The sequence below is a fragment of the Salarias fasciatus genome, chromosome 6 (genome assembly GCF_902148845.1).
Source record: "Salarias fasciatus chromosome 6, fSalaFa1.1, whole genome shotgun sequence".
Lineage (NCBI taxonomy): Eukaryota > Metazoa > Chordata > Actinopteri > Blenniiformes > Blenniidae > Salarias > Salarias fasciatus.
In genome coordinates, this window is record NC_043750.1 from 14,597,072 (window position 1) to 14,665,170 (window position 68,099).

The 68,099-nt window shown below is 41.5% G+C and overlaps 8 protein-coding genes across 10 annotated transcripts; 4 read left to right on the forward strand and 4 right to left on the reverse strand.

Moving 5' to 3' along the window:
- The first annotated feature begins 462 nt into the window (after positions 1-462).
- gtf2e2 (general transcription factor IIE, polypeptide 2, beta) lies at positions 463-11,210 on the forward strand. Its single transcript, XM_030094009.1, has 8 exons — positions 463-639; positions 1,802-1,976; positions 8,842-8,924; positions 9,494-9,601; positions 9,779-9,961; positions 10,062-10,155; positions 10,274-10,389; positions 10,486-11,210. Exons 2-8 carry the CDS (start codon positions 1,817-1,819, stop codon positions 10,603-10,605), a joined length of 864 nt encoding a protein of 287 aa, XP_029949869.1. The 5' UTR covers positions 463-639; positions 1,802-1,816; the 3' UTR covers positions 10,606-11,210.
- Positions 3,864-7,028, reverse strand: smim18 (small integral membrane protein 18). Its single transcript, XM_030094012.1, has 2 exons — positions 6,788-7,028; positions 3,864-4,567 (listed from the first exon to the last, which is right to left on the reverse strand). Exon 2 carries the CDS (start codon positions 4,560-4,562, stop codon positions 4,248-4,250), a length of 315 nt encoding a protein of 104 aa, XP_029949872.1. The 5' UTR covers positions 4,563-4,567; positions 6,788-7,028; the 3' UTR covers positions 3,864-4,247.
- A 129-nt stretch (positions 11,211-11,339) lies between the features above and the next one.
- LOC115390233 (dynactin subunit 6) lies at positions 11,340-13,190 on the reverse strand. Of its 2 annotated transcripts, none has more exons than XM_030094011.1 (7): positions 13,057-13,190; positions 12,811-12,875; positions 12,364-12,466; positions 12,203-12,291; positions 12,048-12,095; positions 11,793-11,935; positions 11,340-11,691 (listed from the first exon to the last, which is right to left on the reverse strand). In XM_030094011.1, the coding sequence occupies exons 1-7, from the start codon at positions 13,080-13,082 to the stop codon at positions 11,599-11,601; spliced, it is 567 nt and encodes a 188-aa protein (XP_029949871.1). In that variant the 5' UTR covers positions 13,083-13,190; the 3' UTR covers positions 11,340-11,598. The 2 variants fall into 2 exon arrangements, with proteins under 2 accessions (XP_029949871.1, XP_029949870.1); XM_030094010.1 differs by having other exon boundaries at positions 11,341-11,691; positions 12,203-12,288; positions 12,361-12,466; positions 13,057-13,177.
- Positions 13,191-13,550: 360 nt separating this feature from the next.
- Positions 13,551-21,465, forward strand: hgsnat (heparan-alpha-glucosaminide N-acetyltransferase). Its single transcript, XM_030094008.1, has 18 exons — positions 13,551-13,782; positions 14,571-14,680; positions 14,783-14,919; positions 15,647-15,762; positions 15,983-16,052; positions 16,239-16,308; positions 16,689-16,789; positions 17,055-17,131; positions 17,241-17,271; positions 17,483-17,643; positions 17,734-17,849; positions 17,934-18,055; positions 18,499-18,625; positions 18,838-18,924; positions 19,030-19,107; positions 19,244-19,314; positions 19,910-20,022; positions 20,196-21,465. The coding sequence occupies exons 1-18, from the start codon at positions 13,590-13,592 to the stop codon at positions 20,375-20,377; spliced, it is 1,962 nt and encodes a 653-aa protein (XP_029949868.1). The 5' UTR covers positions 13,551-13,589; the 3' UTR covers positions 20,378-21,465.
- Positions 21,466-22,919: 1,454 nt separating this feature from the next.
- On the forward strand, positions 22,920-30,381 carry rbpja (recombination signal binding protein for immunoglobulin kappa J region a). 2 transcript variants are annotated; one of them, XM_030095140.1, is made up of 11 exons: positions 22,920-22,965; positions 24,665-24,703; positions 24,814-24,909; positions 25,030-25,195; positions 25,995-26,169; positions 26,290-26,427; positions 26,544-26,659; positions 27,340-27,477; positions 27,731-27,886; positions 28,013-28,116; positions 28,211-30,381. In XM_030095140.1, the coding sequence occupies exons 1-11, from the start codon at positions 22,946-22,948 to the stop codon at positions 28,431-28,433; spliced, it is 1,371 nt and encodes a 456-aa protein (XP_029951000.1). In that variant the 5' UTR covers positions 22,920-22,945; the 3' UTR covers positions 28,434-30,381. The 2 variants fall into 2 exon arrangements, with proteins under 2 accessions (XP_029951000.1, XP_029950999.1); XM_030095139.1 differs by having other exon boundaries at positions 22,946-22,965; positions 26,544-26,656; positions 27,337-27,477.
- Positions 30,382-31,848: 1,467 nt separating this feature from the next.
- On the forward strand, positions 31,849-40,318 carry stim2a (tromal interaction molecule 2a). Its single transcript, XM_030094141.1, has 12 exons — positions 31,849-31,977; positions 34,379-34,509; positions 36,228-36,339; positions 36,421-36,532; positions 36,633-36,748; positions 37,153-37,330; positions 37,435-37,612; positions 37,707-37,868; positions 37,971-38,071; positions 38,154-38,407; positions 38,524-38,716; positions 38,812-40,318. Exons 1-12 carry the CDS (start codon positions 31,857-31,859, stop codon positions 40,316-40,318), a joined length of 3,165 nt encoding a protein of 1,054 aa, XP_029950001.1. The 5' UTR covers positions 31,849-31,856.
- Positions 40,319-48,252: 7,934 nt separating this feature from the next.
- On the reverse strand, positions 48,253-49,731 carry LOC115390663 (uncharacterized). Its single transcript, XM_030094599.1, has 5 exons — positions 49,694-49,731; positions 49,213-49,599; positions 48,937-49,062; positions 48,669-48,724; positions 48,253-48,530 (listed from the first exon to the last, which is right to left on the reverse strand). Exons 1-5 carry the CDS (start codon positions 49,728-49,730, stop codon positions 48,393-48,395), a joined length of 744 nt encoding a protein of 247 aa, XP_029950459.1. The 5' UTR covers position 49,731; the 3' UTR covers positions 48,253-48,392.
- Positions 49,732-62,320: 12,589 nt separating this feature from the next.
- On the reverse strand, positions 62,321-64,861 carry LOC115390542 (uncharacterized). Its single transcript, XM_030094442.1, has 5 exons — positions 64,774-64,861; positions 64,257-64,652; positions 63,948-64,076; positions 63,694-63,749; positions 62,321-63,605 (listed from the first exon to the last, which is right to left on the reverse strand). Exons 1-5 carry the CDS (start codon positions 64,808-64,810, stop codon positions 63,489-63,491), a joined length of 735 nt encoding a protein of 244 aa, XP_029950302.1. The 5' UTR covers positions 64,811-64,861; the 3' UTR covers positions 62,321-63,488.
- Between the last annotated feature and the right edge of the window lie 3,238 nt (positions 64,862-68,099).

The following is a 68,099-nucleotide window of genomic DNA, read 5'->3' on the forward strand; positions in this document are numbered from 1 at the left end:
AGTTGGTACAGCTGAATCGCATTCCTCGATCTTTTTCGGACAATATTGTGCCCCGAAGGGAAATAAACTGGATGAAGCGCCTGCAGTATTATAATAAACCACTAAGTAGCGGCATTGAGCTGTTTGCTCACAGCCACTTTGTTTAACCATGGACGAAATTTGCGTGATAAGTATCTTCTAAATTGACTTATTAAAAAAATACATGTATGAAAAAATAGTATTGAAAATGAGCTAATAATGCAAATCATGTGAATGACAATTTCTGAGTTTTTATTCAGTTATAAGCCTTTGCTTTTCAAACCATTCTCTATAAATATTTTATTCTATATATATTAACACTTTATTAAAAAGTGTCATTTACCAGGAGAAGTATTGCTAAAATAAATTAAATTTGAAAAAAAATAATACAATATGACACGTTAATGCGTCTGCATTGTTGCATTGTTGTCGCGCACGTGATGACGTCACGTGAACGTACAACATGACAAAAAGATGTGTGCGAAGTTGGTCAGCTAATGTCGTCTTACAGTATTGTTTAGACTGATAAGGTGATTTGGTGCAAGAAGCTCCCGTCGTATTTCCTCCGTGGAAAGTTTGAAGCTGCCCGTTTCTTCGCGTGACAACAGCACGAAGTGCCAGGTAATATTCAATCAAGGTGCTAACGCTAGCTAAACTACTAAACCTCGACTGTGTTTTCATTTTAAAATTATGCCGGTGGGTTTTCAACACTGGATGAAGTGAGAAATGTATATTCGGTTGCCTTGAGATCGACGGTGTTTCATTAAATCCACATAAAGCAGATTTCAACGATGCCGACAATCTAATGTTAGCTTACTGAGCCTTGCTAATGTTGTTAGCTTATATAAAGAAGTCCAGATATGATACTTTCCTGATACTACTCAGTGGCAACATTAAGATTAGATCTCATGTTGCTTGTGTAAAAGAAAAACTCGGGCTAAATGCTCGTTTCACCATACAATAATGAAAGTATGGCCAAATATACACCTCATCGTCATCTGTAGGAAAACTGCTTCAAATTAACTTCATACAGTAACAGCTGAGTTTTATTGTGATGACTTATTTTATGTAACATTAGCTTCATAAACGTGAAAACTCTGGGGTCAGGACAAAACAAGATAGCTTAGGCTACATTTTAGGCTTTCATCATTCCCATTGAAGCCTTTTTTTTTAAATTAACTGCTCTTAGAATTTAGTAGAATGTGGAAATATCAAATGAGTCCAAATAAAAAAGTAAATAAGTCATATTAACATGCACCAGACTTGGCTATGATTAATACAGGTTATGTATGGAAGGATGGAATTGACAGTCTGATGGTAACAGAGGAATGAAGGATCTCCTGTGACTCTGTTCTGTACTTTGGGGCAGTGAATATGTGACTGAAGGTTCTCCTGCTGTTGAATAGGGCATCAAGCAGGAGGCGAGAGAGATGGTTCAGTTTTAACCGGATCTTCCCCTCCAAGTCCAGTTCGAAAATGATTAGCAATTTAGATCAATAATCAGGTAGCAGTGTTGGTCTGTGTCAATCTTTGGGTTTCCTGCTGTTTGCCAAGTATATTGGAAGTGTTGCTTTGCGCTTACATTTTTTTATACTTTTGTACTTCACTTCTGAATATCTATACTAGAGTACCAAATGTGCTAGAAAGACATCTTTTTTGTTTTTATTTTTTAATGGCAGTGCGATAGCAGATGTATGTTTGCTTAGAGCTTTGTGCAATTTGTTTGATATTTATCAGATTGTTTTTTTGTTTTTTTTTTTGTTTTTTTTTTTACAAATTTCAGAAGGTGACAACCAAGATGGATCCAGCTCTACTGAGGGACAGAGAGCTCTTCAAAAAAAGAGCTCTTTCCACGCCGGCTGTCGAGAAAAGGCAGGCTACATCAGACTCTGGATCGCACAAGAAGAAAAAGCCCAAATTAGACAAGGAGAGCTCCTCAGGGTCCAAACACAGTACTGGTAAGTGGTCGTTATCCATTTATCCATGCATACATGGAATTACTTACTTATAGTTTCATTAGTGCGCTGATTCCTGTGTCCACCATCATCAGATGTTATAGTAATAGGTCAGCATAATATTAGATTAGAAAGTTTTTTTTTTTATCCCAAATGGAGAAACTTGCCCAGAAATTAATTATACAGGTGGGATAACAGGACAGCCAGCTAGACAGGAAATTGCTCATTGCATTCTGGGTAATGGCAGTTCGCTTGGACATGCCAAACAAATAAAACTTCAGTTTTCTGAACATCACTGTAAAACCAGAAGATGTCCCTGAACATTTCTCCAATATGCATGGGAGGGTGTGTAATTTAATCCAAACTTTGCTCTGTTGTTTAGAGGTTGTTTTATTTGCATCGGCCCTCAAAAAACATCCAGTTTTGATTCACTAATGTGCGTTTTTGTAGCAAAAGTTAAATATCCAAAAGACACAACAATGCCCAAAATGCTTTTCTTTAGCTAGGAACGATCCTGTCACTGAATTCTTTAACTTGGAAAAACATTTTAATCAGTCAACAAGTGTAATAAAAGGAAAACAATCAAAATTATGCACAATTTACATGAAATATTTTTAATGTTTCCCTGAAAATCGATGTATCAGAGTCTTTTAGTCACAGTCGTCATCGATTCCACTGGATTTTAAATGCTGCTGAAGTACGAGGCTCTTTTCTCCGAGCAGTGCTCTGCAGGTTAGCTCAACGTATTCCATTACCTCCCCGAAGCCTCACTAAGCGAAGTGGAAGCAGATCTCTTGAGGCCATTGTTGTGATGAGTTGGGTCATTTTGTCGGACCGGGCAGGATCACAGCTCGCTGGCACTGCTAGCAGCAGCAGTTCAGAGCTGGTTAATGTACAAATGCTCGAGTTGATATAACATTAATTCTTCTTGAGTGACTAGACATCCTTTTTTTTTTCCTGACACTGTGACTGTGCTAATTTATTCTTTGAATGAGCTTTCTGCCAAACCACATACTTTTAAGGAAACAGCATCTCCTCATTTCCCACAGTGTTGTTTTAAAACTGCAGTTTTGTAGAGCACTGCTGTCTGATGTCCCCGTGGTGGGCGGGCACCTGCCAGTTACAACTTAATTATTACTTCTGTGAGGGGGCGGATGAATGCTGACCAGTCGGCATTTATATGAGGCATGAGACATCTTCCAAGTCTGGTTGATTTGATTCAATTGCTTTAAGAAGTATGCTTCCTATTGTAATTTCTGCCTTCATTTGGTAGTTTTAGGTAAATGCCACTGTCTTAGATTTTATTGTGAAAATAAAAGAAACAATTGTGTAGCACCGCCATGATTGCCTGCATTTTTAGTGTTTCATCACCATCAAACTACAGGGAGCAAAGACTTGAGAAGCTTCACAGAAATGTCTTTTCGATTCAATGTGATCATTGCATTGAAATATAAAACAGTCACATTTTATTTGAACCTTTGGGTTTTGTGCATGATGATATTTGGATCTTCTGCGCTGTCTCCTGGCATCGCACCTCAACGTGAAGCAGCTCCTTATTTATCAGAAAGAAGCAAACATAACTCAGTGATAATTTATTAGGCATTTTGTGGTAAGGCATATGAAACACACACATTGTTCTCAATATGACAGAATAATTTACAACACTGTGCAGCAACCAAACTTGTGAGAAAATGTTGCGGTGTTAAACATGGCAGCAACATGGGGGGGCTTTGCAAAGCAGCGATAATCTCCTGACAGGTTTTTATCGGTTTAATAGTCGGATGTTTAGTTTTTCAGATTTGGACAGAATTTCGGTGTACCTGTTTTCTCGAAGCTCATTACATGAAACATGCCTGTGGGTTTTTGTGTGTGTCTGTGTGTGTATGTGTGTGTGTGTTTGGCCATTAGCCTTTATTGACCATTAAGGAAAACAAGTAACAAGCCAATTAATGCAGCTCATTCTGCTGCCGTCTTTTACATTACTATCACCAAATTTGTGTTTTATCAGCTAAACTATTAGTGTTGTGTCTGCTCTTTTCTTTTTTCTCTGAGTAGTATCTCTGTAAAATATGGCTTCCAGGGTGTGCTTTGGATGTGAATAACCTCATAAATATAATGAAAAGCGAGTGTTGCTCATTCCAATCCACTGTCCCCTTCCTTTGCACATTGTCTCTCCGCATCCTCCTGCTTATCAGCAACTGAACAGTTTCAGAAGGTCTTTCATTTTTACAGGGAATCAGGGCCACTGCTGCAATCCAGAGGAGTGTTTTCTTCCTAGACCACCTCAGTGTGGGATTCTGGCTCTTTGCAAATGCTGGTCATGAGCTTGCTGCAGCTTCCTGGCCCCTCCTCCTGGAGCTGGTGGTGTGTTTTCCCCTTGGCACAGCAGCCACAGTCCAGCAGCTCGTACAGCACCGCCAGGGCTGCCAGGGACAAGACAGTCAGGATGAAAAGCAGCAGGATGATGAAACACGCCACATTCCAGCCGTCGTGGAAGGGGTAGACTTCTTGGACCTGCAGGGAGACGTGCGACAGTGGGGCTGCCTCTGGGAAATCACTTGGCTGTATGGTGGCTGTGATGTTTGCCATGGTTTCTGGTTGGAAATGACAGGAAGGAAACAGGATTGTTAATAATTCTGATGGCCCGAAATACATGTTTTCATGATGGAGAGACTGATTTAACTGGAAAAATTATGGGTATTTATCTTGACAATTCTGCACTTTTTAACATGGTTATGCATTTTTTTAACCTGATGCAACAAACTCCATTGTACCAAGTGTTAAAATAGAATGCTTGTGGATTATGTGGTGAATTAATGTGTAACCGGAGAAGCACAAAGTTTCACTGAAGGCACAAAGGGAACCTCATTTCCGTCTTATAAAACCATCAGTGCATCTCTCAGGTAATTTACTGTAATGTGATTATTGTTGTTACATAATTCATACATGCACAGTGTCGTTATAGCTCACGGCTGTAGGTCCAGAAAGTATTTCAGTTCGAGGAGACAGTGTGACGTCTTCCGTGGATGGCTGTATTGAGGTAGAGCAGAAGCTCTGCTGAGTCCATCTACCCCAAACCAAAATAGACTTGAAAAGCACAATAACGAAAAATAACTGCACAGTTGAGCGTCTGACGCCTGGGTCACAACGTGAGACTTGGATGCTGTTGTGAAGGAACTGCAGCGTTTACATTGTCAGGCTGTTCGTCTCTCTTCCCTTATTTTCATTTCCAGCCAACACCTACCATGTAAACCCCTCGGGAGCAGTGTGCCAGTATCTCTGCCCACATGCACGCTCTTAGCTCACTCCTGTATGCACATGGTCCCAGGCCTTTATAGATCATACTGATCTAAAGGCTGCTGACCCACTTTACTTGAGTGGACCAGAGTAAAAGACCGTGACAAGCTTTTTCTTCATGTGTATTTTTCTATTTGTGTTACTTCTTTTGGCAACTTCTGCATTTCTTCCAATAATGTAACTACACAACAATCCTAGATAAAAGAATAATTAATAGTTTGCTAAATACAGACATTGAGGCTGCTGTTGTTTTAGACATTTGCACTTGATTTGATATTTAACTTTTTTTCCATAACGTGTGCTTTGACACATAAAATCAGTGCAAGGATCTCGTTTCGGACTAATTGCTGATACTTCTAGGACATCTTTTTTTGAGGTCAGATAATACATGGAATAGATTTGCAGTTTAACTTAGCTGTGTATAGCCACAGAAATCCAATTAAGAAATTCTTCTCTTAATATATCTCATTTAGAAATTATTGTGTTCAGTTCAGTGTATATTGGAATATTGTTTTATCACCCTGTATACTCACAGCCCACCTCACACTACATAATTAGATAAAAGATCTAGAATGGTCCAGAATCATAACTACCCGGTGAGGTACTTTGACAGCAGCTTCATGGAGTTTTCTTTTCACTTGGTGCTGCTCCTTGATTAGCATCCTTTCAGCACAGGCCCAGCTCATAATATCAATTTGACTGCAGCTTATTGCCATGACAACAACCTCTTGGACTGATTTGGCTCGCCTGCCCCTCCTACCCCCCCGTGGTCCCTCTGCCCCTTCCTTTTGTCACAGCTGTCACACACACATTTTGCCTCCCTCCAGCTTCTGTTAGTTCACCCCCAGTGTGCCCCACCCCAGCCCGGCTCCTGAGGTGTATTAGCAGTAGATATTGCACTCTAGACAGTGACTCACTACCCCCCCCCCCCCCCCCCCCCCCCCCCCCAACACTTGCACACGCACACGCACGCACGCATCAGATCCGCTCCTGAAGCCCTCGGCCGGCTCGACACGGCTTTCATTCCTTCATTGATCTGCCTTGAAAGCTGCTGTTTGTGTGAGGCTTTTCCACAAATGCAGACATGATGCTCATACACAGCACGTACACACACACACACACACACACACACACACACACACACACACACACACACACACGACACTCGGCGCTCCTAATGTTTGGTATTCAAGTGCAGACGAACAGGCAGATGCATGTTTTATTTAGTCCACTGTGAGCTTTTACCGCCTCGATCTCAGCTTGACAGTGTCCACCCTGTCTTGTTAATTGCTGTGGCACGAATTAGTCTTTAGACACGGTGACTTGTAATGTTTCTGCTGCATTTGAAGATGCATGGTTACCCTGTAAATGCTGGAACGCTCGCATAAAAACCTTGTTCGATTTAGTCTCGCAGGCAGGAGTCTCCAGCAGCCTCTCGCTGTGAATTGATTCTGTGGATTTCTATGATGTGTTGAAGTCACACGCAAACACAAATTATTTTAGGGATCTAGACTCACCTGGGTGTCCGGCTCGAATCGTAGGAGATGCGAGGCAACAGATGCTCTCTCTCTCTGTCTCTCTCTCTCCGTCTTCCACGCTTTCCCTCCTCCACACTCACTCCTCGACCTGCTTTCCTCCTCTCATGCGCTTCTAGCCGTCGTCCGTGCACTGGCGCCGCCACTCCTCTCAGCTCTTCATGTCTGCGCTGAAACGGCGCAGGCTCCTCTTCTAGCCCTGCCTCTGCACCATTCGTTAGGCGTCCTGTCAGGGTTTCAGCATCCGGCCCCCCGTGCAGCTCGAAGCAGCAGGAGCTCCCGCCCACATCATGAATCATTCATGAATCAGCGTCTGTTTCGCAGTTCGATTGGTGATTGTGGAGTCAGGGCCTCAGACGGTCTCCAGAGGGGAGCGGCATTACTGGACCAGACTCTGATAAGGTCCAGCCAGCTGGACCTTTTCAGAGTTTTGTTAGTAGCTCCTATATATGAGTCCTGACGTCAGTCATAAACGCATCATTCAACATGTTAACGGTCTCTCATTTTGAGGTAATCTCATGTGCTTTTTTCCGCTGCCGGAAAAACCTTCCAATTTCTTGATGACAGCTAAAAAAAAATCCCTAACTACCAACAATAATAATTTTAAAAAACTTATCACACTTTATTAATCCCCTTGGGAAAATTCCTCTTTTCTGAATTGACCCATCAATGGGCGACCACATTACGGCGCTCTGGGTGGCTGATGGGGTTCAGGAGGTCTTCCTCAGGGCCCTGCGGTGGAGGCCTGTCCTGATTGAACATCCTGAGGACTGTGTATCGGCGGAGTCTATTCACACTCCTCAACTGTAGGTGGCGATAATGCCCCGCCTTGACATCTGCCATTTCACACCTTAGAAAACAACATGCAATGTTTGTTAACTCCGCCAGGAGGTTATGTAATCACGTCGGTTTGTTGGTTGGTTTGTTGGTTTGTTAGCAAGATCACTGAAAAAGTAATGGACAGATTGCAATGAAACTTTGTGGAAAGGTGGGTCTTGGGCTAACTTAGAATCCATTAAATTTTGGTGATGATCTGGATCGAGGAATTTTTTCAAGGATTCTTTATCATTGACAGATAGGTAGTCTTTCACAGGGTTGGGCAGGCCCGCTGACAGGGGGGGGGACAAACACCTGGTTCACACAGGACACGCCGCTTCCGACGCAGAAGTGGGAAGCGCCGCGCACCGAATTTCAGATCGGCGCCCCTGTTAACCTATCTGACGGTTCATACAGGAGGCGCGGGGGACAGCCGCGTGCGTAGCGGCTCACGCCATGGACCGCTCCGCTCCACTCTATTTTCTCCGCGAGCCTTGCACGCCGTGTACCGCTAGTTGTAAAGCTGGACAGAGCAGATCGCACCACACAGGAAGTCGGGAATGGAAAATATGAGAGAATCCGGTCCATTTTCAAATTAAAATCAAGTAAAATAACATAAATTATGTTGCTTTTCGGTTTTCCTTTTCAGATAAACACACACACACACACACACAGGGAGAGAGGGCGACAGGGCAACAGAGAGAGGCACCGCAGCGCTCCGCTCCGATCACAATGCTGTTTTATTATATATGCTGTTCTTATTGTTGTTGGTGACTGATTTGAGCTGTGGCTGAGGTCTGCGCTCTCTGAGTGCCAAATTCTAGTTTTGATGTGTTTTGATATTCTAATTGAGCATGGTGAAACACAGGAATGATGCTAACTTCATGAAATAAGTTTTCAGAGACTGTGCCAGGAGCTTGGTAGTGAGCAGGTACTGGTGTTGTATCAGGCCGAGGTGCGCTGGCATTCCTGGGGAAAGGTATCGCCCTGTTTTTATGAACGACGAGCTGAAATCGCAGCCTGATCTGTTGGCCTCTTACCGACCTGTTTAATAACCATGTGTGTCAATAATCTCACAAACTCTTGTGTATTGTAGTTTGAGTTCCCCTAAAATGTGTTTATTTCAAGTAACATTTTTTTTGGGTTCTGGCTTTTCACACATTTCTTTGTTCCTCTGATTTAACATTTGAACATTTTATTTCTTCTTCTTTTCCTCACAGAATCGAGTAATGGCAACATCAACATCAAGGCCAGCTCTGGATACAAGTTTGGCTGCTTGGCCAAGATTGTCAATTACATGAAGGTAATCACCAGGAGACATTTTCTATTAGAGGAACACCTGTTCTAAAACTGACTGTTTTATTGTTTTAAGATTTTCCTTTCGAACATGAAATTATTTAAGCAGTTCGATCAGAACTCACTCCGTTAGTTGATTTATCGAACTTGTGTTTCTGATCAAACTTGTGACGAACTTGACTTGTTGACTGTTGAGTGAGTCAGCTGTGTCCACTGTGTAACATTTGGTCCCCAGTCTTTCTTTTGATCTGTAAACAGCTTGTTTATCATGCGGTGGCTCTGCAGAGAGGCAGCCAAACTCTGTCACACTAAAAGCCTGACTCATCCGTTTCTGCTGCTCTCACATTCAGTTTGACAGATTTTCTTTATATGTGGGCATTTCTGACGCCGCCTGTTGAACGCTAATCATTTCAAACTGTGTAAAACACTTTCAACAATTTCGTGTGTGAAAAATTCCGAGGTTTAGACTGTACCAGTGGTAAAGGATGAAAACGTAATTATGTTTTTAAAATGACAGCTGTGACAATTTGATTTTGATGTTGTTGGTTCTGTGCTCGATTCCATCTGTTTTCTCAGACAAGGCATCAGAATGGTGACACACACTTCTTGACACTAGATGAGATTCTGGATGAGACCAAACTCCTGGACATCAGCATGAAGCAGAAACAATGGCTCATGACTGAGGTATGAATAAGAGTGGTAAAAAAAAAAAGTGTTTGTCGGTAAAGGTTACATTGTTTGCCTCTCTTCTGAAGATCATTCCAATAAAATACTAAATCTTTTGTACTTTATTGCTGAAAGTACATGCAATACATTTACCACTAATGCATTTTCTAACATACGGCTACCTTCCAATCGTAGGCATTGGTCAATAATCCTAAAATAGAGGTACGGGATGGGACGTATGGCTTCAAGCCCAAATACAACCTCAAGGACAAGAAAGCTTTGCTGAGGCTGCTGGACAAACACGACCAGCTGGGCCTGGGAGGAGTGCTGCTGGACGACGTGGAGGAGGGGCTGCCCAACTCCGCCAAGGCCATCAAGGTACACACAATCCAAGCTGAGGCCAGCACGCGCGCGCGCGCTCATGCACGGAGGTTATCGATGTGATGAGTGAACACTAAGTTGTGTGATGGGTCGACAGGCGCTGGGAGATCAGATCATCTTCATCACGAGACCAGACAAGAAGAAGATTCTCTTCTATAATGACAAACACTGCCAGTTCACAGTAGATGAAGGTGAGGATCGGTCGGCGTTTTCATGATACAGCTCAATCTTTCTACCAAAGCACCAAGCAACACACGTTTCCACGCCCCTGTCGGAGTACTTATCACCCTGATGCGTCTCTTCTCGCAGAATTTCAGAAGCTGTGGCGGAGCGTCCCTGTCGACTCCATTGATGAAGAGAAGATTGAGGAATACCTGAAAAAACAAGGCATCTCCTCCATGCAAGAAACAGGACCAAAGAAAGTGGTAAGTCCCTTTTCGCTTCCTGTTTAAACACTCCCTGATAGGATCTGGTGAACAGCTGTTTGATCAGTGGTCACTCTGCTTCTGTTTGCCCTGCAGTTACCGGTTCAAAAGAGAAAGAAGCAAGGTGGTCAGAGGAAGAGACAATTCAAGACCCACAACAACCACTTGGCGGGGGTCCTGGAGGACTATTCCGACGGTGTGCCTGTGAAGAAGTGAAACCTCTGGGCTCACATCAGTCTGTAACTCAGACCCGGCTGCAGATGGAGACCTCGGTGCCACTTTGACACAGACCTTTAATGGCTGCTTATAGTGTCAAAGAAAGTTGCGTTTTCCTTTTCATTCCTCGAAGTGATCAGTTGACTTGACAGCACCTGTGTTCTGGAACTCTTTTCATTCTGTTTACGAGTGAGTGAACTGCTGAAGGACACTGAAGAAACGTGTGAACTACGACCACTAAAGACATCGGACGCCCTCACCTCACCTCTGAGAGGGCACCGCAGAATTACAGTTAGAAGTTCATGAGGCTGATGTGTGTAAATACTTTTCCTTCCATCATTTTATTTAGTACACTGCAAAGATAATTGAACATTTTGAGTGGACTGTGTTAATATTACAAATAGAAAAACAGCCTTGTGTCGTGGATTACGTTACGTGAAGAATCTGCAACTTTACTTCTGTTGGAATTTGAAAATATTAAATAGTTTTACTTTACAGTACCAAGATATCGTGGTTTAAACCTTTAAATCTTTCAGCCTATTTTCATTACATTATTGCGTAATGCTGCCTGGACTCTGAATTATTGGCATTTTAAAAGCCACAATAAAGGGTTTTATAGAAAATTGAATTCAAAACTTGATTCTTTAAAATTACTGCAATTTTTCCACCCGTCATTCCTTGCAATGATTTAGTAGTTCCTATAATCTTTGTATACCTGTAGTAACAATGACTCCAGTTAAAAAAACCCCAACAAATCAGATTTACCTTTAGTATTTAGTTTAATTAGTCATAGAAAACAGCACAGCAGTACAGCAAGAGAGAAGTTCTTCCACTGCTTGTTGCTGTTGATACAAAATATCAGCAAGTTAGGAAAAGTTACTGACAGGCTAGACAGGTGTTTTATATATACATTCATGCTTTCTTCCTGCAAGATCTGCTGAAACGGGTTCTCTAACCACTTGCACTTCAGCTTGCAAAGTGTGCAGTTTAAGACTAGCTTGCAGCCTGGCCGGCCTTAATGGTTTTCTTCAAATGATGGTAGTTCGGCAAAATCTTCATCAGAAAGTCAAGCTGTAGAGTCTGTGGCTGGAATCATAAAGCAGACATGTTAATAAAATACACAATAGTCGTGTAGTTTAGAACACCACACGGTGAAGCTTTCAGAAGTGACAGGTTTGAATCCGTACCTGTGGTCTCTCGGTCTGGACTCGTCTCATGCACCCAGAGCCGTAGATAACCGTGTTCTCAGGTATTACCTCGCAGGTGTTGACCTGACAGAAGGCTCCAATGATGCAGCCGCTGGTGAGGATCACGTTTCTCCCAACATCGGCTGAAACACCAAACGGAATTTGATACAGTCAGAATCAGCCAGTCTTTCTCCACAGATATAGACTAATGAACACACATGCAGGAAGACAAAAAAAAAGACCCTGACGTCTCACCTTTAGATTCGATCACGTTGTTGTCTCCGATTTTCAAGGCTTGTGAAACTGTTTGACTGTTAAAGAAAACCTGGGCTTTGTTGCTGAGATCTTTTCCTGTGGTTAGTTTTAAATCACCCGTGGACAAATATCAAAGACATAAATGAAAAGGATACCGCAGCCAACTTCAAATACATTGTTAATGCCAATGGTCATAGTCTTTGGTTCCACCTCTGAGTCCGGTGTGATGTTTTCTGGAAAACTGCAGAGGAAGCAAAACAATGAGTACTTTCATGGAAAAAAATGATGAATGAAACTGAAATACACAACATACCCATTGATAATAAGAGCTTGCTCTTCTATCAAATTGCCCTCTCCTATCACGATGGGCCCTGCTTCTGCAATGATGCGAGCTTTTGGATGAACCACTGTCCTCGGACCTGAAGGACAACAGATTAATGAACTTTATTTTGGAACAATATAACAGTGAACATTAAAATGATTTTTCATTCCCGTCGTTAGGCGAGGAAAGGCAACTTTTTAGATAAAAAGCAGGTTAGATCTGGGTAGCTCATAACGTACCAGAAACATTTACAAGACTTAAACTAAAGATAATTGTTCACCAACATAAACATTTTACAGTATATTCTCTCCGGTGCCGTTTGAAACTCTGCTGAAGCTTCACTATCATCCTGACTCTGATCCCCTTTGACGTGGACAGACGCAGGTTTTCCAAACTCATCAGAAAACTTCCTGTAAAGATGACAAACTCCGAACATCTTACCGATGGTTACATCTCCTTTGATTTCACTCTCCACACAGACCAGAGCTCCCGCAGCGATTTTCACACTGGAACAACAAATGAGAGAGAAAAGTGTTTGTTAGCTCGCAATGCTAACAGGGGACTTTGCTAAGCCGTCTTAAACCGAAAAAACTGCAGCTTCATCCTTTCAAATAAAGCTGTACTTCAACACTACTTGTGTCTGCATATAAAACCGCACACCAAAGTACGGGATATTGTTTCCATTACCTTTTCTGAGTACTTTTATCTGCCATTATGAATGATGAAGCTATGCTAATGACAGCTTTGCTAAAGTCGTCTGCGCATGCGCCAGAGCTCCGGTCAGGGTGGGTCTCTTCTGACTGTGTCCAACCTCTGGTCCTGCAGACCTGCTGCGGCCCACACAGACACAGAAAGCATGGCACAGGCGGGCCAAAAATAATTCAAAGACACGCAAAACAGCCACACACTCATAAATTGATCATCAAAATATTACCATGGATATATAAAGAGCAAGGTGCTTCCATTAAAGTAAAGAAAAGCAGAATCACGACAACAGATAAAGCACTTGTAAAATGTATCAAAACAATTAAATTAATTGATTTCATCATATAACAGACTATTGTCTAAGGTGCATCCTGCCCTTACCAAACAAGGGACTCATTATTTGCGCAGTACAATCGCCCAAAAGCACTCTGCAAAGTAGTTCACTCTGCTCATAGTTTTCACTGATCAACGAGTTTTGTCCCTCCTCGCTTCCACTACCATGTCAAAACAATGGCATGTCGGAAGCGGTAGCTCTGATGGCAAAAAAAGAATCCAAGAAAAACATCAAACAGACATCTTCAGTCGTCAGGAAGATCCAGAAAAAGCAGGCTGACTTGGTTCGTCCAGAAATAACCGAGATGCTTCCTCTTTCTGCTGCTGTTTTGGTGGCAGCTGTGTGTCTGACGCCGCTCGCTCCAATCTCTGCATGTAAGTACAAAAAAACTCCAAAGTGTTGAAAAGTAAAAAGTAAAGATAGGATACCGATACTTCCAGAAAACTAATTACAGATGTTCAGCGCCATTTATAATTACATTTTAGTTTCAGTTTGAACAGTGCCACACTGACTATTGTCGTTTTCGTCATTTTAATCTAACAGTGATTGAACGTGTTTTATGTTAGTGTTAGCTCGGGGCTAACTGTACATTAGCGTCCCCTCCAGAGAGAGCTGCGTCGGTTTGAACTTCCCTCCCGGGGGGATGTTTTACGGATTAATTCGGCATGTGACTACCGGGCTCTGCAGCCATAAAGTCAGCAGTCTCACATGCTCTCCTCCGACACACTGTAGCGTTAGCTGGATGTCTGCGGGTCGCGGTTAGACGGAGCTCCAGGAGGCTCGAACGACGTGTCTGAGGTGAGCTTTAAATAAAGGTGCCTGCTCGGCAGCAGCCTCGGTGTGCAGGCTTTACTTACATCCATATCGTTTGTCGTCTGATTATCTTGCTTACATAACATCTGAGCCATCATGCAGTCGTAAAAGCTGCGGTCGTTTTCTGGAATATTTCAGGAACATTTTCCGTAATAACGAGGTTTTGCTCATGTCCCTTGTATGCTGATTTAAACTATCTTGCCATTGTCTGTTTACTGGTCAGATCCTTGGGTGGGGCTCACTGGTTGATCCACTCAAACAAACGTACATAACACAGGAAATGCAATTCAAAATAGATTTCACCTGTTTGATCTGCACACTGAGTGTGTCTTGATGTGTCTCCCTCCAGCCGGCTCAAGGCAGCACATGTCCTTGAAGATGGACGAGGCTTTCCTCACAGTCAACAATGAGCTGGACACTGATGTGCTGGTGTCCTGGGTGTCCCAGCACTGCTACCAGGTCAGATGCTCCTGTCTGGATGGTTCAGTGGTTGTGGTTTGTTAGGACTGTAATGTTTCTATAATCATTGTCTCATATGTTTTGCCTCTTGTGTTTTTCTAGTGTGCGTTCCAGCTCCTGGGAGTCATCCCGAAAAGAAGCGGCCCCGGCGATCTGGGCTCAGTGGAGTTTAATGTCGGCACACAGCATGAGATCAGTTTACAGCTCAACAGCACTCAGACCAACGAGGAGCTCTGCATGTAAGCTTATCATTAAAGTCACTGCTTTTGTCCATCAGATACATGTGCTTTTATAAACACACACACACACACACACACACACACACACACACACACACACACAAACTCAAGATGTGATTTGTGATGAAAGGCAGAAGGCGAGATGTTTTCAAAGATGACTGATTGGGCTAAATATGTGATGCGGACTGAATTGAATACACAGTCCTAATGGATGTTGCAGGTGTATTGGTAAGAGACTTCCTGAAAATATAAGCCTCTAAGTAGTAAATGCCAGCAACTTTCATTCATTACCCACAGATCTGCTTTCAGTGACAATGTATTTTATGATATAAAAATATTTGCACCATCTAATCTTGTGTGTATATATATATATACACACACACACACAGCGCATAAGAAGATGCTTTACTCGCTGAAAAGGAAAAATAGATATCTTCAGCCATCAGGGTTCGTAATACTGCTATCTTAAATCTAAGGACAGTAACGGGGGATGGGGTGCGGTTGGGGGTTGCAGCTTGCAATGTTCGTTTTATGGACAGGAACTGTGTGTTTGCTCTTGTTGTGGCGCCCAGATTGATCCATCATTGCTGACAGGCTTCTCTACAGTTAGAAAACTGTGATAGTTCTTCCTGTTTAATATGTTGATTATTTTACCGCTTGCTGACAAGGAATTCATTTAGGGGCTGAATAGTGTTGAATGTACATCATGATTTGTTCTATTTTCCAGGGTTCCTTTTCACTTTGGCGAGTTTGGGAATTACTCCCTGTGGGCTAAAAGTGTGAATTCTTCATCTGTGAACTGCTCCATTGTGACTGATGCAGAACCGGTGAACAGCTACATGCGTGAGTCCCTCATGAATAAACATGCTCTTTAACCTGTGTGATGAAGGGTCTGATGTATTCATCACTCTCATAGGAATGCTCACCTTAATGTAATTATTCTTTTTCACTTATAAGTGTTTGGTCATATAAAGCAGTGATATGAAAATAAAACCTTGATGGTTTTCTTTACAGTGCAGAACAGATGACATGGGATTAATATTGATCTCTCTCTAATGCACAGCAATCCTGTTTGCCTTCATCATCCTTGCTGGGCTGGCTTTGTTAGTGGATGTTGCAAGAAGAATATCACAGTGAGTTTGCTGTCTTGTTTTGTTTTGGGTTGTTTTTTTGCGTGTATGTAATTTCCAAAGTGAAGAGGTGAAAGTTGTGTTTTTTTTTTTTGTGTGTGTGTTTTTTTTTTTTGTTCAAAGTTATCCAGAAGATTGTGTTTATGTTCATATCCACAAACTAATTGTTTTGGGGATTTTTGTATCCAGATTTAATGCTGTGAGGGGTCTTTTCCTCCGGATTGGCGGCTCCATGGAGACAGAGAGACTCATCAACTCCGTGAGTGAGAGAATTTTGCATGAGTTCCGTCCACGGTCCAGACACATGTATTTGATGCTCATCATGAGGAAGTATTTTTCCCGTGTGTGTGAATTTGACTGTGATTGACCCTGAGTCAGATACTAGATTGAATAGAGAATGTGTTGAAGATATGTGGTGATTTCAGCAATAAGGAAATCACAAAACAAGGATTTATTTGTTATGCTTTTATCAGCATTGTGGGCTTTTATTGAGTTTGTACAAATTCAGCAAATCTGAAGTGGCTTAATTTCTATTCAGTCGCGCCGTCTCTCATTCAAAGCAACCTCAAAGTATCAAATATTTGATTTAAACCGAAACATTTTAGCTTAATCATGGTCTAACCTTGTTTTTACTCCCAGGAACTGGGCTCGCCTCGGATGACTGCCCCGGTGACTGACAACATCCTCCCTCCGCCGCCCAGCACCAGCAAGCGCCTCCGCTCTCTGGACACATTCAGAGGGTAAACGGCAACCTGCTCCGTTCAGATCGCCCTGATCTGTCATTACGCTGCAACATGTGATTCTTATGACACTCTGACCTTTAGCAGAAGACTGGAATTGTTTGTCATTAATGCAGCTCAGCTGACAATATTTTAAGTCTCGGTTGTATTTCTTTCTGAAGAGCAGTCCGTCGCTATATTTTAAGGAATATTTTTAATGTATCATATGAAGTAAAACGGAACTTGCCCTTGTTGCACGCAGTGATACTTTCTATCTTTTCTTCAGGATATCTTTAGTCATTATGGTATTTGTGAATTACGGAGGCGGACGATACTGGTTCTTCAGACACGAGAGCTGGAATGGTGAGTTCCATTACTTGATGACATTACTGCACTGCTTGCTTTTTATTCATGGATTCTTGTGGCCTCCTTCAGATTTGATACATTCATGTGATGTTTGTATTTGTTACAGGCCTCACTGTTGCAGATCTAGTCTTCCCATGGTGAGCTCCGATTAAATATTCTTATTTTTTCCTGCATTTAAGACACATTTTGGCAGTTATCACAGTTGTCTACTCCGTTATTAAGCGAGTTGTACTTTTGAAGATTATTTTTATTACTGATCAACGGGAAAAAAAGCTGCTTAATCTTTTTGCGCACCTTGTTTACCTGCATTGTTTACTCTTTGTTTTCTTTGTTTCATTCCTTCTCCAGGTTTGTCTTCATAATGGGCACATCCATCGCGCTGTCCATCAACTCCATGCTGCGGGCAGGATCCAGCCGGCGCTCGGCGCTAGGGAAGGTTGTGTGGAGGAGCGTACAGCTCTTCATCATTGGACTCGTCATCATCAACCCAAACTACTGTCAGGGCGCACGTGAGTGTGAAGTCCCCGTTTAATGCAGGCTCATGTTTACCAAACCTATTTCCTCTTGGCTTCATGTGGTCACGTTTCTTTGCTCTGCAGTGTCTTGGAACAGTCTGCGGATCCCCGGTGTGCTGCAGCGCCTTGCCTGGTCATACTTGGTTGTAGCCAGTTTAGATCTGTTAGTGGCGAGAGGTCACCTCGACATCTATGCAACAGTGAGCCGGCTTAACTTCCCGTTTCATAAAATGATCACTTCTTCATCCGCCTGTCACGGAGTAAGAAGTGCTGATGTGTTCCAGGACACCCGGTGGTCTCGGTGCCTCGACATCCTGCTTTACTGGCCGGCCTGGCTGTGCGTGATTCTCCTGGAAGTCGCCTGGCTTTGCCTCACTTTCTTACTTCCTGTGCCAGGTTGCCCAACGTGAGTGAAACTTGCTGCGTTTGTATAGTTGGGTTATTTTGTGTGCGTGGGAACACGGGAAATGCTTCGCATGCAACAGATCTTTCATAAGGGAGGGAATTCTATAAATTAACACGTGAATAAATACAAAGCAATAGACTGTATCTTATTAAAGCCTCAACATTTGTCACTGATCCAGTGTGGTCAAGGTCAAGGTCAAGGTTTATTTCTATAGCACATTAAATACAGAAAACTCTGCCCAAAGTGCTGCACATGTTGATAACACCATAGAAAGAAAAAAAACAATAGAAAAATACAAAAGTTTAAAAACAATAACTTACAAAAATGTCCAGCTCAGCCTGTGTTGAACGCCAGAGCAAATAAATGTGATTTTAACAAAGACTTAAAAGACTTAAGTGTGTGGTACATGATGAAGACTGACTTGATCCGTTTGGTTGGAGCAGGGGTTACCTGGGCCCGGGGGGGATCGGAGACATGGGGCTGTATGCTAACTGCACCGGAGGAGCCGCTGCTTTCATCGATCGCTGGCTGCTGGGGGAAAACCACATCTACCAGACTCCCTCGTTACGGGTTTGTGACCACAACGACTTGACAATTAATGAAAGAATAACAGCATTTACGCATTTACTGTGGGCTCACTAAAGTTTTCATAGCTCTAGAACTTTTCCACACGCCACACTTCAGTTTTTTATTTGAGAAATAAATCTAATAATAATAATAAAGAAATTAGAAAACATCACTGCAGGAGTTGATTTACACTCTTAGCTTTTCTCTGAATGCAGGTCATGTATCGATCTCACGTGCCGTACGACCCAGAAGGCGTCCTCGGCAGCATCAACTCCATCCTCATCACTTTCCTCGGTTTACAGGTTTGGTTCATGCGTCTCTATTTTGTGTCGGACTGGTTCGTGTTTTTATAGTCAACACTGAAACAAATAAAGTTTTGGTTTTCATTGTATTTTTATTGTTTTCAGGCAGGGAAGATAATCTTGCACTACAGAGATATCTCCACAAGTATTATATCAAGGTTCTTCATTTGGGGCCTTTTTCTGGTGAGTATATTTTACCTTTCATTTTTACTCTGACAGCAAACACATCAGATTATATAATACATGACTGAAAATCAGGGACTTGAATGAAATGTTTTCAGGTTTTTTCCTGTATTTATTTATCTCCTGTCTCACACAGGGAGTTATATCAGCAGTTCTCACCAAGTGTTCAACAAACCAGGGCTTCATTCCTGTCAATAAGAACCTGTGGTAAGATTTTCGTCACTCTTAATTTTCAGTGCCCCTTAGCTGAATATATTAATAAAGCACTGCAACCTTCTTTCAACTTATAGCTGCATCAGTTTTTTTCCTGATAAGAACTACATAATTTTTTCCATTAATTTGTAGTTTTTGAGCATAAAACAAATTCATATTTCACTACATTTTCTTTCTTTTTTTTTTTTTTTTTTTTTTTTTCTGAACATGGTCAAACACTACTCCAACGTCAGCTAAGTTATTAGTTAATTCCACAATCCATGTAGCATCCTTTCATCTATTCATCCACATTTAGGATGCCACTGTATCGCTTTATTTTTACACTGAACTTCTTCAAAAATGACTTTTTTTCATTTTGGGTATAGACTTTTTGAGCCCAAGCTCAAAGAATTATTTTGGTTTCAAAGGGTTATCGATGAACGTCTGTTGAAATGTGTACATTGTAATATGTATATATTACAGGTGTGGAGTTATTAAGTTAATAAGTTAGTCCAGTCCTAGGTGGAAATAGTAGGAGTTCATCCAGTACAGGATATGTGAAGAATTCCTCTTCATCATCCAGCACTGACCTGTTTTATTCCTGATGTAGGTCTCTGTCCTATGTGACGACACTGGCCTGCTTCGCTTTCGTGCTGCTCGCGATCATCTACTATGCAGTGGACGTGAAGAAGTGGTGGTCCGGGGCTCCTTTCTATTACCCTGGTGAGTACAGAATGCCCGCAACAACAATCACTGCCTTCAGCTTGACCTCCATATAAAGGTCAGGATTAAATGAAACATCATGAGGAATGGCCAAATCATTTCTGAGTTGTTTTTTTTGTTTTTTTTTTTGTTTTTTTTTTTGTGACTTGTGTTTAACTTCCATCTGATTTCAGGTATGAACTCCATCCTCGTGTACGTGGGTCATGAAGTGTTTGAGAACTACTTTCCCTTCCGCTGGCAGATGGCGAACAGCCAGTCACACACTGAGCACCTCGCCCAGAACCTGGTGGCCACCTGCTGTTGGGTCTTTATCTCTTACATCCTGTACAGAAAGAAGATTTTCTGGAAAATTTAAAAGTGAACCCCCCACCCCTCCAAAATAAAACGAGAGACCTTGTTTGCATCAGATCGGCGTGCCTGCAGCTGAAACCAGAATGTCCTTGGGCTTCTTTCTTCTGATTTTGAGCGTCTTTTTTCTTTTTTCCCATGAAGCTGCTGAGCCCGACCAAATATCTGCTCCAACTCAGGAAAGAACCTGTCCAAGCTTTGTGTACAAATCTAATTTCCATGATGACATTAGTGGGGGGATGTCTAATTGCTTGTGTTACGGATGCTTGTTTTCATTCGTATGTTTTTTTAAGCAGGCCCCTAGTTTACAGAATGAATTCCTCTGTCTCAAGTGTTGTTGTGTGATTGAGTGAAAAGAGAGAGTGTGTGATGAACACATAAAGGAAAAGGCTCACCAGAACGACTCGCTTCATCTTTTATTATTTCCACACCAAAGTGGAAGACAAACATAAATGCTGATTACATAAAGGGGACACAGTATATAAAGATTGTGAAAATGTGAGAGTTAACCTTAACTTACCGGTGCTCGGTTAATCATCGTTTTTTGTGAGTTAGTTGCCTCGTTCACATGCAATTTTTTTTTTTTTTTTTTTTTTTTTTTTTTAGCAGCCGTCTTTCCCACATCTCAGCAGGCAATGTGGCTTGCAATGCTTTGTGTCACTGAACACGTAGAGGAAGTATAAGACCACAAGTCAGACGACTGTTGAAACCAGTTGGTGGTTGCTGGCGCTGCACTTTGGTCAGTGCAGAGACTGCCAAGTGTGTGACTTTTTTTTGATGAGGTTTTCAGGAAAGCACCTCACATAAGAACTTTTGACGCACATTCACCAGTTAATGTGCCAATTAAATGCCAGAAAATGTATCAGTTTTATTAGAAAAGACAGAATAATTTATATCAAAATTCTGTTCCACTGTATCATTGATATAAATAATATTGTTTTTCCGAAATATGTGTTCAGTCTGTCAGAATATCCAATTGCTGTGAGATTTTGGAACTGTCACTGATCTAGTGCTGTTTTAAGTAAATTACATCAATTTCCACTTTTTATACATTTAATTATTTTGTATTTGCAACTTTTACTGAATAAAACATATTCTGAAGTGTGTTGATTTCTTTCTTTCCAAAGCTAAAAATATATTATAATTACATTTCATAGAAGAAATGAGGATTTTATTTTTCTATTTAAGCAAACCACTTATAAACAACAATGGAGTTTGTGTATATTAAGAAGCAATGATCCATTTACATCCAAGTAGAACTGCTTTAATCCTCTTTGCATTTGGAACTTCCTCTGTGTTTCACGTCATAGTTTATATGCACTTTTACTGACAGATTTCGGTTCACACTGACAACAGAATTTGTGAGATTTAGTTCACAATATCCAAAGAAGGACATTAGAGAAATGAGCTTTGTTGAACTTATTCTGCTCCCTACATAAAGTGTATTTATTTTTTATCTTTATTTTTTGCTTTACATGAACAAACATGTACAGCTGTACAGATCCAAAGCTAAGAGTAAGATGAATTCAAAACAAATTGGCCTTATGTCATATTAGACCGTTTATCTTTTACTTCTGCCATCAGCAAGTCTTGTTCAGCCATAGAGGATCCACTCAATGAAGGTTTCCTTCTCTTTTTTCAGATTTTCTGCAAATCCACAGAAAATCCAAGTAGATCAGCTGTCTTTGAAATGTTCAAACCAGCCTACATTGCGTGATAACCATGCCGGAGTCAAAGTCACTTCAGTCATTCTCCCAGAATCTCTCTCAAATGAGCACAAATACACAAAGGGCACCGTGGAATTACTAAAATCAGTCAACCATGTTTTATAATCTGACATTACAATCTGCAACAATGTGTCACAAGCCGGAACTTCTGTGAAACTTTACAGATTTTTGCTGTAGTGAATAGGCTTGAAAGGCTATACCTCCCAGTCTTAGCCAGCATTTTTGTGCATTACACACACACACACACACACACACACACACACACACACACACACACACACACACACACACACACACACACACACACACACAAATGGTGGATTTGTGAGACAAAAAATACTTGCATTTTTTTTTCCACGTGTGTGTGTACTGTTTTGTTGAGTGTGTGTCTGAGCTGTTACAGCAGCTCCGCCGTGCAGAAAGGTGAAGTCTTCTTTATTGCTCAACAAGGCGTGGGAATCCAGTTACAGTGTGGGAGCCCTGCCTCACCGATCTCGCGAGATTTTCGGCCAATTACCATTCATGTCTATTGTGAGAGTTTTTTCGTTCTCGCGCGATTTCAAAACTTTCCCACGGCTGTTGTTTTGGCGTCTGCCCCCCCCCCCCCCCGCCCCCCCGCCCCCACTTCTCACCCATTTGCCCCGTCACACACACCTCCCCTCCTCTTTCTTTCCCTCCTTCCTTCTCCTCCTTCTGCCCCGGCTCTTCTTGTTGCGCCGTCGGCTCTGGTGGAGGGGGGGCGGCCCGGGGGGGGAGGAAGGGTTCTCGCGATTGTTGGACTTTCTTTTCTTTTTTTTTTTTCCTTTTTTTTTGTACCAGGGGGAGGTGGCGGGGGGTTCACTCGGAAGATGGCGCCCGTTGTTACGGGGTAAGTGCAGAAATTCAAAGCAGTGTGTTGTGAAGAAATGTCCAGGTTCCGTGCGGGGCTTCCAGTTGCGGGTCTGCGGGCTTTGCGGGGATGTTTCGGGGCTTCGTGCCGCTGCCTCTCCCCCTGGTTTTCACCCCACGCTGTCCTCCTCTCCTCCTGCTCGACTTGTGCAGAACTATTCTCCGTACTTTCGCCAGCTTTCACAGCCGTTCGTCCTTCCCTCTCCGAAAGAAAGTTTCAGACTAGTAAAAAGTTTCACCTTTCTCTTTGGACTCTTCTCCTCCCTCGTTGCTATTCTGCCAACTGAGGAAAGTCGTTTCCTATCAAACTGTTCTCTATGCAGCATAATACACTTATACACTTACTTTTTTTAAATGACATGTTTAAGAAGATTTATCATTGTCAGACTTGCAGATTTACTAATTAGTTATTATCAGAAAGAGAATACTTTGTTCATTAGGCGCAAATATATCATAACCACCAAAGAGTTTTCATTTACTGTCAAAATGACAGCATTTTAAATATTGGCCAATTACAAGGAAAATTTCTCAGAAACAATGTAAATCAGTGGCAAGGAAAAAAGCTAAATCAAACCACAAATACATTACTTTAATCATTTTATTGCATTTAACTTCATTACCACATTTTGGTATGTTTACCTTCTATTGTTACGGGGTAGGCAACACAGGCATTTGCCTAGGGCCCCGAACTGAAGGGGGCCCCGAGGGACGGCTGACATCAGTCAACTTCAATGACAAATTAAAGGCGCTACACTTGATGCTGCAACGACAGCGTGTCGAAAATCCCCCGCATGGGGCCCTTTTCCGAGTACTCATTGGTTAGTTGCTAGTAGGGGGCCCCGACAGACGGCGGGTATCAGCGACACAACTTGAAACTCCCCGGATACATTACAATGACACGTCGGAACTTACCTAATGGGGCCCCACTACTGCCCATAAATATAATGGGCTTTATTGTGTTTTGACAAAAAACAAAATACCTTTAAAACTGACACATTGTTGCCAACTCCTCACAGTTCATTTGCATATCTCGGTCAAATTAGATGATGACGTCATTCAAACGATACATTGTTGCAAACTCCTCAGTCAGGAAGGTTCTAAATGACATTTTCATGCAGAAAGAAGGAACCATATTGGTGCAAAGTGAGTCACGTGAAGTGACACAGCTCCAGCCATAGAGTCCTTATCAATCAAGGCAGCTTTTAAATGGAAGTACAGATATCTGTTGTCATACATCTATTGTGTTTTATTATTCTTTTGCAAATGTAGAAATGCTACAGTTACAAATCTAATTTGATTGGCGCCTTGTCTCATGTTACCACACAGCAACATTTGAATAATTTAGATTGATTTGAATTGATTGAAAGTCCTTTATTTGTCCCACAGGGGGAAAATGCAGTGTTCCAGCAGCACAGAGAAAAGAAATTCATTCATCATAAATCTGGGCCTGAGAGGCCCCATAGTCCCTCTTGCCTAGGGCCCCCAGGGGGTCTAGAAACACCCCTGGACACACAGTATACCTTTGTTCCAGCTCCTCTCAAGATCTTTATTTCTCCATCAGACTGTAGGAATCACACTGTCTTATGTTCCAGGTGTTACTGACACCATGCAACTCACTGCAGCAGCCTTCATTTTGAATCCATGTTCAAATACCTGATACTGTTTTTTTAATTCTGCAGGAAGTTTGGTGAGCGACCTCAGCCTCAGCGTTTGACAAGGTAAGAAAAAAAAAACTCTTTGCATCTTCCCAGAAAGTTTAGAGAATAACTTGATTAAAGTGCTTTTCATTTTTGGAAAGCTGCTAAATATTTTTTTTTTTCCATTTTAGAGAGGCTATGAGGAATTACTTGAAGGAGAAAGATGATCAGACTGTGCTCATACTGCACGCAAAAGTTGCACAAAAGTCGTACGGCAATGAGAAAAGGTTTGTGTTCGAAATACATCTGAAATTTGTGTCCAGTGTGAATAATGTCCTGTTTGAAATTAATGCATTGCATTGAGGCTGTGTGTGTGTGTGTGTCTGACATCTGCTTTCTTCTCACAGATTTTTCTGTCCTCCGCCTTGTGTGTACCTGATGGGCACTGGGTGGCAGAAGAAGTTAGAGAGTATGGAGAAGGAGGGCTGCACAGAGCAGGAGGCTCAGCCATGTGCTTTCATTGGGATTGGCAACAGTGAGCAAGAAATGCAACAACTGAATCTGGAAGGGAAGGTAAGGTGTGTGTGTGTGTGTGTGTGTGTGTGTGTGTGTGTGTGTGTGTGTGTGTGTGTGTGTGTGTGTGTGTGTGTGTGTGTGTGTGTGTGTGTGTGTGTGTGGACTTTCTTCAAGACACAATGTGCAGGGACACACAGATGTGTTACTTTTTGAACTCTGTTGGGTTCAGTGCATTCAAAAAAGATCAAAGTTGGAAATCAAAGCTGTAAAAAATGTCTCAGGTGTGAACGACTACCATCAAAAAAATGCATTACGAAACTGTCTTAACTATTATAATCTGAACTTATCGCCATAATTTAAAGTAATTGATGAGCACATTATACTGATAATGATGTCAGAATTTGTGTCTGTAGATAGCTGGCTCAACGTCATGAAAGAGAAATAAATCGACGGGTCCCTCCCCTCTCTGGCTCAATGAACAGTTCTCATTATTTTCATATAATCGAGCTCTCTTACATTTTGATTCAGGAATCGCCAAATCCTAAAAAATTGCCTTACATAAAAGATACTTCTTTTTTTGTGTAGATTTGTTACTAATAAACTACAACATGAACACTAAAACACAGCGGCATTTGCTTTGTATTTTCACCGTCTCGCCTGTTCGCTGCTGCAAAAATCTCATTTGCCGCGCTCCCTCTGTAGCCAGAGCTCTCGCATGTCCTCACGTTCCTTTTCGACCGATGCCCTCAATGAGCTTGTGTTGCCAGACGAGATGAAAGAGAAGTGAAACGGGGACAAACAGAAAAACCCACCCTCGTGCTGAATCTCCTAAACTTTCATGTTTTCTCGGCGGCAGCACTTCTGCACGGCGAAGACCCTGTACATCAGCGACTCGGATAAAAGGAAGCACTTCATGCTGTCTGTGAAGATGTTGTACGGGAACAGCTCCAACATCGGAGTCTTCCTCAGCAAGAGGATCAAGGTCATCTCCAAACCCTCCAAGAAGAAACAGTCCCTGAAAAACGCAGATTGTGAGTCGCAGGATTTGGTACACATACAAAATGTGTGTGTGTGTGTGTGTGTCACTGCGATATTGATGTTTACATTTGATCTAAAGGGGTGATCTTTGAATTCTCCTCCTCTGCTGTCAGTGTGTATAGCTTCTGGAACGAAGGTGGCCTTGTTTAACCGGCTGCGGTCCCAGACGGTCAGCACCAGGTATCTTCATGTGGAAGGGGGCAATTTTCACGCCAGCTCACAGCAGTGGGGCGCCTTCTTCATCCACCTCTGTGAGTCACACCTGTATTTTTAAACCATCTGCTTTTGCTTTTTCGGCCCTTTGTTGAAAATTCATCGACACATGTATAATTATCTTGCGTCCTGTCACTGTCTTGATTCTTCCTAGTGGATGACGATGAGTCTGAAGGGGAGGAATTCGCTGTGAGAGACGGCTACATTCATTATGGCCAGACTGTGAAATTAGTGTGTTCCGTTACGGGCATGGCCCTGCCCCGGCTGGTGCGTGTCACTTCTCATCCCACTCTTCTGTTTTGCTTATTTATTTGACAGCAGGAAAAATCTTAACCAAATTTAACTAAAAATTGCTTTCTCTGCTTTATTTTTTTGAACCGGCTCCCACCGACTCGACCACCCAGCAGCCAAACATCAGTGAAAATAGAGCTGAACTTTACTTTCGCTGATTCCTCACAGACTCTGACGTCTCTAAAATCAACTTATCCAATCAGTTTCAGTGTGAAAATGTAAAACAAAGGTTGTTGACCTTTCAGTGTGAGTTATTCTCTCTAATGGAAGATTTGAGCACATCTTGTTGTTTTTTATGCTCCTCTAATGTGCAGCACATTTTTTGGGGGACATTTAACAAACTGTGCCCTGAAAATGTTTTGCTATAATTAAGTTTATCAGTGTGTAAGCAACAAAAAGGCCTTTGGGTCGAGTATAAATAGTGGAAAAAAATGTTTCTTTAGTTGCATTTTGTAAATAGGCTGGGAACCTTTTTCTATTTTTAATCAATGTGTGTTTTTCTGTGAGAAACTGACTTGTCATTCCACTCATGTGCTTTAAATGCACATGAAAGTATTTTTCTGCCTGTGTTTCTGTTTACTTGCACGCATAAAGAATTTTTCCTCGTTTTGATGATGGCTGTATTTTTTTTATTTCTTTTTTCCTTTTTTCTTCAGATCATTCGCAAAGTTGACAAGCAGACAGCGTTGCTGGATGCGGACGATCCCGTGTCCCAGCTTCACAAGTGCGCCTTCTACCTGAAAGACACCGAAAAAATGTATCTGTGTCTCTCACAGGAGAGGATCATCCAGTACCAGGTGCACCTTCACAGGCTCACGCAGCTTTAAGGAGTTCTTTTAGACTTACTTTAATTCTGCTTTTTAACTCAGAAACTACTGCCAGTGTAGGAAACATTCAGTTGTCTGTTTTCGACTCAAAGTTGAGGTGTTCCAAAGGATGAATTTCACTTTGTCGTTGACAGACTTCTACCTGAAACCAGGAAAGCTGAACGCATTTCTTTTTGAATGATGATTATTAATATTAACTCGTTGTCTGTGTGTGTTCTTCCAGGCCACTCCGTGTTCCAAAGAGACCAACAAGGACATCATTAACGACGGCGCTTCCTGGACCATCATCAGCACGGACAAAGCGGAGTACACGTTTTATGAGGGCATGGGCCCCGTCCCCTCACCGGTCACTCCTGTGCCAGTGGTGGAAAGTTTGCAGGTCAGACTGAAAATGGCCTTTTTTTCTTTTTTTTTTTACCGATAAACTTGAGTGGGAATCTGAATGAAATTTCAGTTCAGGGTTTCAAAGTTTGTCAAAAAGCTTGTTCTCCTTGTGTGTGTTCAGCTAAATGGCGGCGGAGATGTGGCCATGTTGGAGCTGACGGGACAGAACTTCACCCCAAACCTCAGGGTGTGGTTTGGAGACGTGGAGGCCGACACCATGTACAGGTACGGGGGTCGTTATTCCACTTCGGTGCTCGAGGTCCATCTTTGTGTTGCAGTGTAAACATTCAGGCCTGGTCTGGTTTGGTTTTGGTCCCAGATGTGGGGAGAGCGTCCTGTGCGTGGTGCCGGACATCTCGGCCTTCAGGGAGGGCTGGCGCTGGGTGAGGCAGCCCGTCCAGGTGCCCGTCACGCTGGTCCGCAACGACGGAATCATTTACTCCACCGCCTTAACCTTCACCTACACCCCCGAGCCCGGGCCCAGGCCCCACTGCAACGCCGCCGGCGCCATTCTGCGATCCCACAGCACTTCTTCATCGTGACCGGCGGCATCCTGGCGGACAGCCACGGAGTACAGAGACCGCTGTGACTGTCGGACACTGCCACGGAAAACATGTTACTGAGAAGAGGCTCATAATCGTGTCCAGAATTGCACAGAAGCTCTGCGTTGGACTGAACTTGTGAAAATCATGAGGACAGCTTGAGAGTTTTAAGTGGACAAGTCAAAAGTACCTGTGACTTTGTACTTTAGCGCCCTCTTGTGGATTCTTCAGAACATGCCAAAAGACCCACGGAGGACCTTCACATCCCAGATTTTCACCTCAAGGATGGTGACCGTGCGATCTAACTTTCTCAACAGCATATTTTGTAAGATAACTATGTTTTTATACAACGTCTGGGTTTGGAAGATACTTTTACTTTGCTTTCTTATGAGCAAGGTCACATTTTTTACTGAAAAAAACAAAAAAAAACAAAAACTTGTTGAATTAATGATTATAAGCAAGGGAAAAATTTCTAAGAGTAACATAGTTTTAATGGACCAAGGAATATTATTATATTATTTTATTCATATTATATTTTATAAGCTTTTCCTGAGGTACATTTTTTGTGTGAAACTGCATAGTAGGTTTGTTTTTATTACCAAATAGTTGGACATGTGGTTTGACTCCCGTTGCTGTGTGGTGTCAGCGGAGAGGTCACGGTGGTCTTTTAATGCATACTTAACACTTTTACCAATTGAAAATAATTGTGGGCAGTTTGAAGAAAACAAATCAATCTTGGAGAATCAATCAGTCTTTGTTTTTAAGGAGGCACTTTAAAACAACGTAGACACGTCTGCCTGAGACCGGCCTGCTTCAGGCCGCCTTTACGCCCCTGACCTTATTTTATTGTTACTCTTTAAATCAAAGATGGGCTTTTTAAAGAATGTATGCTTGTTTTAAGTGTATTGTTCTGTTTTTTCTGTCGTCTAATCAACATGCTGTTTGTATGCCCTGCACTTAAATCGAAACTTAATTAGTCTCTGTTGTTCCCAGCAATGTTCCCTTTATAGTGAAGCCTTAAATCAACTCGGCTGTCTGGACGCTTGGATATAACTAAAGAAATGTTAAAGCTGTCCAGGCAGCGTTAAGGACATGATTTTGTTGATGTTGATCCATTTGTGACACTTTTAATCATACGGTGTTTTCGTACCCTTTTCTCGGTACACCTTTTTTTTTTTTGTCCACCTCTCTGTAAGTGAATTTGGGTTCGATGCCTTGCCTCACAGAGGCAGGCAGACTGGGAATCAAACTACCCATCTTGGGATTGAATGATAACCACTTCTACCGTTTGAGCCGCAGTAAGTAATTCTGTTTTTTTGCTTCTTGATCTCACATTTTCAACAGTGTAAATTCATGGTTTTTAAGCTGTTTTAAGCTCTTAACTCTACATGTGGCGCCACTGAAGCCTTTTTCTTCTGCTGTGGTGGAGTTGGGAAAGACTTTTGGTCTTTCCCACCCAATAAAACCTGACAAATATCAATGGTGGAACTTGTGCTAAAGCTCAAGATGAATTTTTGGCGTGGTGCTGTGAATCCTTAACAAGTCTTCCTAAACTAGTCATGGCAGTGTTCATCCATCCATCTTTCATGCCGCTCCAGGCAGCACACGCCTCGGACAGGTGGCCCGGTTAGTTAACACGGCTCCTGAAACCACACAAAGCAGCTCAGCATGAATAATGGAACCTGACATAATCATTAGCGAGTCTTCTCACCGAGCAGCATCTCATCAGGATTTTCCAGTCATGCCTTCGCTGCAGGTTTGCACACTGCAGGCATCAGAGCTCTAATTTTCTTCATTTGTATTTTAATGGCGAGGTCGTGTCGAGAGGCGCATACTTGTTTGTGTGTTTCAGTATTAATGTTTGGTTTTATGTCGCGTTCTGACATTTTCAATCACGAGAGCTGCTTTTTTGCTCTTAGTTTTATGGAATAAATATTTAACATGGAGTTTCTCACTTTCCCCTCGTCTGCGTGTCGTATTATTCTCTCACAAGTGAATCAATATGCTGAGTGTTCCCTGCAAGGGATCATGAATTAAAAAAGCCTAGGATCCATATTTGTGTAATTGATTTGGATTTCAAGGGTTAAGTTTTTAATGTTTTTCGCCTCTTAGCTGTTGCATCAATTCCAGCTTGTCCTTTCTCCGTGTAAATCATGTCAAACGCTCATCGACTGGATCCCGCTGAGACCTTCTTGGACGCTCGCCACTTGGGCATGCTCCACAGGGTAGAGGTCAAATCTGCCTCACTATTTTTAAACGAGGAGCCGGAGAGCTGGAATGAAACCGGACACTTTGTTTCAGTTGAAGTCTGCGTGCTGTGTTGTGTGGTCTGCTTTCTCTCTTCGTGTTTCTACCTCTTCCACAGAATCAGGCTGTATGCTTCTGTTGAAGAAACTGGAAACTACGAGAAAAGAGGAGAACAGGTGCATCAATACTTGCTAATCCATCCTACATAACTTGAAAAACTGCGAACAAGGGTACAGCTGTTGGACGGTCAGCCTATAATGCCACATAGGACAGACTATTCCTGGCAAGACAGAGCTGGTCTCTGTCAAAACTTCCCAACAGTGACAATCCAGGGGCTTTGACTGAGGCTCCATCCAGACCAGAACAGCATCAGTAAGGTCCTGATTGGTTGAAGGAATGACTGTTGGGTTATTTCTCTCATTTTTATCATGAATTATTTGCTCCTAATGATTAAAGCGGTAAATAAAAATACAAAATAACATTAAAATCTGCCAAGCAAACTCATTGTATTTAACAAGCTGGAATGTTTGACCTCTATGTATATATTTGGCTTGGGAATCAGGTTAGGAAACATAAGAAAGAGGCCCCTCTGCGAGAAAGGAGGAGGAGGAGGAGGATGATGAAGGAGACTGGAGGCGTCAGTTCCGCGGAAGCAGCGTCACATCATCTCTGTTGGGAAAAAGGCTGACAGCAAATAAGAGCAGAGAGCTGCGAGGACAACTGGAGTAAGAAAGGGCTGCTTATAAAAGTTACAATCCAGAGAGACGAGTGGCCTGCAGCGCCTCTTCATCTCCTCATTCCATCTTCATGGATCAGATGAAGCACGAGAGCTCCCGCCTCTGCCATCTGTCCTGATGTAGCACGTGCCATTTTTTTTCTGGAATACCCTCAAACCTTTTTGGGAGAGTTTTGACGCGCAGTCCCGCTGAGTTTGGATAGAAGTGTTTGCTCAGACCTCGCGCTCTGCAGGAGCGCGCGCGTCCCTCTTGTCTAATTTCTCGGGTGAACATTAGTATCACATCTCGCCTCGGCCGCACCAGTAATAGCAACACGGATCGCTTAACACTTTTCGCTGACTGACCCCGGCTCTATGGGCGTCTCGGTCCCTCTCCGTCTGCTCTGAACACTTTTCTCCTGTGTGGATTTAAAAAAAAAAAAGTCGCCGAGTCTCGGAAAATGTTCCCGCTGTCTCCTCTGGTCCTCCTGGTCCCCGCCGCGCTCTTCCTGGCCGCGCACGGGGCCGGGGACCTCCACGGATTCACCTTCCCCGGCGGGAGCGCAGGGTTCGACCCTTCAGGTACGCGCACGACCGGGTGGCGCCACCCAGTCTGAAACAGCTATTTCTTCTGTAACTCATTTTAAATTTGCTTCTCAGTCTGAATAATCTCGATTTTGATGATACTGTCCTCAAACAAAGTGTAACACATTTCCCAGGTGAAATTCAATTCTAGATCATTAGAGAATTGCATATAAAAAGACATTTAATAACTAAAAACCCTTTATTTGCATCTTTAACCAGTTGATCACCTTATTTTAAAAAAATCCCAGTCTTATTAGAATGAGCTTTCATGGAAAGGGTTAAACTGAGGTCCTGCTGGGACACCAACAACACACAAACACATTCTTATTCCCATCATATTGATTCCAATTATTTTTTTTCCTTGTGATTTCACCTCCATGCCTCAAATCCAAATCCCAATTTATCCTAATTTCCTAATCTAAACTAAGTCTTTAACTTTTCCTTCTTAAACAATCCTCTGTTTTGAATTCCAGTAATGTGACTGTGTATGAAGACTTATGGCCTGACAGCATGAGTAATAAAGCCGCACACAAACAAACAGTGCTTGGAGGGCTTCTGCATTCACCTGACACCCAATAGCTTGTCCAGCTGAGTGGTCACGTCACTGTAGAGAAATGCAAGTTTCATCAACAAGGAGAGGCCTGGTCCTCCACAGAACCCCTGTCGGTGGGATTGACAAGCAAAAGCAAATTTTCCAGTCCTATTGAGGGGACTGAGTAAAGAAGAGTCAAAACTGTTAAATAAAAATGAAATAGTTGTAAATTATTTTACTTCTTTTGTTGGATATATGAATTATTTCTATGTACAGAAGGTATATCTAAATACATCCAATGCTTTTCGACCTGGTTAATGGTGCCACAGCGTCACGGAGAACTGACATTCTTCTACTGCATTTGTGAAAATGTTCTTTAAAGAGGATTAGCGCCACGTGAAAAGTAGACATGTTGTGAATTTGCTGCTGAGATTTTAAAATCCACTGTTTCTAGTTCTTTAATGTCTTCTTTATATCATGCATAGGGAGCAGCTTGTGTTACTAGTGGATTTATGTGAGCGCCTTTCACCCCTGGAGCACCCAGACTAAACAGTCACAAAGACAAAAATGGGCTCTGACTCAGAAGGCTGACAGATGACGGAAAGCTGTGCGTCAACTTCCAGTGAATCCACGGTCCTGCCGTAAACTTAAGCCAGGAACACACTGTACGATTTCTAGTCTAATGATTACAGTCGATTTGCCTGTGATGACTCCCCCGGCTCCTCACTGCAGTTTGATTACATTCTGTAAAATGGTGACCATCAAATCCCAGGCCCGGGCATCTTTGTTCTGGATCATTTAATTAATCAATTTGACAAGGCCGGTGTTTACCAGCTTAGTTTGGGTGAAATAGTTTTGAATGATCGTTGAAACCAGACTCTAAAATTGTAAATGCTGAAGAATTATACAGTTCATTGTTGACAATGGAAAGAGCTACTGTAATGAAATTAATTGAGTTGAACCTAATTGAATTGAATTCAAATGTAGTGCCATGGACACATTTTCAATTCAGTTCACCTCTTTTATATTACACTAAAATCATCATGGACATCTGAAGGCACTTTTACGGTGAAAAACCCAACTCCTGCACATGAGACAAAGGTGACGGTGGAGAGGAAGAAGTCAGGATGCAATCTTTGCAGAATCAGACAGAAGTGGAGACTTTATGGTGTTCAGGACTGAGAGAGAGAGAGAGAGAGAGAGAGAGAGAGAGAGACTACCAGAGGGAGACAATGTTTCTAACATTTAATTGATGAAATGTCACTCTATGGAAAGATAAGCAGAAAGATCAATTTAAAATTCTGGGCTGCTACCTCTCTTTGTGGAGTTTGCATGTTCTCTTTGTGCTTTGTGGTTTTCATTGGGCGTTCTGGTTTCCTTCCAGAATCCAGATTTCATTATTAAATGAACTGATAGAAACAATCTAATCACACAGTCACACACACTCTCACATTTACACCTACAGGCAATTTGGAGTCAACAGTTCCTTCATTCCTCATTTAGATTGTGTAAGATTATCAAGCCAGTTCCAGAGGGATGGGACTCAAACCGAGGAATTTATTACTGTGAGGGAAAAACTGTTATTCCACACACCACCATGCAGCCCAACACAGAAAACAGGAATTAATTGGCTTGGTTCCTTCCTCTGACGTCTGTGCACAGTGTAAAAAACATAAAATGACATAAATGTTGCTTGTAAATGTGCATTTAAAATGTACCAGTGTGAGTTTAATCTGTCATAAAGAATCATTGTACAGTTGCATTGCAGTCAGTGGACGCCATGACTCTGCTGCTGAAATGGTCACTTTGTCTAATAGACATATTTTGATGTGAAAATGTTAACTCAGCTGTTCCTCCACCATGTAGATCCCTGCATGGTGGTGTCTCCACCATGCATGAGTGAGGCCGATCGCTACAGCCTGGAGGCCCTGCGGAGCATCCACCAGATGATGGACGATGACCAAGATGGCGGGATTGAGGTTGAGGAGAGTGTGGAGGTACAGAGTTCGCTTTTCTTGAACCTTCAAAGCTATTTCCTCGGCTTGATTCCTTGTGCATGCGTGCTCTTTCATGCCAGAGGCAGGCAGGGTAAAGCAGTGCAGCGACAGGTGCCCTGGCTTATGCTAGAGTCAAATGCTCCTTCAAGGATAGCAACAGTATAACTTTGCTTTTGGCTCGGTGACAAAACTGGATTGCACTAGTAGAATACAGAAACACTAGTGACCTTCAGAGTCATAGGGAAGAGTTTGTCTCCTCTTAATGTCCCTGATGCCTCTTTCCAAATGATCCATATGCCAGTTTGTTGTAGCTGCTAGAAGTTCCTTAATAAGTTATGCGGCGCCATCATGCTACTGGAGTGCTGTCACCACATTGTACATTACAGCTATACACTGATTTCTGTAAAACTTTACATATTACATGTTCATGCAAACAGTAAACTGTCCATATTTTTTCAGATTATGTCAAACTTGTACTGTATGTTCTGTAAACTGTTTTATTTTCTGCTGTTGTCGGGTGATGTCTGAAGTTATCTTTACCTAAACCAATCCTGGCCAGTGAACAACTGCACCAAAGACACCTTCCTATTTTATATCCCATGAAAAAAGCAATCCTTTGCAACTATATTCTGCAACTGCAGTTGGTGTGTGTGTGTAAAGGCATGCTCATTGCAGGGATTTTCATCTGTGCAGGTATAGCTGTGCCATTTTGTTTATTTTTTTTAGGCTTTCAGAGTAAATACTCAAACGGTCTGTGAGTCTCTTGTAGTGTGTGCCATAGGTAGTAAACTCAGAATTCTAGAATGTCTTCGCTGTCCAGAATGCAGTTCAGGGATACAGTATCCGAGGGCTCGGGTTGCCGTTGCCATAGAGATGTTAGGGAAGGGGTCTGGGCTCATCAATGTGTCAAAATTCCTCTCCCAATCATATGAAGCTTTTGCAGCCAAGCTGACATTCCAAGACAAGCACGCACATACGCATGCGCGCAAAAACACATGCAAATAAAAAGGCAATCTCAAACCACCCACAACTTATTTCTAGATTGTAATCCAAGTACCGCCCAATGCTTTTTGGACAGAGATAATGTCAGGTGCTTGTGACTTGTACCAGTGCACTGACTATTCAATTCAGTTCAGCTTTATTTATATAACGCCAAATACAACATCGTCATTTCTAGACACTTTTACAGAGAAAACCCAACAGATCCACATGAGCAAGCATAAGCGACTGTGGAAAGGAAAAACTCCGTTTTAAAAGGAAGAAACCTTTGCAGAACCAGGCTCAGAGGTGGCGGCTTTCTGCTGTTGCGGTTGGGGTGAGGGGACAGAAAGAGAGAAAAAGATAGGACAGACAGATACATTTGTATCAACTTGTATCAACTCAGCAATGCTCCACTCCATGCAGGTGTGTCAAACCAGGAGTCCTCAGATGACGACCCTTGGGGATCATGGGGTGGGTGGCGGGACTACAGGAGGGAGAGAGTTCATGGACAAGAGAGACGATAGTTAATGACACGTAGTAATGAAACGTGTCGAGTAAGAAAGGAGAGAAGTGAAGCGGAACTGGGAGTCGGTTCCACATGGTAGCCTGGGATTAAGGAAACCACGTGCACTCACTGGGTCCGGATTGTCTAATTCGATCAATGGATCAGCTGTTTTGATTGACTTGAAAAACACTTTGATTTCACTCAGTTGTTTCTCTCCTCCCCGGTGTTGCAGTTCATCATTGAAGACATGAAGCAGCAGCAGACCAACAAACACAACATGCTGCACAGAGAAGACCAACACATTACAGTGGAGGAGCTCTGGAGGGGCTGGAAGTCCTCTGAAGGTGTGCACGTGCCTCCATTTTTTTCTTCTTTTGTTCTATTTGCATCCTGAGGGATCATGTTGTAAATGTCTTTATTTTCAGTTCACAATTGGACTCAAGATGAGGTGCTCCGCTGGCTGAAGGAGTTTGTTGAGTTGCCACAGTATGAAAGAAACTTTAAAGACTTTAAAGTCAATGGAAACACACTCCCGAGGTGAGAACAGCCATTGGAGAGTCCCATGCATTTCACTGTCAGTTAATTTTATGTGGCACATCATCACAGAGCTTGTCCCGTCCGTAACATCTGCCTGCAGGATTGCAGCTAATGAGCCGTCATTCCTGAGCGGCCATCTGAGAGTTCAAGACCAGAGAGACAAACAGAAACTCAACATCAAAGCTCTGGATGTAGTTCTGTTCGGCCCACCGACACGTAAGAACGCATTTTCTGCTTTCTCACTCGTGTTCCTTCCTTTACCCCTTTAATCTGCATGTCAGTTCAGTTTAAATCAATTTTATTTTAATAACGGCAAATACGACACAGTCGTATCACAGCATTGTACAGAAAAAAAACCCCAACCTGAGCAAGAACAGGTAGTGGTGGAAAAGTAAAAAAATGAAAAGAACAACCTTTAAACAATAGGAAAACTGCAGAACCAGGCTCAGGGGTGGTAACTTTCTGCTTTTCCAGTTAGGGTTCGAGAATAGGAAGACAGAAGCGAATAAGAATGTAGAGCAAAAAGACACTCCACTCCTTTCTTTTCCCCTCAACTTGTTTCATATATACACTGTTCATCTTCTATCAGTGACACATCCTGACTTTCTCTTTTATCACAGGCCCTCCTCATAATTACATGAAGGACCTGCTTCTCATCGTGTCTGTGGTGATGGGAGTGGGAGGCTGCTGGTTTGCCCAGGCTCAGAACAAAGCCAGCAAAGTCCACATTGCCAGGATGATGAAAGATTTAGAAAGTCTGCAGAGGGCTGAACAGAGCCTTATAGACCTGCAAGAACAGTCAGTATTCTGTGCTTTCTTTTTTTTTTTTTTTTTTTTGCATATTAAACTTTGCGTTGACTTTGCTTCTTTTGATTGAAGAATGAACATTTCTGTTTGCTCAGACTGGAACGAGCCCAGGAGGAAAAGCGTAATGTGGCAGAGGAGAAGCAGAACCTGGAGGAGAAGATGAGGGACGAGATTATGGGCGCGCAGGAGGAGGCTTACCGGCTGCACGAGCTGAGGCAGGGAGCCGTCAGTGAGCTCAGCCGCCTCCGATATGCAGAGGAGGAGCTGGAGCAGGTAGACGGATTTTAAATTCTTAAAGGAGCAGATTTGATGTTAAACTGAAATGTGGTACTGTGTGTCCAACACTGGTTTGATGTCTGTTCTTTAGGTCCGTGGAGCTCTGAAACAGGCTGAGAAGGACATGCAGGCCAGCTGGACTGTCTCCGAGATCCTTCAGCAGTGGCTGCAGATCACCCATGAGGTCGAGGTTCAGTACTACAACGTTAAAAAGCAGAGTGCTGAGCTGCAGCTTGCTACCGCCAAGGAAGAGGTAAAGAATCAATCCAACAAATACAAACAAAACACATTGTAGTAATATGTAGAGGAAGTTCTTATTTAGTTGAGATATGGCTGAAGATGTGCTTCCTCACAGGCAGAGAGGATCAAGAAAAAGAGAAGTTCTGTTCTGGGGACTCTTCATGTGGCTCACAGCTCCTCTCTAGACCAGGTTGACCAGAAGATCTTGAAGGCAAAGTGAGTTAAGCGTTTAATTGTTTTCTTTTCATGGTGTTACACTTTATCATAAATTGTATGATGATATATGTGTTTTCCAAAGGAATGCCTTGTCCGAAGTCACGGCCTGCCTGCGGGAACGTCTTCACCGCTGGCAGCAGATCGAGCTCCTCTGTGGCTTTCCGATCATCAGAAACCCCGGCCTCGCAAACCTCACTGCCCAACTCTACTCGGACTCAGTCACTCTGGGAGTACCGCGAGCGCCACAGCAGCCTTGTTCATGTCACAGCTCCATCCAGGGATCAATAGAGGATCTCCTAGAGGAGCCTGCCGCTCCAATCATACCACAGAAGCCAGGTAAGAAACTAAAATGATGACTTTTTAGGATGAATCTCTATTAATGTCATTGTTTGCTGTGTAGTGAGCAAATTGACCTGTTCTTACTTATTATTTCAACTGTGGTCTCTCCTCAGTTCCAGTTCCGCCACTGAAACGTTCTCCTCGGACACGGGGATCCGCCATATGTCGGTCACGTCGTTCAGGCACCATGTCTCAGCCATCGGCTGGCTTGAACTCCTCGGACCCCGATCTCCTCGCTCCCATCCGAACCCATTACCCTGGCTACGACGAACAAGAGGGACGCTTTCTGAAAACCATGAAGAAGCAGTATGTATTCCTGCATGCTTTTCAAGTGATGTACAGCTAATTTTATGCTTATTCACTCCCTGACTCTGTCCTTGTTTCACTTTTCTCTCAATTAGAAATTCCCAAGAGAAGTACGCAGACTCAGAATATGCGGCTCCGCAGCCTCTCAATAAAATATTTCCTGGTTCCACTGCTGACTGTACCTCTCGAAAGCTCTATCTCGATGAAACTGAACCACTTACAGATACTTCAGCTACAAGTCCTTTGAGTAAAGAAGCAGAGGCTGTTGTTGAATCTCCAGTTCGGAAAGTTTCAGTGGAAGAACTTGAAGCTTCTGCTGACATTTTCTGTAGGAAGGTGTCAAGAGACAAAGCCTTCGAGTCTTCTTTGGAAACACCTTTGAGGATGCCCACACAAGAGTCCATCATGGATACATCAAGAAAGATATCCCGAGACAGAAGTGACGTTCCAGTGGATGTCGTTCTCCGAAAAGGTAGTTCAAATGAATCAGATGCAGAGTTTTCACTCAGGAAAGTAGAGAAAGACACCGTTGGGGATTTGATGGAGATTCCATCGAGGAATATATACAGAGAAAGAAGTGATGTCCAACTGGATGTTAGGAAGATTCTGTGGAATGAATTAGAAGCATCAACAGATGTGGCTTCAAGGAAAATATCAAGAGATATGCTGGGAGCTTCTGTGGACAGCGTCTCAAGAAAGATCTCAAGAGATGATACTGAACGCACATTTGAAGTCAGACGAATTACAAAAGACACAATGGGAATATCCCAGGACACAGGTTCCTGGAAGCTCCCATGGAGCAAAGGAGAAGGCCTTCTGGAAGCCCCTGTGAGGGTGTTAGTGAAGGATACAATGGTCGAGACTGTCAGAACGGCACCAAGAAAGATATCTAGAGACGAACTGGAGTATTGCACTGATGCTGCTGCCATCAAGATGCTACCTCGAGAGAAACTTGAAGCACTTATGGATACCTCGTCCCTGACAGAGAAGCAAGAATTTGGTTTGGAACCATCGGCAAGTAGAAAGATATTGAGAAATGAGCCCGAGATGCCTGCCGGTTCTCTCAGAAGAAGGATGCCACGGATGCTAAGAGAGGACACTGACATTTACTTGGACACTCCAACTGGAAAAGTCTCCTGGGATAGGCTTGACGATCCAGTAGAATATAAGCAAGCCCTGCTGAGGGGGGAGTTAGGAGCGCTTGAGTCAAGTTCTTATCCGAGCCGAAGTGGGCAGCCAGACCTGATGTTGACCGCCCAGGCGCCGAGGAAGTCCTCATCAGACATTTTCTCCGTCGGTCCCTTGAGCCAGCTCGTGTACGACGGCATCCTTGAAAAGTCGTGCAACCCCATGACGTCGAGCCCAGCCAGCCTCTCGGCCTCCACGCCAAACCTGCCTCAGAACAGGCTGCAAACAGAGACAGAGCCGCCCCCGCGGCCCCCCAGGGGCGTCTCCTCTTCTTCTCTTTCGCCCTCTGACAGCGGAGAGGAGAAGAACAAGGAGAAAGAGAAGAGCAAGAAATCTATGAAACTTAAAAATCTTTTCAAAAAGAAAAATGAGCCAAATCCAGAGAAGGTTCAAAGTGGCCTTCAAAAACTCTGACAGTCAGCTGTGAATAGTTTTTTTTGTAGTTATTTTTCTTTAATTTTTAAACAGAAAGTGATGTGTTAGAAATGGTTGGATGAGGAAGAGCTTAAACATAATTAGAGGAGAAGAGAAACATAAATATAAGCCTCCGTTTTCTTACTTTTGTGTTCAAGCACTGGAAAGAATTAGGATTATAGTAGAAAATATTTTATATTCGAAGCTGATTTCAAGTTGGTATGAAGTTTTCTAGGCACATGGCCGATAACCATGTGTTTTTGTAGGTGTAGATTTTTTTAATGCTTTTGCCTGTGGCTTAATAATGACGACTTTTAGAAATTGATTAACATCTGTATAACAGAAAAAAATGCAATGAATCAAAACTTGACTTTATTTTCTGCAGTTTTAAATGACTGTAGTTTTTCTCAGAAAGAAATAAGGGTAATTTTTTTGGGAAATCGCATTCACGATTTTTACCTCTTAACACAATCCGTGGAAAACTTAAATGTCATATTTATTGTATTTTTTTAATGTTCACATACAGCTACAATTTATATACAATTTTTTTGACAGTTAAGAGGCTGTGAAAATGTAGACTATTTAAAATCCTCTTAATTGCTGTAGGCCCCCATTATTGAAGACTTTAAAATGTTACTTACGTTTATGTATTTGCCTATTTTTCATAGATATTGATGTCCATGCACTGCGCTGACAATGATTTAAGTTTATAATCCCAATGCAAACCACCTGTTTTTGGCTAGTTAATTGACATTAAGACTGATGTTGGATTTAAAATCAGGTTTTTATTGTACTCTAATATGTTTGACACTTGAACGAGTCAGCGCTGATGAGCATATTTTGCATCGAGGGAGAACCTGTAGTAACAAATGTTTTGTTTGAGGACTTGTATTTTGTGTTTTGTGTGTCTGTTTTAGCAGGAGGGGGTGTACGGGGCTTAAAAATCCTCCTATTTAAATCGATAGTCTTATCTCAGTAATCAACAACTTAAACTATCTCCATCATTACTGTATCATCATCATTATCTCCTGTGTAATTTCATCACCACATGTTGCTGAAAAGAAATAATTAGTCCACGGTTTCTGTTATTCCTGACATGGGTTGCACCTGAAACAAATACAGAATCTGATCTAATTGCTTCTTTGTACAACCCTTGGTATTCGCCAAATGCTCAGGAAGAGCTTGCTTGCTAAAATAGCAAGTTTGAAGTTTTGAAAGCTATAGTATGTTGCTCTTTTTCGTCACCTGAAAAGTTATTGGATTATTTGTTTTTCCTTTATTGTTTACAGGTGAGAAGTCAGTATTTGTTTTTTAAATTATGACAATTTGGAAACTTGCTTTCTTTCTTTCTGAATTGAAGTTGGATTTTTGTCCAATGAGATCTGAATGTATTATTGAAATGCTGATACAACTTCCATTGTCTTAGAAAATGAGAGTTGGTGAATGGTGTTGTAATTTCATAACAGATGTAATAAATATGCAATGATTACCAAATGTGCACTGATCTATGATGAAAATTTAAATTTAAAAAAATCCTCAAATAAGAATCAAATCAAAATCACTCATTGTCACTCACTCATAGATGATCCCACTCATGCTTATTTCCCTCTTTCTCTCTGTGATGAGCATGGATGGCTGTTTTGATTTGGTTCATGATGTGTTTTGCTGAGAAGTTAAAGAAGTTTATTAATTGTTTTAGTTTTCTATGTTCCTGATTTATTACTCGCTACCGCCACTAGAGGACAGGAGTGCTTGAGATTACAAAGTCATCTTCTGTTTATCTGCAGGATGATGTGAAAAAAAGCAAGGGGGGGGGGGGGGTGGAGGGGGATTTTGCCAATGGGGAAGGTTATAAAAATGAAAAAAAAAAAAAATCTACCCAACAACACACACAAACTAAAAACACAAATGATATTGAACATCAAGCTTTACAACTTATGTTTCTGTAAAAAAAAAAAAAAAAAAAAAAGTAATAAAGTTGTCAAACTGCAGTTGAAATGAGGTCCCAGACCATAATAAATATTACAGTTGTGTGGGCTGCAGAAAAATACTGAAGAGTGTGCTTGTGCACCAAAGCAAGTAACGACTGTTCCGCTTTACTGAAAATGATTCTTACATTTACATGTACAAACAACACTCTGAGTTGTGAGACTCCACTGGTTTATTCTCATCAGACAGTGAGTTACAAACTTCACACCAAGACTGACTGGATAAAAGAAAAGAAATAATAATAATGGTTTCATGTTTTATCTCGTGTTTTTCCTGAGAGTCAGCTCTCTTCTTTCAGGCTCCTTGGCTTCCCCTCCTCATTTCGCCGCTGTTCCCTGATGTGTTTCACCTGTGTCTATTAGTGTGTGAGTGTCGTCACCTGGTGGCTTGGGGATAAATTCATCTCATCTTGTCTGTTCTGGTTGTCCGCCCGTCCGTCCTCATTTGCTTCAGTGCCTTTTTTGTAGACTTTGTGCCCTTGAGCTTGAGAACTTTGGACTTTTGGGTTTCTGTTTAACCCCTTTTAGTCAGTGACGTTTCTTTCAGTGGAGTTTCTTCCCCAACACACGCGTGGCAGGACAGTGAGACATGTTGCAGGATAGCAATACGAATGCGATCAATTCTGGTTCCTGTTGACTTTTGCAAACTTTCTCAAGCTTATCCAAGAAAACAGAAGCAGGACGGAGAATTTTATTTCATTGTGGCATGATGGAAAGTGATATATAAGGATGGGAAGACTGAACAAGTTTTTATTTAAAGGGAACATTGGGAACCAACAAGTTTTGACAGATGTGATATGACTGTTTAAGCTAGCTCCTGCATCAGATTGAATCCATCCCAGAATTACAGCGACCCGGGTTTTAATTGGCTCGCTTCCGATCGGCTTGAATGGGAAAAGGCAGACGCTTGTTGTTTTTGGACACAGCGTGAGATATCCTTCGTAAAGATGACTTGGCATTGGCAAGAAAGCGAGATCAGAGAGCTTCTCTTGATCCGTGAGGAAGAGGACACACACCGGTGTGACAAATTCCATTTAAAATCCAATAATTTGAAATATACTAATGAAGTTGTCAGATTGTTTTCTTTTTAAGATTGGAACCACAGCCGCCACCTCTTCATATTGTGGACTGTGAAAACAAAAGTCTTGTGCTCCTTCCTTAAAAATAGAAAGTGTTACCTCATTCAAATAATCACTTGATCAATAAACAACAGCCAGTTTGCTTTTACTTCATGGTCCAAACACTGTCATTTTCAGGCTGCCCTCTCAGCTCAACTCTTTGTACCATTAAGCTTCCCCTAAAAAAAAAAGATCTGGAACTGGACAAAACAAAAACTTAGATGATTCACTAACTTGACCCAACTCATTTCTACTTTTCTTTTTTCCCTTTCAGACCTTGCTAATTGACTATGCTGATGAATATGATGCTTTTATCTGGACCGGCTCTTGAGTCTTATTCTTCAGACACTGAGTGGTGAATGTGACCTGTTTTAAGTTCTTCTTCCTGGAGGCTGAAACTGCAACACAGAAAAATATGTCCTCCAGCTTGAGTTCAAACTCAGATCTTTGTTGTTCCACACACTCTTTGCTTCTGACTGCTAAATTTACTCTGACTTATACATGAAATCCACTGGTATTTCAAATTAAATCAGTTTTGTAACGCTTTCATCAGCTGTGGGATTTTATTCCGCTGTCTGTGGCTTAATGCAACATTTCTTCACACTTTTTCTGTTTCTATTATGGGTTCAGATTATGTGATGAGTTGCGAATCTGATGAAACTGTATGCCTGAAACCTTTAAAGGTCACTGGTCTGCAGCTTCAGTTAGCCTAGATGAGGGCTGTTTGTCTGTGTGGGTTTCCTGTGGGCAGATCAGACGGGGGAGCTGGAGTTATGAGGTCAACCTTGTGTTGTGAAGTTGGTGAAGAAAATATTGCTGAGGGAAAAAAAAAAAGAAAACATAAAAGTCTTCTTCACATTTTGTTCCCCACAGGTGGCCTCATTAACTTTATGTATAGTTTCACAGCTAAAAGGACATATGTTTCAGCAGACTGTGGCTTTTGAAGAGTTCTGATTTAAACATTACGATGTGTGAGTTAAACAAGGAAGATATTTCATCCGTATTTGGTTGTCTGCAACAAGCTGACAACAGAAATGTATGTATCACAGTTCATTCCCAGGCAGTCATGTATCACACAGTGAAACAGAGCAGATGTACCAGAACTCACATCTTCATATGTAATAAATATAATTTCTTCACAGGCATTATGAGAAAAAGGTGGATGCACAATGACTTACAATGAATTGCATCCAAGTAAGGAGTCACGTTTTATTCCAGATAACCTGAACATTTGGAGCCTTATCATTAAAAAATATATATTCTTATGAGCTTTTAACATTGTTAATGTGTGATTACCTCATGAAAACTTCATTAAAGTTATTATTTCCCTTCATTCATGCATATTGGAGTAATTTGTATGAATATTCAGACCAAGCTCTCTTGAAAGGACTGGCTTACTACCGATCTAGATCAGTGGCACCAATCATAAAGCGCCAAATACGTGTGCACAGCATGGTAGTGGAACGCTCAATTCAAGCAACCTAAACTTTTTTGTGTTTGCGACAAACATTTAATTCCTGACTGCTTCATAAATCTTTGCCAGTCTCAATGTGGATTGTGACTGATTCTCACAAGAAGTGCAAATCCCATGATAGAACCACTGGATGGATAAGTAAATCTGACCTGCATGCTGCAAATGGTAGAGTTGTTTGGACTTCCGTGTTGAAAACTTCCTGTTCTCTCCACTAACCTCCACATGAACTGCACCCCCATTTCATCAAAGACGTTGTGCACAGATTAAAGTGTCTTTATCCTATATGCAAAGGCACAAAAAAAAAGTCATTAAACAATGACGCACATGCACACTGGACCTCAGATTTGTATTTGTTGTGTTTGCGTAACAAACATAATCTAATGCAATTAAAACCAACGGTAACATTCTGGAGATGTCTCTCTTCTGACAGTTCACTTGTGGAAAAGTGATATCTACAAAGAAAGCCGCCGCCCCCCCCCTCCCTCAGAGCTAAACTCCATCCAATGCCTCTGAGAAGAACTGCAAAGCCCTGCGAGAGCTCCTTATCGCTGAACACCAATACCCAGCTTTACTAATGTGGATGAATGGGAGCCAATCTCAGCAGTCAGGTTTTACAATCTGGTGAAAAGGCGTCTCAGAAGAGCGGCAGCTTTTGAAATGGCGTAGTCCTTGGTTTTTGGAACAAGATGTTAGGCAGTCATACTTCATTGTGTTACTTTACTGTTACCATGACCGAGTATCTCCCCAACCCCTCCAATGAATTCATCCTCACCTTTGACTTCCGTAATCAGCAGGCTCCAGGATTTAGTGGGCTGGTTTCTTAGAAATCACAGATAAGAAAGAAAAATGCCCATGAACCCCGCAGGATCGGAGTTGTTTTCAGATTTAAAGGTTTGGTTTTATAACAGGATGAATTCTCTGCGCTACGCCGTCAACGCTACCGATGAACCTTCGCAGAAATCCGGTCATGACTGCAAGAAGCCGCTTCTAAAATCTGAACACAGTCAGAAGGTAACGGCGAAAATGGCCCAACTCAGAAACACAGACAGAGCAGGCATGTATCTAATGTCAGAGGTGAAACGCTGCCACTGTTCTCCACCTGTTCCATCTTTTGTCGTACGTTCAGAGACGGTCTTCTGCAGACCTTGATTGTATCTCGAGGTGTTTTTGAGCGACCGCTGCTGCTTTTCTCTCATTTCAAACTCGGGCCATTCTCATTTGACCTCTGGTATAGACACGGCTGCTTTACCCAGAAAACTGCAGCTTGATGGATATTTTCTCCTTTTTGAAACCAATCTCTGTGAACCCCGGGTACAGCTGTGCAGCAGATTGATCGTTTCTGGAATACTCAGGTCAGAAAGTCTCTTCTCAAAGTCAGTAAAATCACATTTTTTGACTAATCTCATGCTAGATGCAGATTTCCTGTTCTCGTTTTTTTTTTTAATTGTATATAGTGTAATTTATTGTAGTTAAATTGAATTAGAAACATTAATTATAAAATTTAGAGTACATGAAACAATTCTTTTGTTTCATGTCAGCAGGCTTTGAGGCTTTCTACTGTCAGAGAGAGTCCGGGATGTAAATGAAGCCACTGCAAAGGAATCGGTACACCATTGTATTTGCTACGCTCAAATATTCATGCACTCATTTTCACATCAATAATGAATATGAGCAGTTATTTGTAGCTTATTACTTTGATTTACCCAGAGAAAAATTGCACCTTACTTCCAAACCTCCATTAGTTTTAACAAGCGCCGGGAACATTTTTCAACTCATTGTTTTGATGTGCAGCTTCTCTGCTTTTGGTTTACTTCTCACAGGAGCCTTTTTCCAGCAGTGGCGGGCTGCAAGAAATCTAACAAAACTGTCTTTGCACTACCTACACAAGCAATTAGTGGGGAGATATACGAGAGCAGAAGAGCCAGGATTTCCTCAAAACTTGGTTGAACCTCGGCGTGAACTTGAAGCAGAGTTAATTAACTTGACTGACACGCAGCTTCCAGTTAGTTATAACTCTCCGGAGCCGGTCGTGGAGACGACAGCTCCTTGCTGATAGTACTATACGTTACTGTTAAGTGCACAATCGGTTGTGCTGTCATAAATGAATTCAGTCACATTTATATTTGTGCTTGCTTGAAATAGAGTGCGAGTTCCTGTTTGCTGTACCTCCGTGTGTGTGCGTACGAAGTGTTACAGTTGTGGTTTGCCATGGCCTATTGTGATGCAACGCCTTGATTGGGCCACCGTATCTTCACCTTCAATCTGTGTGAGTTCCCATAAGTGAGGGGCTGTTTCTTTTTTTTTTTTTTTTTTACTGTGGGTTTCTTGAGAGCTTGTTGCTCATTGTGTTGTTTGCAAGAGTGTGTTTTAAGATTTGAAGCCAGCGATATGTGAAGTTTCTGAAGAGGATTGGAAACCAGTCCATCACATCACACAAGACTAAATACATTTTCTTTTAAGAATACAAACCACACGCAAACAAAATTGTAAATCATAATTTAAAAGAAAAAAACGAATGGATTGAGCTGTCATTTAAGGAATTGCAAGAAAAACTGTCATTTATAGAGGCGACAAAGAAAATTGGATAGCATTTTTTTTCAGTTTTTTTCTTTGTGTTAAAAATGTTTTGGGTGGTTTGACACATTTAAACTCTGATCCGTCGCCTCAGTCTGAGCTGATTACGCTCTGCAGCGGCATCAATCTTCAAAGATATCGCCAGTGGCCGGCGTTCTGGTCTCTGCTTGACATGACAGTAGCTTAATACGGCTTCTATCCACTGTGATGGCGAGGACGGCATCCAGCCGGTCCACAGCGACGAGACTTGGCATTTGTTGACAAAATATTTGGCATCCAGACTGAAATCTTCAGTCTGTTGTCTGATCAAACTTCGCATCGCCCTTATCTTTTTATTTGTCAAACTTTCTATCAGATTTACTCTCTGATCCTGCTTCCAGCTTCTACAAAGACCTGAGTGACGGCAGATCTTCCCTCCTCTGCAGCTCTGTTAAAGATACCGCAGGGAATACACAGTATCTCGCAGGTCTCGCCATCTTTCACAGGGATGGCGCTCACTGGGGTCTTTGCATCTTATAAATACCAGCGTGTGGTTGAAAATCTGAATGTTATTTAGAGCCACAAATACCAGTTTATAAAAGGAAAAAAAGTCCCATTAGTACAGTAAAGTACATTTTGTCATTGTATAACTCGATTGCTGGTTTTCACTCCTGACTTGTATTCTTCAGTAACAGTTTTTGTATCGACAGAGCGAGACATAAAAGAAATGGATGTAAAGAATCACTTGTTGATTGTAGGTATTTTGGTCAAACTCAAAACAAAGACATCTAATTAATTTTTTATTAGCTTCACATAACATTTGGGGAGAACAAAACCTTTCAGTGGCAGCATTCAATCATCCAGCTGCCCGGTTATTGATATATGTGTGATACAAAGCATAAAACAGTGATTCTTTAAATGCTGTTTTTCTGCCAGTTTTATCAGTTGCATGTTCTGTTCTGTCCTGTCCCAGAGACTATGATGGGAGAATATGTGCAGAAAGTTAAGTCAGAACTCCACCCTTCATTCCTCTTGAGTGTCTGCTGAATATCCACCGAGAGAAGAAAGACATCTTCTTCCTGAAACCATTTTCAAAACCAATAATCACAAATCCAAATGTGCAAAGTATAATCATCTGTGAATTTCAATAATGTTATAGATATATCTGAAATGAAACGGAGAGTCAAATGTGTTCCGTATCAACGAATAATGTTTACCTGAATGCGTTGCAGTTGGCCCTGAGCGTCAAATCTTTTCTCGTCAGCATTACAGCCTTTAGAGATGTTCAGAACATCAAGATTTAAACACAAAGCATCTTAACAAAACAGAAGTTTACCAGATAAATTCTCACAGATAAATGTTCTGGATCAATTTAAAAAGTAGAAAAATTTTATCTCAACAACAGAAAACACCTGCATCTGTGTATCTTTAATAATTTATTGTCAAGAATTGCCCTGGAAAAATGTTGTATTCTCAGAAACTTACCTTTTTTCTTGCAGGGTTGATAAGTCAGCAGAGACGAGAGTCCAGCAATAACTGGACACAGAGTGAAGAGCAGCATCCAGCACAGTCCACAGTGTGGAGTTTCATGGTCTTTAGAGTCACTGGAGTCTGAACAAAACATGACATAAAGCTGAGGATGTACTTTACCTTTTAAAAAGAGTCTGTTCGTCAATGTAATTCTTCCTACTGCTGCATAATACTCATTTCTTTGGATAATTAGACCCTGAAACATACAAAGAGGGTTCAGAGAATACTCACAGAAAATAATCCTTGTTGAAACTTTGCCAGTTATGTAATCATATTTCAAAGAGACTCGATCTTTATCCTCTACTTTGATTTCCTCAGTCCCGCAGTAGTAGAGGCCCTCGTAGGAGCTGGTCATGTTAGTGATCAGGAGATCATACGACTCAGACGACTGGTTTTTCACCAGGCGAAAATTGGGGAAGTTTTTCAGAATATTGCTCTCAAACTCTGAACGCCTGGCCTTGAGGACAAGAGGAGGTTGGGTCTCGTGGGTGCAGTGTCTGTACCACACTATATGCAGAGTTTGGGATGATTTGCAGTCACAGTAGACTGTGATGTTGTCTCCAGGTCTGGCTGTCACTTCCAACACTGACTGAGGGACCTGAGTGGAGAAAACACCTCCTGGAAAAGAAACATAATCACAAAAGGTGATGAACATGTGAGCATTGACTGTATGTAAGAGCCACATTTTTAAGAAGTTCATTGAAACAATTACCAGATAAAAAGACCAGTAAAATCCACTGCATGTCCATGATGTGAGCCTGAAAACTGGCTTCTGCCGCAGGTGTCGGTTATAACACACAGATACTTTTCCTTTTAAGGAAATCTGCCTCATGATTGGCCGATGGATTTGAATTTACATGTTTTTTTTCTCCTTCTTACAATTGATTGTTTTACCTTTGATGCAGTGGATAGAAAGTAAGAATTATAAACCATCCTAAGATAAAACATACATTATTAAATGTGTCTTCATCAAACCTCCTGCTCATGTTGAAAAGATCATGATATGGAACATACAATGAGAGTTCATGTAATGCCTCAGATCTTGGAAATCAAAAGTTCAAAATACATTTTTAGGGTAGCATTCCATGAAAACAGTTTGATGTGCCAAGGGCAGCTCATTTTCTCTGTGATAAATGAATGACTGCTGCATCACTGTCAGACATTCTTATAATCACCTTAAAGAGCCATTCGTTTAATTATATGCTCATTTACCTTTCAAATTTTGTACAAAAAGTCAAAGCTGTTCATCCCACTGCTGTGTACAGCACCCTGGTTGAAAAACAGCACTGCAGGACTGCTGCTGTATTTTTGTCCAAATTGTGGTTTTCTGGCGTTGCCTATCAATCCAGTTCGCTATTACTTTACATTTCCACTAGAGGTCAGAAGAGGTTTTCCATTACTCTCTGAGCTATTGCCCTAAAATCCCATTTTATCAATCCTCCTCCTCATCTGTGAAATATACCACTCCACTATGCCCTTGAAAAAGTAGTTGATCTATGAAAGAGGGAGGATTTTACGGCTGTATTTTTCCTAAAATTGTCCATTCAAAGCCAGACGAAACTGACAAAAATGCCCATGTTTTTTTCAAAAGATACATGGATTCAGAGTCATATTTTTAGTGCACTGCAACCTTTCGGCATGGTATAAAAGCAGATCTGTTTATGAAACCACGCTCTGCGGCGTTCTGCAAACAAAGGATGCTGCAGCCAGAGTTTAAGCAGAGCAAATGAGGTCAGTGACGGAATTTAAAGGTTATCAGGTTGGACAACACGAAGATACGGCACCGATGAATGCAACAATGAGTAACAATGAGTATTGGCATTACTCCCCTGTCTTGAATACTGTCGTCTGCCCGCCTCGGAGGCTCCTGTGGCTGAATGGGTGCTTCAGTCTATGCAGGTCATCTGGGCTGAGCTGATTTTTAACTCCGCACACATGCCTTATTTTGCACTAACACGTCCTAATGAACTGCACATCCTCCTTACCGCTACATTCCGATGAACAGGATAATCAGATTTTCAACTTGTCACTGACAGTGTGGAGAAGCTCTCCAGAGACAGTGTGCTGCAGGAACAAATTTGCCCTGCAGAGTCTCCAATCTGCACAATGCAAGACTTACTAAAACAGAATCTCATGTTTTGGAAGCTGATAGTGACCGATTCGTTATTTTTCTCCAAGATCTATTATCTTTCAAGGTCACTTGCATAATGTAAGTTTAAATCCACTGTGCAAATGCAGCCAGGAAGGATTTGTGACAGATTCTGAATTAATTCTACAGCAATGATATTTATGATTTTTTTTTATGAGCTTAATGAAATTCTGATACTAAAATTTCATTCTGTTGCACAAAAGTGCCATTAAAGACACCAAAAAGGTCATAAATATCTGGTTGAGAAGAGCAACATGACATACTGAATTTTCTGAAAAGACAATGCTTTGATTAAGAATTTGAAATGGCTCCGAGGGGTTATCCTGCAAATCTGTAACACGGTGCTCGATGTATGACATTATGATCTTCCCTTCTGAGAAATTGAAGCGAAAACTAATTTTTTTCATTTTCCCTCCAATTTAGATTTTTTTCAGTTTCTTTTGAAAGAAAATCAAAAAATATGTCCAGCGGAGGCAGGGACTGCGGGAGCAAACTTGAGAAAACTCTCTCGCATGCAAGCTCTGCGTAGAAAGATCTGGACGAGGTGAAAACGCTGACCGCTACATCACCCATTTGTAATAAAATTAAAGTTTTCAGCTTGTAGAGCACGGGGTTGGTGGCTGGATCAAGGACGTTTTTTCAAAAAATACCTGAATTTCATTACTGCGGCAGCTTAGAGACACTCACATTGAAGAGTTTTTCAATTACGAGCAGCCTTTCTGTGTGCGGTGTACATGTTTTCTGGTACGGTTCCCCCCCTCTTAAGGTCTAAAAACATGCATGTGAGGTTAATTGTTGACCCTGGAATGTGTGTGTGTGTGTGTGGTTGTTGTGCCCGGTGATGGACTGGTGACCTGCTCTTCACCCGCATTCAGCCGAGATCGCTACCCTGAACAGGACAAAGCCGCACAGAAGATGAATGGATGGACTGTATAGACAAAATAACCCAGATGTCTCACCATCATACCAACCGTATGAGGCTGTGCTGACCTTGTATTCTTGTTTTTTATGTAGGACAATAACAACATAGTCATCTCAAAGTACTTTTACAGAGAAAAACCCAACTATTCCACTTGAGCGAGCATCGGAGAAAAACTGTGGTATTCTGTGGTATGCAGAGATGGATCGATGCTGTACTGTAACAACATGTGGGACCTTGTGGAAATAAATGTCTGCATTATCCTCAAGAAGTGCAGTACAACCCAAATCACCGACTGCTCTAACACGAGTGTGAACGGAGACTTGGCGAGGCTGTCTTTTCTCACATTCTACATCCTGTGATTAAGATGCTCGCGTTTGTGGACTTCAGAGTGTTAATATCAAATTATTGATTATTGCAAACGCTACGTTTTTTTTTTCTCCTGTACTGCAGTTTAAACAGGTATTATCTCATTTCAGAAGAAGGCCAATGTGGGAGAAAATTCCCTTCACTGAGATTTGTTGGAGACCCAGTTCATAAACTTCCAGCTCCGCTGTCAGAGATCCTGCAGGAACCAGACAGAGAGAGAGATGGAGGATGTGGACGGGAAAGAGACAGAAGAGTCATGAGAGCTGAAGGTGAAATATGACAGTATGGAGAGTGAGAAAGGAGCAGCTCACTGCTGTTTTCAAGATCTCCCAGAAGTCTAAGCCTAAAGTAAATGAAGCAGAAAATAGAGCGGGGTGAACCGGCTCTGTGAGCCAGTCCAGCTCCTCCACTGGTTCCTGCTGCGGCGCCGGCTTGTTGGAACAGGAAAGAGTTATCCCCACACGGAGCTGGAACCACAGCGCTATCCAAAAATATCTGCTTATACGCTCGATTATAGACACCTGTGGAACCCCTAGATTCAGTATTTAACAGATTTTCCCAAATATTGTGACACTGAGTGCTTATAAAGTGTACTTATCTGTGCACGCTGCGTTTCTCTGGATCTCAAACTCCACAACTAAAATGAGCTATTGTGCTATTCTTTGTCTGTGGGTCTCTGGTGTTTTGGGATTGTGTGAAAATCCATTATTGCGTCCTTTCAACATGTAGAATTATGGGATTAGGTTGAGGCCGGCATCACTTGCGACTCTCTAATATTTCTCAACTTCTTGTATGCAATGGGTTTTGTCCATGAAATACATTCCTCAGTTTGAGACTGATCCTATCTGCTGAAGGTATATGACTGATCTTTGACTTGAGATTACAGAAAAAAAAAAAACAACAGGAAATTGCCTGCAAACAGCTGTCATGTCTTATTACGAGCTCAGTACCTCTGGGTAACGGAGCGATTTCGATCAAAGAAGGGAACTTCAAGCTGAATTGTATAACAGCAGCCAACAGACAATCTGTCTGGTGGTTTCTTAGCAGTTGATCAATTTTTAATACAACGTTTAAGTCTTAGAAAAAAAAAAAACAAAGCACACAAGAAATATCTACTTGGTTGCAAGACTGGAAAAAAAAAACAACAGAAAATAAATCATATCTATAGTGATGGTCAATGCAGAAATCAAAAGAGATAAAGGCCCATCGTTTTTCTGCTTTATTTAAGTTTGGCTGTCGTGTTTTTCCTCATCGTCTTAAGATATCACTGCTGCAGAAATAAAGCACTTTGAACATCAAATATGCTCCTGCACGGAAAAAAAAAATGAGAACAAACAATCGCAGTAACACACTTCACTAGTGAAGCAAGGTAGAAGGAAAACACTGCAAGTATTTGTTTTTTTGACAATGCGGTTAAACCAGAAGACAGAACACAAAAAGTTGAACGCAGACAAAAGACCAGCTGAAAGGCCCACTGGAGTGTGGATCTAACACGAAGTGACATTGAGGAGCTCCGTGAGTGCATCTTCATGTCTGATTTCAAAAAGGAGAACATTTTAAATTGAAGCCACATTGCACTGAGATCAATACTATCGATCTCACTCTTTCTCTCACCATATATATTTTAAATGAAACTTCTTTGAGACTCAGGAGTCTCTATTAAAGCTGCAATAGGGAATAGAAACCTCACAAGTTTGGCAAATAAGTGCCAACTTTGTCATTATTATTATTGTTCATTTTATTTATTTATTTATTTATTTATTTTTTTGGGGGGGAGGGGGCTTTGGGCCACTGTACACATATATCCCGAGTTTAGGTGTCTTGCTTTTTGCCAAGTCCAAACAATCCCCAAATTTTCATCATGCAGCTTTTCTAGCACATCAACTGGCTTCTCTCAGTCTTCTAATTAGTATTTCCATCATAATAATGACGGCCTTGAAGGAAGTGATAAGAACCACAGAATGGTTTGAATCCCCCCCACAACAGGCAGTCACTTTAAAATAATCTCACTGTTTTGCCTCAAACTGCAGTCCTGGTTTGAAACTGGTTTAATTTTGGTTTTAACTCTGCTACAAATTAGTAACCCGGCAAAAGTCCTGATTTTCAGCTTTCTATTGGTGTTACTGCAATGTCTGCACAAAGGATAACCGCGCTGGAATAATGCCCTCACACTCTAATAACAGATTTTCTTTCTGCTCTTTCATTCCGTCAGCAGTGCCTGAATGCAGCGTAGTTTAGCTCGGAGAAAGGCAATTTCACTCAGCTCCTCACGGCATGGCCGTGAATGACAATAAAGTTCACTTTGGCTTTGATAAATGCCCACTTCTTAAAACCCCAAACCTCCAGTTTGAAATATAGGCTTCCTGTTAAAGCCCTGAAGTCTCATGCCAAAGACAAGATAATCCTGTTGATGTCGCCAAACTTTAGAGAGCTTCTCCTGAGCAACTGAAGACATGCAGCCGTTTTTGCATACTGAGTAGAACTGGCCGTGATGAGTAAACTGAAGCCGGTCTAAAAAGGCTCTTCAGTGTATTTTCAACATCACAAACAGAAAGGAGAGGGAGATTTAAGACGAGATGCCTGAACTAATTTGTAACACTGCCGCATTTAGCTACGTTCTGAATATAACAACATTGAGGTAAAAATCTGAATCATTGTTGCTTTTAATCAGCTGCAAATTATCAGCCGATAACAAAAGGTAAAAGCGGCGACACCATTGGAAGTGTGTGCAGGGTCACATTAGCATTGTGGTTTTAGAAGCAGCACAGGTGGAGTCAAATTATGTAAATAACACTTGGTGTTTCACAGCCACACTAAAGTGTGATGTTGTCTCCTTCTTTGATTCTTACCTCCTACTCAATTCTCTTTGTTTTAATTTAGTTCTATTTATATGCTGCTAATTAAAAAGTAGTCATCTCCTGGTACTTAACTTCCCATTATGGAGAGAAAAAAACAACAACCCGCATGAGAAAGCATGGAAGGCGGAGAGGGGGAAGAAAAGAAATCACTTAACAAACCTCTAGCACAATCACAAGTATCTTCTATCGGATGGTAAAGAAAAACATATAGGAGAAATATGTATCAAGCAAAGCAAAACCAGAAACATTGATACAAAACCTTATCTCACAAGAATTCACAATTCGTCATCCACCATTTGAAGTTTTATTTTGATTTTTTTATTATCTATGAGCGACGGCAGCGTTCACCCCGGGCAGGACAGACAACCACACACACTCACGTTCAACACCGAGTTGCAATTGACACTCAATGATTAGCCTCGAACAAAACCCAAATGCACAGGGAGAACATGTAAACTCACAGAAAGCCCTCCAAACCCAAACCAGACTTGAATGAAAAAAAGAAAATAAGGCTGAAGAAAATGTGCTGTTCTCCAGTGGCGACCCTTTCTTTTCTGAAACTATTGCTGTCTAACAGAGGATTAGGAAAGACTGATAGCTGAAAGTGAGAGATGCCTGGAGATTTGCTTCCCTCAGTCTCATCAGAAACGGCGACAAAAGCAATACGGGCGGATGAGCCATTTCTGTAGAGATCCTTCAGGTGAGAAGTCAAGCTTAAGCTCTGTGTAATGCAAATAGAGATTTGTTTTCAGAAGAGGAGGGGGAAGCAAATGATCGCTCAAACCACATGAAAAGACCGTGGCTCTCTCGTAGTGAATTAGATAATGATGCATTTCAACTGGCCAACCATTAACATTCTCCGGATGCAAGAGCGAGCCGCTGTGATCCCACCTCGCCTGGGAAACTGTTGCTCACAAAATGATGTATTGGAACTTTAAAGACTTTTTTTGAGCTTGCACCCAACCCAACAATAAAATGGAATTCCAGCCTTCTGATATCAAATGATAAGTGATATAGTGTATCATCATGCCTGAAATATCTTTCAGAAGGCGGCTGGATTATGATGATGGACGACGCAGTAGCAACACTCACATTCTGTGTCATTTAAACAATTATTGGAGGCCAGTGCAGAGAAAATATCTCTATGAGAAAAACCGTCGCTGAGCCAGTTGGTGGTTAGTAGCACTGAGTCATGCTGTTTAATGCTTGTGTTAATCTACCCAGTTCGACCTGCCAGACCTGGACCAGGCCTTCAGCTGCTGCTGACTCGACTTCCTGCGGACTGGAAGTGTTGTGAGCCCGAGATAACGCTCTGATCAACACACTCAGGAGGAGTTATCTGGTTATTCTTTGTTGGCTTTTTGTCAGCTAAACCCAGAGTGACTATTATCCTCTGACCTTCCTCATTACCAAAGTGTTTTTATCCCCAGAACCGATGCCCTCTGCTTGTTGCTGTGTTTATCGCACCAGTCAGTAAAATCCATAGGCCGCCAAGATATATATCTAAGGAGATAAGCAGTTTCACCGTCAGAGTTACCAGGTACCTTTTCTTTCCCCTCCTTGTGATGTCTGATGTTTGCTTTTATTGAATTTCTCATTTAATATCTACATCCCATTTTTCATTTTCCTGTTGATGCGTAGCTCTGATAAAGCCGAATTCTGCTGTTGTGGTCTGAGTTTGTGCAGATTCTCAGATACTCTAACGTTCCCTCACAATCCAAAAACCAAACTGTCTGTTTCTCTGTCTTGGATTTACTGGTGAAATGTGCACATTTTGTATCGTCTGATACAAATGATTGTATTTCTATATTTATGTACTATTATAATAATTGTTAAAATTTTCATAACATGCCATGTCGTGTTGTCTCTTGCTTGTGTTTGACCTTTGCTTGGATTGCTACTTTAGAAACAGAACGGTGAAAACTATAGCTGTAGAAACTTTCTACTCACTCGTTCTGAACACCTATCCATAGAATATGCAATAATAAACCAATACATAAATGTCACGCTTCTAAATAACACATACAACAATGATAAAAGAGCTGAAAACAAATCTTCATTGTCGTTTTTCTGGGCTGTGGCCTCTTTGTGGCTTTAGTGTTGACTTGTTGCATTTGAAGCAGAGCTCCAGGACACGTGTGGCCGGAACTGAAGACATGGTTCACTTCAGGGTCAAACTGATGTTAGTTTGGGTTTTGTTGAGCCCGGCCACAGAAAACGCTCACTGTCTGCATTAGAGTGCGGAAGAACCGGTGACCAGTGTGAAGATGCCAGCTCGCCTCTGAAATAGCTTTAACCCGTCACCTCAGAGCTATAAACGGCTTAATTACTCTTCAGTATTAAAGGATTATCACTTTCATTTAATCAACAAGTGTGAATGCTAACAATAATTCTTACTTTATGGTGCCAGTCTAGTCGTAATCGTCGTCGAATTGATTTTTGTCCCGTGGCCCTTGGTAGAGGAGCAGGTGGGGAAACCTGAGTAATGACAGTGCAGTTCATCGGGGGACGAAACAAGAAAATATCTGGGAGCCATGTGTAAACGTCTGCAACGTGCAGCTTTGTATTCATATTTGTCGATGACTGAAATCAGACAATCGATGGGAACTTGAAGCCCTGCAAAGTTATTCATTTTTGGATTGTGAACATCAATCCAAAGGAGTGATTAAGACCAAGAAAAGAAGCTGCATGAGGATCTGGTCTTTATCAGGTAACAGCTCTGGCTGTTCTGGATAAAGGCCTCTTCTCTTAAATGGATGACTTTTTGTGACACTGAATGAATGAAAGAATATCTTTTTCTCTGGTGCTGCTTTGCTTTACCTTGTGTTGACATTCTTACATCAAAAATAATCATGGTGGGTTAATTAACCTCCACAATCTTACGATCTAACTAAAGCACTGAACCTCGCTCGGTGAAAGGCTGCATGCAGTCAAATGTAACCAAAAAGTAGCAGGCTGTAACTAACAGCAGATAAATACTGCATAGTTTAAATGCTTTTACAGAAAGTTAAAACTGAAAATAACAAGCATGAAACCAGCTGTGAAAGTCCGTAGTGATGATGTCCAGCAGAGACATATGTTTTTAACCCTTTATTGCACAGGAGCCACCGCGGTGTGCGGCAGCTCTTCCACAGCTACATTCTTTGTCTTTGCATGAGATTTGATACAATAGTTAAACATTAGCCACTAAAGAGGGAAGAAAAGAGTGAATCCAATTTATTTCTGTTAATATCTGATAAAAAATGAGAACCTTGCAGATAAAAAAAATGACAATGTGACAATTTAATATTCATGCAATTGCTATTTTTGTTTTAATAAGTGAAAATTGTGATTCACAGCCTAAGGTGTCATGTAAAAGATGTTTTGCAAAATATAGCTTGAAAAAAATAAAGACAAATAAAAACAATGTTTAAATGATCAATAAATAATAGTTTTGTATAAACCTGGCTTTCTAGTGTTTCTCACAAGGATGAAGACAAGAGAGATACTGTTATCAAAGAAGATAATTTTTCCAGTGACTTCAAGGCAATCGACAAAAGATCTTTTAATCTGCTTAACCTGCCCGATTAGTTTCCAGGAGGTTTCACATTCAGAAGAGATGCTTTGCAAAAGTATGAAGAAAAGAAAAAGGCTTCAAATGATATCACTGACAATATTGTAGTTTTAATCAATTAACCATTTATTATTAATTAAATGATGAGAAAAATGAGTTACAGTGAGTTTATTTTTCTCAAACGTGATAACATTCTCTGATAAGTCAACTGACAAATGTTCCTAATGGCTTATAGCATTGTAATTACTGCTGAAGGAAACATATCACCTCCTGGTGGCGTTCATGCAAGGAAGAAAAGTCTTTATCAACCTTTCATTTAGTCGGAAAAACAATCATCGCCCCTAATGAATTCATTATGCAGCGTGTTGCTCTGGAGTGCTGGGCTCATTATGAACATGTACTGATGGCTGAGTCGGTGCTGAAATCTGAACTCCAGGCCTTCTGGTTTGATCTCCTTCCAGAGCGACATGACCCACGTCTCCATCCCAAGGTTTCCTGCTCGATACATGGAACTGTTATTGTGTAGCTGTATTTTATGTTGTGATCCACAGATGAACATATATGTGTGTGTCTGCAACAATAAATGGATACTTGAGTAAAAGTTGGTGTGGCTATTGTGAAAATAGATGATATCTCCAGTTTAATTCCTTGATTTCTTCTTACTTTGTTTTGTCTGTTTTTTTAGTGCTTTTTGAATATTATATCAATCGATCATCTTCTTTTTCCACGTTCTCCAAGTCGCAGTTTAAGGAACTGAAATAAAGTGCCCAAAGAATTATTTGTGACCATGTCCTTGGGCCTTGCAGGATGGTTTGTTTCCTTGTTATCCACTCCTCCCACCATGTTTCTGGAATCTTCTCACCTGCTTGAGGACATTACACAGCTTCTTCCAAAGACGGGATCTCTCGCCTGTGTTTGTATGAACATTTCTCTTAGTTTGACAGTTATAGCAGCTTTAACAGACAAGAGTCTAGCTAGTCAATACTAGCTTTTACAGTTAAGAGTCATCAGTAAGCCCTAAACTCATGCTGTTAGACTTTGGGATTAAATCTCACCATCCAGAGAAAACCCTCACTTGCACAGGAAGAACGTGCAAACTTCACTCAGAAAGCCTGCGGCTCAGAATTAAACCTGGGTTCTCTGCGTAATCATCCAAACAAACAATGAAACGTTTGGACTGGAACAGGAACGTGGTTAAGACGGCCTCCAGGGATGGAATCACAAATACCCTAAATAAATATTATGTATGGAAAAAAAAACCATGTAATAGTAGCACTGGCAGTGATTATTGAAAAGGAAAGAGGCAAAGAGCTGGGATAAAAGCCAAATCTACCCACACAGAAAATAGCAGATGACAGTTTTGTGGGCTCTTCTAATGAGGAGGCTCAGTGGAGTCTGCATGAAGTTTATATGCTCAGTTGTTAGTACACAAACACTTGGAAAAACAAAACCAAACTTCTTGAAAAACATTCAACCCATGAGTTTTCTGAAATAAATGCATCTGTGTGGTTAAACCTTCACAACATGGTTCGCCCTCGTCTGTTTGGCCCAGAGCTCTGTGCAGTTTTTGGCTCGGTTCTGGCTGTGCCTTGGTGACAGATGTTGTAATTATCATCCCGATCTGAATAATATCTTTAAATATGAATCATTTGGCTCACAAACGCAATGTGGAACCTTTTTTCTCCCTTCCTGAAAAACAAAACGACTCCCAAATTTATGTAAATCAGCGATTAAAAATAGATGTGGGGGAAATATTCCAGTGATCATCGCTCACTACATTTTAGATGAGGAGTCTCACAAAAACAGCTGTAATTTATTTATGGTCCATTTCATTCTGTATGCAGCTGTTGTTAATTCAACCTCTTGACCAGGTGATCGTGTTTTAGACGTCTCTTCCTTGTTCCATCTGTTCAGCACGTGTTAACAATATAGTTCATTTAAAACTTTAGCCCTCAACCACAGTAAGCTGGGACTGGCTCCAGTGACCTTCGACCCTGATAAGCTGGAGAGACGATGGATGCATGGATGGATATAAAGCTTCATGTATGACCATGTGGAACATATGTCTTTAGCTGCTCAAGAAACAATTTACCTGATGAGAACACACACAAAACAGTGAATTTATCCTCATCCTGAACTCTAATCTCTTCTGTGTCACATTTGCAGCAGCACTCACCAGAATCAGTAATTTTCATCATCCGCAGGTCAAAGGATTGAGAGACAGTTTTTTTTAAATTTTTTTTTGCTGGATTATAACGAGGAAATGGATTGAAAATGTCCCTGTTAATGAGGTGCTGCTCATACTTTGTTCTTAGAACAAGAGTGGACAGGTTCTCGTGAGAGCAGTGCCTGAACCGCGCCATGAATACTCCTGTCAAAAATGTGCTGTCAAACCGGAGAGCGGAAGCGTCGCCCCGCCTGACCCTCCTCTTCAACACGTATCCATTATTTAAATCAACCCTGGAAGAAAACACTTGAAGATTTCGTAAAAAAACAAAAAAAAAAAAACAAATCAAAAACAAAACAAAGCTGTAGCAGCTTTAAATGTCCAGCAGAAATTCATGAAACAACAGATTTAGTTTATGTCAATTTAAGTTAATGTTTGAAACTACAGTGGAGAAAACCTGCATCAGCACAGGAAGAACATGCAAAGTCTGATTCTTCTTCCTGTTCACACATTACAACATAAAACCCACTTTCCGTGGTGTCGTCAGTTTGAATGTTGCAATAGGTTGAGCTCGGCTGAATGAAAGGTCAAGTGTCAGCGTCCACTGAAGATTAAAATCCAGAAGATGTGAGGACGTGACCCGGTAACAGTCAAGCTCAATTAGACGGTCAATAAATCAAAACTCTCTCAGGTTGTCCCACTGCAGCAAAAACTGGAGAAGAAATGTGGTCAAAAGGTTGATTTGACCAACAAATGAGTCAGTAGCATAAATGTTAAGGGTAAGAGTGCAAGTAAGAGAGAACATGTTTGGATTATTCATTGGAGCTCTTTGTCTTTCCTGATGTACTTTTTTTTTTTTTTTTTTTTTTACATTTGGATCGCAAAATAGGGTAGGCTATATGTTTTAGATTATTACTACAAAGAAGCTCTCTCTTGCTGTAGATGCCCTTAAATTAGAATTACAATCTTGATCTTGCTTCAGCTGTTTAAATAACTTAAGTTCAGAAAACCTTTGCTGTATTTTTTGGTTCATTTCTCACCATCTCTATTCAAAGTCAGAGGATTTCACTTGACATTTGACTGTCAACATATTAAATCCTGGTCAAACATGCACGTTCTGTTCGAATGGGGTGTGTTGCTGTATTTGTGCTCTGCTTTTGTGGTGTGTGTGTGCTTTGAAGTCAATTGGGACCGACGGTGTGCGCCCACCACCTCAGTGTTTCTCGGTTTGAAGAAAAGCCATGATGCAATGAGAACTGCCTTTGTCCGTTTCCTCTTGTTTATTTGCACCTTTTAAAATGAATGAAGCTTTTATATTTTTAGTATTTAGGAAACTTCAGACCACGATGTGTTGCTTATTTTGTCCGTCTGCGTAAAGTCGGCCGTTGCATGTGGGGTTGTTTGTCGTTGTGGGTTTCCTGTCTTTCTGTCTTGTCTGGTTGTGAAAAACGTGGTGAGTCCGTCTTCACACGAACAAACTGCAAAACAATTTAATACGGATAACGAAGAGACGCAAAGAGGAAACATTGTAAACGAAAAGGAGAAAAACAAAACAATACAAAAAGTCAAATTGTACTCCAAGATAATCTTTAATAATGAATGACATTATCAATAAAATGTAAAAATTGAAATTTGTCTCAAAGTTGGAGTCCTAACAGCAAACGCTTGACCACCCTTTGTCACCCGAAGAGAACTTGGCTCGGAAGGTGGGATCCTGATCTTAATTAACAAGGTTGGTCAACAAATCACAAATAAGTGTTGGAGGACCACTGAAGGCCTGAAAGGTCAGCAGTAAAATCCCATAATCAATTTCATATGTGACAGGAGGCCAGCCAGACAACGCGAGCACGGAATTAATGTGCTGGTGTGTCCCAGTAATGAGCCGAGCGGCGGCGTTTTGAAATCAGGGAAGGTGGCGCCGGGAGCGCTGATTGATAACTAAATGCAGTCGGTGCATTATTTTACCGAAGCGGAGTAAATAAAAGGTTTTGTGTAAATCAGTCAGTCATTAGAATGATTAGATTTTGAAAAGTCGAGATAACAAAATTATTTGTAATCCAATCCTTCAAGCATGAATTGAAATCTAAATATAAAACTGTTGTTTAAGGAAAAAACAACAATCATAGAAGAAGAAGAAGAAAATATTCTCAAATTACTGAAGGCATGATTAAAAAAAAGAATTTATCAGAACAGTAAAAACATTGACAAAATGATCAAAAAGTGGCTGTAATACCAAATAATTCACACATTATTATTGAGACTATTTAAATACAATTCAGATGAGTAACAGAAGCTTTGAAGAACAAAAAAAAGCTACATAGGCATCTTAACTTCACTCAATTACCCTGAACTAACATAAAACATACACATTTATTCACAACCTTTCAAAAATACATTTGCAGGACCATGAAAAGAAAAACAACCACTTTAAAATGGTGGGAATAAAGTATTTCAGAATAAAATAAACTGCTTCTTTTCACTGATCTACAGTTTTACATCCTGGATGTATTGATGGCAGAGTATGTACTGAATTCAGAGTTCTCCTTTTTCCTCTTGGGTCTTTGTGACGGCTGACGGATGTCCAGTGCAGCGTAACAAACATCTTCATCCTAAGATTTGGCATTTGGCATTAGAGAACATTTTGTAAATCTTCCATCAGTCACACCACATTGTGAAAGACGGTCTGCTGTTCGTTACCTTATTTGGACTTCTTTCACCTCCTGTGTCAGGGCTTTGACGATCGCTTTGAAACCCTTTGAGACAGGAAACAGCGAAAAATGTACGCAGCACGTTACGGGAAAAGTAAGTTCATAAATTGGTGGATGAAACACCTCTCAATGCAGCTTTTTTAAAAAATTATGTTACATGAATTACATTTATTCATCAAAACAATACTGCATACACAAACACGATTTCCTGGAACAATGACAGAGTGTTTTTGCAGAAGTTACCTCTTCTCCTACAGAGATGATAGATCAGTAGAGAGGAGCAAAGAGAGGAAAACGCAGCAAAAAGTGGACACAGGGAGAACAGCAGTATCCAGCAGATCGGAGGAGCGTGTTCTTCAGGTTTTCCCCGGTCTGCATCAAACGAACCGCATCAAGAGAAAATAAATACATTTATTTCTGAATCTTAGTGTACGTGTCGTAGTTGTTCCATCATCCCACAAATTAAGAAACCAAAATGAATGATCCAACAAATGGTTCTCTTCACTATAATCACTTTCAAAGGTCTTTACACAAACAGATGAGAACACTTACCTAGAATGATCCTTGTGGTATTTCCAAACCTTTTTACATATGTCAGAGTGATGTGTTCTTCATCCTTCACCTCAGTGTTTTCAGTTCCACAGTAATAGAGGCCTTCCTCAGAATCAGTGATGTTAGTGATCAGTAGGTCGTAGGTGTTGGAGGAGTCATTTTTCACTAATTTGAAACGATTGAAATATCCATTAATATTGTCCTCCCATTTGCCAATCTGTGAGTTTGATCGCAATCCCATAATAAGAGTTGGCTGGTTCTCATGAGAACAGTTCCTGTACCACACTATGTAAACTCCAGTCTTGAGTTCACAGTCACAGTACAGGGTGATGTTATCTCCTCGAGTCACTGTTACTTTTGATTCAGAGATCCACTCTTCAAGACCAAACACACCTCCTGAAATGCAGAAAATCAGAGAAGCAGACTGAAATCACCACATATCTCATTGCAGTAAAAATAAAAAAGCACATCAGGTTTTGATCATAAAATACAGCAGTCCAAATCCAGAGAAGCATACCTGAGAGAAGAAGCACAGAAAGGCACAGCAGGTCCATGGGTGTGATGCGCAGAGCTGAAAGACAGTGAAAGAGATGTCACTGGCTGATAATGATTTGTGACTCGTGCAAACTTTTCCTTTGAAGGAAATAAACACCGTGAAAAGGCTCTGATTGGTCAGTCTGGTGGAAAATTTCATTCTGTGGTTGTTCTCGTGTTAATGTCATGTGAGACTACAGTCTAGGCATCGCTTTTTTTTCTGTTTTTTTCCACCTGCACCTTGTCTCTACACTGTCGTGTGTGTGAACAGAATTATTGAAGGCATGGAGACGTTCAGTCCAAAATTCAACATTTCTAAAGACATGAAGCTTCTTAATTCAGTAATTTCTGAAAGCCAGCACCGTTTTTTTTTTTACTTTGAGTCACAGTTGATAGTGGCCTTAAATTCGATGGGAGATTTCTTCAGGTCTCTTTGCTTTTCCTCCACTGGAACAGTCTGACTTCACCTGGAATATTGTCCGGGGGTGGGGTGGGGGGGTGTTTGCTTTCTCTCGCTGACATGAAAAATGCTGGACCACCTCCCTGGTAGCAGATTGCTCCACACTGCAGCATTTTTATTTTCCACTCCATTCATTTTCCTGGATTTTCATTCTCTGTACTGAACCTGTGAAAAGCTGTCAGAATGGGGTTCTGCTGTGTTCTTGTTGACCAGTGTGGGTCTCGGGCTGGGGTGGATTGATAAAAAACAAAACACAAAATTCCAATTTATTGATATAAAACAACATAAAACCTTTTATGAAAATGTGCAAATAGTGACGTGGTGAAACCCTTTCATATACACTGGATGTGCGCTCAGAGGGGATCTTCTGATAAACTGAAGTCGGTGTGATGGAAACATCGCTGTCTCTTTTCTTGTAATGGACGTGTGGTCTGGTTTCCAGGAAAGACTGTACCACAGTTTAACAAAAAATGTTTTGTTGTTTTTTTACACCTGAGATTAAGAGTGACGAGCTGTCTCGGTTGACTTTTAACTTTGATCTAAAGCATTTCTAAAATTTAAAAAGAAAATGGGGTGATTAACCCTTCATACACTGATCAAAATCTCACATATTTCACTATTTCTAGCTTTAAATTTAATTTAAATTTCTGACTGGATTTCTGACTGGAAGTGGAACTGAGCTGTTTAAGCAGAGCAGAGGCCTGTGAGAGTTACTTGGTTCTAAAAACAGTCATTTCAATTAGTCTGTTGAGTTTTGCATGGTTTGCACTTCATGTGTTGTTGACTTTGGTGAGGGGATTATTCAGTGAACACACCTGCACATAGCATGAGAAATGAATCAAAAGAAAGCACAGTGTCACAGACTGTGAAAGAAACTTCATTTTCATGTTTTTAATAGCTGCTTTCCCTAAACTAGGCTGATTTTTCCTGGGTGTTCGTGTTCCGTGGGGTTTTGGCTTTAGGCTGGTGCCGTTAAACAGGAGCGAGGATTCGGCTCACACCTTCCTGCCAAATTCAAACTGAGATGAAGGTAGCCTCTACTGGTGTCTCTTCTGATAAAGCTGACTATTGTTGAAGTTGGTCCAGTGGAAAATACACCCAAACCCTCACGGTGCCAAGTGGGAACCTTCCAGCTGTACAGGATTCAGGTATACTGCTGCTCCCCAGAGGCTTCATATCTTCAGAATATTCAGATTGGAATGGCGTCACATCCTCGGAACCGCTGATATTTGTAGCTCATAAATCAGACCCCAGTATGGATGTGTCACTTTACTGAGGATACTGACCTGAAGAGATCAGATCTTTCATTAAATCCTACAGCAGTTTGCAGACTTCCTTAAATCACAATATTGTAAGTCGGACACTTCAGGTAAAGCTGTTGTTGCACTCGCTCTTTTCTAGTGTCGATAACAATACGGCAATTTGATTCACAACAGCAGTATTATTTTAGATGGACAAGCATCACAGAAAACTATTGTGTCAGAGTGTATACAGTCGTCTTGAAACGAAGCTCGGGGTCAGAAAGCTGACCTAAAGGGGGCGGGTCTTCCTCTGCCACTCTGAAAACCACTTGCTTCGACACGGTGGGGGGTAAATAGATCGCAGTGCTGCTTGCTCTGAGCGAAGAGGCAGCCGGAGAGCAGGATCAAGTTTCAACTTCAAAGTGTGAACTTTTCCCACTTCGTAGTTCCTCTTGACCATCAACTGAACGTCGGTGTTTGCAGTCCTGTGTCATTTGAAGACCTTTAATCAGAATACTGTGGGACGACCTTTAACCTCTCCAGCTCCAACACCTGTTGTGTTTTTACATTGACTTTCACTCACAATAACATGAAGAAGGCTTTCTGCTCATTCGCTGTGGGTACAAGAACAGCAGGAGTTTGGGATTTAACTGGGATTTGTGTGATTTAGCTGAGGAAATCCTAGTAAATTTCCCTTTTCTCACGGAGCGAATCCACAATTTGAATTTACGGCAAACACACTCTCATCATACGTCGGAAATTGTGTCCTTGCAGTAATCAGTGTGTGTGACTGTCTCCACTGCTTTGCCTCTATTTATGCACTCTTCCTTTGCAGATTTCAAGTTGGCTATTGGTTCTGTATTTCCAGGCACCTCCTTTGTGTGTGTGTGTGTGTGTGTGTGTGTGTGTGAGCGGATTTGTTGCCGCAGGTTGACTGAAGCAGTTTGGGATGTTTGATGGTTCAATATATCAGTCTGTGTGGTGAATTTGAGGCCAGGACAGGCTGTGGGAGCAGACCATAATTACGGCTCAGACTGAAAGTTCAAGCGTGATCAAGAGCTCGTTTGCAGCGTAAATCAAAATGATGTAAAGTACAGTTTTAACACTGAGCTGCAAGTGGAAACAGTGAAACAAAGCATTTAGGAAAGTCAAACGATAATGGAGGGACGTGATGAAAATAAACAGACGAACCGTGATACCGTGCAGCAGGAGCGTCGCGTCAGCTGGTCATCGATATGGATCAGTCAGCTTGGCCATTCAGACTCTCAGAAGTTTTATGTGCCGTCGTCTCTGCTGTCTCCACTTACGTTCTGTGTGGCGGAGAAACTGTCAACGGGTGAAAAAGCGACATGCATGTCATTGACACACACATCATCCCACGTGTTTTGACATAATCATTTACAAATGTTAACAGCTGAAGCAGCTGCACAACGGGTTGTACTTAAAGATCGGCTGTTTTTCCTTCACATGAATTAGTCACGGTTGACTAAACTCTGAAGCCCTACCATTGTGTCATTCACAGAGTCGACTCTGATCAGCGATATACATAAATGGCTCGGTTTCAAACACATCCGCTGACCAAACATTGGGGCTTTACAAAACTGGGAC

Bases quoted from the DNA above. Each gene is read 5' to 3' on its own strand.
- gtf2e2 (XM_030094009.1), top strand. From the start codon at position 1,817: ATGGATCCAGCTCTACTGAGGGACAGAGAGCTCTTCAAAAAAAGAGCT. The intron at 9,962-10,061 runs GTACACACAATC...ATGGGTCGACAG, and splicing joins ACTCCGCCAAGGCCATCAAG to GCGCTGGGAGATCAGATCAT. The intron at 10,156-10,273 runs GTGAGGATCGGT...CTCTTCTCGCAG, and splicing joins CCAGTTCACAGTAGATGAAG to AATTTCAGAAGCTGTGGCGG.
- smim18 (XM_030094012.1), bottom strand. From the start codon at position 4,562: ATGGCAAACATCACAGCCACCATACAGCCAAGTGATTTCCCAGAGGCA.
- LOC115390233 (XM_030094011.1), bottom strand. From the start codon at position 13,082: ATGGCAGATAAAAGTACTCAGAAAAG. The intron at 12,096-12,202 runs GTATCCTTTTCA...ACAGTCAAACAG, and splicing joins TGTATTTGAAGTTGGCTGCG to TTTCACAAGCCTTGAAAATC. The intron at 11,936-12,047 runs GTGAGACGTCAG...TTGGTGTTTCAG, and splicing joins CAACGTGATCGAATCTAAAG to CCGATGTTGGGAGAAACGTG.
- hgsnat (XM_030094008.1), top strand. From the start codon at position 13,590: ATGTCGGAAGCGGTAGCTCTGATGGCAAAAAAAGAATCCAAGAAAAAC. The intron at 18,925-19,029 runs GTTTGGTTCATG...TATTGTTTTCAG, and splicing joins TCACTTTCCTCGGTTTACAG to GCAGGGAAGATAATCTTGCA. The intron at 20,023-20,195 runs GTGAGTACAGAA...ATCTGATTTCAG, and splicing joins GGCTCCTTTCTATTACCCTG to GTATGAACTCCATCCTCGTG.
- rbpja (XM_030095140.1), top strand. From the start codon at position 22,946: ATGGCGCCCGTTGTTACGGG. The intron at 24,704-24,813 runs GTAAGAAAAAAA...TTTCCATTTTAG, and splicing joins CAGCCTCAGCGTTTGACAAG to AGAGGCTATGAGGAATTACT. The intron at 24,910-25,029 runs GTTTGTGTTCGA...TTCTTCTCACAG, and splicing joins TCGTACGGCAATGAGAAAAG to ATTTTTCTGTCCTCCGCCTT.
- stim2a (XM_030094141.1), top strand. From the start codon at position 31,857: ATGTTCCCGCTGTCTCCTCTGGTCCTCCTGGTCCCCGCCGCGCTCTTC. The intron at 36,533-36,632 runs GTGAGAACAGCC...ATCTGCCTGCAG, and splicing joins AATGGAAACACACTCCCGAG to GATTGCAGCTAATGAGCCGT. The intron at 37,869-37,970 runs GTAAAGAATCAA...GCTTCCTCACAG, and splicing joins TTGCTACCGCCAAGGAAGAG to GCAGAGAGGATCAAGAAAAA.
- LOC115390663 (XM_030094599.1), bottom strand. From the start codon at position 49,730: ATGGACATGCAGTGGATTTTACTGGTCTTTTTATCTG. The intron at 48,725-48,936 runs GTAAGTTTCTGA...ACATCTCTAAAG, and splicing joins TCAACCCTGCAAGAAAAAAG to GCTGTAATGCTGACGAGAAA. The intron at 48,531-48,668 runs GTAAACATTATT...AAATGGTTTCAG, and splicing joins GCCAACTGCAACGCATTCAG to GAAGAAGATGTCTTTCTTCT.
- LOC115390542 (XM_030094442.1), bottom strand. From the start codon at position 64,810: ATGGACCTGCTGTGCCTTTCTGTGCTTCTTCTCTCAG. The intron at 64,077-64,256 runs GTAAGTGTTCTC...CGTTTGATGCAG, and splicing joins TACCACAAGGATCATTCTAG to ACCGGGGAAAACCTGAAGAA. The intron at 63,750-63,947 runs GTAACTTCTGCA...CCTGTCTCAAAG, and splicing joins TCATCTCTGTAGGAGAAGAG to GGTTTCAAAGCGATCGTCAA.